This window comes from Lathyrus oleraceus, chromosome 2 (genome assembly GCF_024323335.1).
Source record: "Lathyrus oleraceus cultivar Zhongwan6 chromosome 2, CAAS_Psat_ZW6_1.0, whole genome shotgun sequence".
NCBI classification, from domain to species: domain Eukaryota; kingdom Viridiplantae; phylum Streptophyta; class Magnoliopsida; order Fabales; family Fabaceae; genus Lathyrus; species Lathyrus oleraceus.
In genome coordinates, this window is record NC_066580.1 from 211,386,231 (window position 1) to 211,458,319 (window position 72,089).

Genomic DNA, 72,089 nt, shown 5'->3' on the forward strand with positions numbered 1-72,089 from the left:
GATCTTAGGGTCAAAATTGGGGTCTTACAGACCCCGCCTCTCCAACTCATGCAGAACTGCAGGCCACAACTGACTCTGAAAAGACTCAGTCTATACCAAAACCTTCTGAAACCATTTCGGATTCCTCTGAACCCATACACAAACCTTCTGAACCCACTCCTCAACCCTTTGAACATGACCTCACTCTTCCTACCATTGATGGGGAATTTTCTAAGTTCTTAGAGAACACTGCTTCAAGACTCAAGAAGCTATCTGACGAATCCAGGGTCAGTGACAATCCTTCTTAAGTAAGGAGTCATTGGAATGGGTTCATCAGGTGGATGACTTTTGAACTCTTCAAGCTGAAGGAACTTTCTGAACAAGTCAGAAATGACTACATCAGAAGTTTCGAGGAGAAGTGGGAGGCTCGTCTGGCTCTGGAGGTTGCTGAAAGGGCAAAGAGAGAAGCTGAAGAAAAAGCTACTGTTGAAGCTGCTGCTAGGGAGGCGGCTGAGAAAGCTGCTGTAGAGGCTGCAACTAGGGCATAAGTTGAAGCTGAAGCAGCATTGGTCGTCGAAGCTGCTGACGACATTGAGAAGACAACTTAGGTTGCTCTGACTCGAGGTGACTCATTAACAACTAGCCTAGCTCCTCTAGTCATCCATACTCTTGAAGAGTTGCAGAAAGAACAACAACTAATTAGATCCAGACTCTACAAGTAGGATGAAGTCAACTCCAGCATCCAGAATCTTCTATCTCAACTTCTTTAGAGGATGCATCCTCCTTCAAACCCTTAGGCACTCTAGGAATTTTGGTGTAATTTTTCTAAGAGTTTTTTCCTCTGAGGCCTTTTCTTCTATTTTCTTCTGTTTTGTAACTCTCTCTTATCAATGAAGTTTTTTGTTCCTTGTGTGAATTTTAAACTTGTGCATTTATTGTCTTTTTGAGTCTGACAAAAAGGGGGAGAAATAAATAGAACTCTTTTGATGAAATATTTTATCTAACAAGAATATCTGAAGACTCACAAGAATATCTGAAGACTTTACATCTGAAAACTCTGATATCTAAAGACTATTCAAGAGAATATATGAAGACTCTGCAAGAAGCCTTCTGAAGACTATTCAAGAGAACATCTGAAGACTATTCAAGAGAACATCTGAAGACTCTGCAAGAGAATATATGAAGACTGCAAAAGATATATGAACTCTAGCTCAAAGACTCTGATCACGCTCACTCTGATACACGCTCAACACTCTATCTGATATCACCGGATCAGAAACATACGCTGGAAGTATTCTAATTTTAGCACAATTCCTTTTAAGGAAACTATGGATTATGTTCCAAGACTGCTATGGAAAGGACAAGAAACTTAATACCTTTAACTCCCATAGATGTCAAGAAATCGTCACTAATTTCCCTTCAACGGTATCATCTCAAAGTGCTATATAAATGCCTCCTCACAACTTGCTAAAAACGTGAAACATATACAAAGAAACAACTTTAATACACCAACACTCTCATAATTCAAATATTCCCATTATCATGGTCATAAGAAATACTTTCATATAAGAGTTGTTGCTCATATTGTGTGGTTGTGTTTCATAGTTCCTTAAAGTGTGTTTATCCTGCTTATCTAGAAGCATATAGTCAAACACTTGTATTCCTGTAGCTCTTTGTAATTCCTCAAGTGACTTGTTTAGGTCTGTAGACTTTAGAGGGCTAAGAGGTTGTTAAACTCTTGGACGTTTTTATAATATGTTGAGATTATTGGATTAAGTCCTTATTGAAGACGAAATCACCTTGGCCGAGTGGACTGGAGTATCTCTGAATTTCAAGCGAACCAGGATAAACTCTTTGTGTTGTTAGTATTTATTTTGTGTGTGTAGTGTTGCAAAAGTTTTTAAACTATTCTGAAAACAATTCAAACCCCCCTTTCTTGTTTTTCTCTACTTTTAGCAATGTCTTGAACACTTATACTCATTAAATGGACGGTAAATATTTGTTTAAGAACGGTGAAGAAAATGAATAAACGCACTACATAAAAATAAAATAAAATATGTTTCAACCCAAGCGCCACATACCTCTCGATTTTTGTTAAAAACCGAGGGAATTTTTTTTAATACAGAAAATGTTAATATAAGTTAAGTTTAGGGTAAAATCTAATTAATGAGTGCTTTTATAGTAAAATATGATAATCTAATCTCTTGGTTATTAAATATAATTGAATGATTAGATCATTAATTAAAAAATTAAAAATAAAATAAAAATAAAGGTTCATGGATTGTTGGTAATATGTGGTTTTTCACCTCAGTTATATGAAAAAACCGAGGTAATTTGTGGTTTTCATACACTATTCAATGGAGGTGTTTGAGCTTCTCTGATTGTTTCACTTCCTCTTTTCCAATTTATTTATACACTATTTAGGTATCATTTCATTTCCATCTCTTTGTGTCTTCAAATCTTGTATAAAAGTCTTTTCTTTTTATTCAAATAACGTCTACAAAAATCTTCAATGGAGATGAAAATCTTTTGTTCGTTTTCAATGAAAAGTTTGTTGATTTAGATGAGTTGAAAGACAAGGATTTTGATCTAATGAAAAATATTTCCAAACAAAACTTGAAAGGTTACTTTGACATGCTTCATGAACCCATCTACACTAATCTCGTAACAGAGTTCTAGTTAGAAGCCTCAGTTAGGCAATTTGGTCAGACAATACAGTCTAATATATATGGTTTTTCTATCACAATTACTCCATCACTTATTGCTCAGACAATAAAGTGTGAAGAGAAAAGTAGTTGTGTTGAACATTATAGATTCAACAATGTCTTCTCAACCCACCTTCGCCTAATTTATGTCAACTATAATAAGTTGATCAATCCTACTACTCTCACCCCAATTGCAAATGTTTGGCATCAACTTCTAGTGTCAAATATCCGTCCAAGAGATAAATAACTAGAAACACTTACTTCAGATGACAAACATCTTTTATACTTCCTTATCCATAAAGTCAAAATTAATCTTCCTCTTACTATTTTTAACTTCTTAATGGAAATGGTTGTGACCTCTCGCGAGGAAATGACTTTCCTCATACCATATGGAAGAGTTATTTCTGAATTTTTCTCTCAGTTAGGGATAGTTAAAAGGGTAAAAAGAGCAGGAATAGTTGTTGAAGTTGAGTGAAGTCAGAAGTTTGAATATGTAGAATAATTATTTGTTGTCCTGTTTTTTTGTAATATGTAATTGATTAATAATGAAAATTTTCCTTTCCTTTTAAGTCGTATTAATGCCTAGTCTTTTTTATGATAACAAATATTTTGAATTTTACTAATTAACTTAGAAAAAAATGAAGAAAACAAATTTAACAAAGAAAAATGGAATCTGGAAAGGCGATAAGTGATAAATAATAATTAAACCATTGAAAAAAATATAAAAATGAAGTAACTAGGATTTAGAGCGACCTCCCTAATATTTATATTCCCTTGGTTTTTGAAAAAACGAGGTAATAGCTTATATTAAAAATAAAATAGCATTCCCTTATAGATATATTTCCTTGGTGTTATGGAAAAATAAGTTAACAAATAGTTATCTTGACGCTACCACGAACTATACTCTAGATTTTTAGCATGTTCGAGGTGAAAACTTCATCATAAAAAATGTTATTCGTTGTAGTGATATAATTTATTCCCTCGGTTGGCTTGGTAACCGAGGGGAAAACTAATTCGAGGGACATGTTTCAAATCCCATCAAATGCAGCTTATATTTTTATTTCTATAAAAGTGACAACTTTTTATTTATTTTATTTTTTATTAAAAATTAAATGATATATTCATTCTATTACAGTACTAACTGAGGGGTTTGATACTCAAATTAAACTATAAAATCATTCGTTTATTAAATGTTGTTGCCCTAAATCTAAGTTACCGACAACCGCTCGAAATTCATAAATATCATTCTTTGGGATGGATTGTGAAACTGAAAAATATTCAAGTTTTCTTAATTAGTTAAGAAATATTTCAAGATTGTGTGTTGTTGTTCTTTCATGTACGCATTGGAGAAACTAATTTTACCAACCTTGAACAAAACATTTTTTAGGTACTTGCAATCTATCTCACATAATGACGTATTACATAATGATGTTGTTGTTGTTGCCACTGTTGTGGTTGTTGTTAAAACAATTTGCCCTTTAAAAATCCTTGTGCTTGAACGACTGTGTAGTGTTATATTTGTGAAAGTCCACAAACAAGGGTGACGCAAGGGTTCCCGGCCCATGAAGTGGCGACAGACGCTACCTTTGTAGTATGGGGGCTCGTCCTCCTAAAAAGACACGTGCGTAATATCGTTATCTCTCCTTCATGTATGCATACTGAGTCATACCATGATTCTCTGAAGAATAGGTAGTCAACAACCTTCCTTAGTCAAAGGGGAGCAATTACCACCTCATAGGATCTCCTAAGTCTTAGGCCCAAAGGTCCATTTACCCCCCCCCCCCCCCTCTGTCATATCCTAATTTTTAACCCTAAGATCCTATATCTCATTTGCATTAATTTTTACCTTTGTGTTTATTTGATTAATTTATCATCTAACCACTAATAAAAATACCAAAATATATGTCTTGTTTCCCTTGAGTTTGTTGTGCAAGGTAGGGCTCCTCAAAACCAAGAGCATCTCAAAGTCTTGTGGCTTACTTCTCAAGAAAATTCAAAGGTTCATGTGTTTATTTCCATGCCTTCTTCAATAAATAACTTCAAGCTTTGAGCAATCTAATCAAGATACCATCAAGGACACTTTATTTTGAGTTCATATGATCACCCATGTGCTTTGAAGTGCAAGAAGAGTCCAAGTACACAAGCTTGTTCCAAGTGGTTTGACCTAAAAGTCAACAATTTGAAGTCAAAATTCCAAAGATCACAACTCCTTCAATTCTCAATATTTTTGAACGCACCTTTTTGCATATGACTCTTCTCAACATCCTATACAACTTCTCTTTACATGATAAGAGCCAATTATGCTTGGAAGATGATCAAAAGTTTAGAGACATTATAGGTCATAACTTCTTCAATTTTCAACATATGAAGATGACTCTTTTTGCACAATGCCATTGGTGATACCCTCTTCAAGTTTTCTTCAAGGACCAAGGTTAAAATATGCTTGGAAGGCCATGGAATTCATTGGGACATTATAGGCCATTTTCAGCCATGAAGCACTCAAATGTTTCTAAGTTATGTGACCAGTATTTTATGCCAACTTCAACATACCATAACTTTATTCTCAAACATCTAAATGCAACCTTTCTTAGCTCATTGTAATCTTGTCCATGATGTCAACACGTTGTAAAAAGGATGGGATCTAAAAGCCTCTTGAGCAGGATGTCCCGTTGATTTGAACATGGTGACTTGGAACTGAAGAAATCACCATTGCCCGAAATTTGATTATAGTTGAACTCAATTCAAAGTCAAATTAGAAAGTGTTTTGGGCTTAAACATGTTTTAACAAGTCTCCAGAAGTTAATTGACACTTAAAACACATCATTTGGCTGAGTTTTGATGAGTTTCAAGTCACACTTTTCACACACTTGGATCAAATTTGTTTTGCACTAATTCAACATCATTCCACACGTATTTGGATCCAATCACATTCCCTATAAATAGAGGAAGTTATTAATTTTATTTGCAAGCTTTGGAGAGCCAAGAAACCCCTGCTGCAACTTGAAGTTTTTCCAGAATATTTAACTATCATGTTTTGAGTTTTAGCCTGTTTCAATTCATTTTCTTGATTCCATTAGCTCCACTAGTATCCCCTGAAACTTTTGCAACAATTCCCAAGCTCTGAGACCTTCTGAAATGCTCTAACCAGATCAAACTTCATCAACTTTTGATCCCCATCTGGACAAGATAGTTATGAGCATCATTTGACTCAAATAGGTTACAACAATGTAGTCCTTCACTCTCTGATGTTTCCCCCTAATGAATTTGAGGCATTAGGTAGAATTCGGTCACATTCCCTATAAATAGAGGAAGTTATTAATTTTATTTGCAAGCTTTGGAGAGCCAAGAAACCCCTGCTGCAACTTGAAGTTTTTCCAGAATATTTAACTACTGTGTTTTGAGTTTTAGCCTGTTTCAATTCATTTTCTTGATTCCATTAGCTCCACAAGTATCCCCTGAAACTTTTGCAACAATTCCCAAGCTCTGAGACCTTCTGAAATGCTCTAACCAGATCAAACTTCATCAACTTTTGATCCCCATCTGGACAAGATAGTTATGAGCATCATTTGACTCAAATAGGTTACAACAATGTAGTCCTTCACTCTCTGATGTTTCCCCCTAATGAATTTGAGGCATTAGGTAGAATTCGGGATGAGAATAGGATCACGATGGTGGTGGTCTCATGTCTTGAAGTTACACACATGTTGGCATTTTGAAATTTTTTTATTGGTTAAATTCAAACTGGATCATGTGTTCTGATTGTAGCGCGTTCCATCGCGTTTCCCATTATTTGGAGTATCGGATCTGCCACATCAATTAATGAGGCATGATCCAACGCTTCTGGTTTTTCTGATTTATTTATTTTTCATTTTTATGTTTAAATTGATTTTTCTTTAAAAATTCATAATAATTTTATTTTTATCCAAAAAATCTCAAAATAATTTCTAAAATTCTCTTTTATTTTTGTTCTGATTTTTATTTTTCTACATTTTATTTGATTGATTTTCTATTTTTCATGAATTTTATGTTTTCTCCTTTGTTTTAATTGATTTAAAAATACTTTTATGCATTTTTAAATTTTGAAAATTTTATTTTATGTTTCTCATTTTATTTCCAACCTTCCATAACTTTCTTGGCCATTTTTTTGGAATTTTGAAGGATTTTGTGGATTTTTCTTTTTATTTCCATTTTAAAAATACCTTTTATGTATTTTTTTTATTTCATTTAATTGCATTTTAAGTTTGTATGACCTTGTGGACTTTTGCTAGCCTTGGATCATGATGATTTTGACTTCAAGTCTCATCAAACTCAATGGATCTTGGGTGTTGATGGGGTGAAAACCGTAATCCACCAAAATGGATGATTGATTGTGATGATGACTTGACCAAGTTTATGGTTAAATTTGGGTGTGACTTCTCTTGCCTCCTTCTTCTCCCATCTCCTTCTTTTCCCTTTGATCAATTGGATTGATTGTATCCATCTTGTTCATGATGTGTGCATTGGTACTTGATGAAATTTCATCATTTCAAATCTACCTTCTAAATGATCATGAATCATTTAAGGTACTTTGGATTAATGCATAGATTTGTCATAAGTGTCATGAAGTGTGGATTGAAGTAATGGACCATCCTCCTAGCCTTTGTGCTTAAGCATCCCCTTTCTTTTTCTTTTCTTGTGTGACATAGCTTTAGGAGGATGATTTACATATCATTTCTATAGCATGTCTTAACACAAATATTATTATTGACCGGCCTTAGATAGTTGTGACTTCTACATAAGTCCAATTACGATTGCTTAACATAGTGTTAAATTTTTCCCATAGGAAATGGTATTTTTATAAGTGAGATTGTAATTTTCTTATTTCTCATGGTATTGTGTTGAAATGTTGCTCCTTTTCCATTTGTGGGAGCTAGTGGCATACTTATTGATTTTATTCAAGTTGGATCCCTTCTCATAAATTATGTATAGGTTCATATTTTCATGCTTGTGAGTGGATGGTTGATTGTTCTCCCAAAAATGACCAAAACATCTTTTCATCTTCACTAACATCTTTTACTAACATTTTACTTGTATTAACATTTACTTCAAATTCATTTACCTTTATGCGTTTATTTTTTATGTCATTTAATTTATGATTTAACATATCATATCATATTATTTATGTTTATGTCATTTTATTCTTTTCCCATTTGGACCTTTCTTTCATACCATTGTAAAGAGGACACTAATAAGAAAAAACCTAAAAAGAAACTCGTTTCTCCTAACTCATGGACTTTTGGTTACTATCCCTGACATCATTGTGGATTGATGGACTTAGAATTAGGATCTTGACCCTAGCTTTGGAACTTGTGACTTGAGACCTTGGAATTCATCTGATACCTTTAACTTTGGACTTCTCTGTGAAGACTTGGCTTAGTTACTTTGGGTTCATCTGCTACATGGATTATTATTGGCTTATTTTGGATGGTTTGAGGCTTAATCCAAATGAGGTAATTCTTTCTTGACTTATGTCATAAAGCTTGTTATCTCTTGGTTAGATCTCTCTTCTTCAGCTTTTACTTTACTGCTTTAGGATAGTCTCTTCTTCTCCCCCCCCCCCCCTTTTTTAATTTTCAAAATCTTCTCTCTTTTTCAAAACCTTCTTGTTTTTAACTTGAACCACTTTATCAATAAACCTTGACTTTGGTCAAGTGATTTTTAAAAAACTTTTTTCTTGAATAAATGTTTAATCCATCTTAAGCATGTTCAAACCAATTTCAAAAGACCTTTGAAAATGCATAACCCATCCAAACCATTTTGTGCCCCTTTGTGCACTTTTTATTTTTAACTTTTTTCAAGGCATTAGACATGAGTCATTTCCATAGTTGAGTTATAATTCTCCTATCTCCATGGTATTGATGATAATTCTTTTCCATCTGTGAGAGTTAATGGCATACTTGTTAATTTTATCCTAGTTTGAGCCCTTCTTATGATGATGCAAAGTTCTCATACTTGTGGGTGACTAGTTGGGCATTCTCCTTAAAATGACGAAATGTCTTTTTTCCATAAAAAGGAATCAAAACAAACTCTTTTGTTATTTTTACCATGAATTCCGAGGTTTTGATCCTCCATTGCACTTTGTTGGTATGTAAGCATGAGACTTTAAAAGTCTTGGCAAACATCAAATCATAAGAAAATATGTTTCTTTTCCCATCCCTCCAATATTTCAATAAACAACATCTTTTTCAAACCAAAAGGCACATTTTCAAAGAGGTTCCCATGGAGTACCATGGATGTTTAGGGTGTTAATACCTTCTCTTTGCATAACTAACCCCCAGACTCTTGTTTTTTTTAACTTCTTTGGGTTTTGTTCGTACTTTTTCCCTTTTCCTTTGGAAACAATAAAAGCGCAGTGGCGACTCTTGCTTTTTGCGAGTTAAGTTAATCAATAGCTTAATCTCAAAAAATTTACCCCTATAGAAAAGTGGCGACTCTACTGGGGAGTAGTCCCTAGCGGGTTAAGCCCATCTTTGTTTTTGTGCATATATTATGTTTGCAGTTGTTTGTTATTGTTTGTTCTGTCTGGTGCTTGGTGATCTCTGTGTGGTGAGATAAGTCCTATACCCGTACTTGAGAGCTCTTATGATAGGAGGGTGGTATAGTCATGTTTGGCTTACATGGAGTTAATCTTTAATAAGCTGACTTGAGATCCCCCACTCAGTGGAGGCCCCTTTGGGATTATTGATGTCACACGAGTAGTCGTAGTTGGCATTAATCTTTCCGACCTGGGAGCCCGAGAAGCTTAGGACCTTAGAACCCTTAATCCACCTTGGCCTTTTAGGACGTAGTGTGGTGGCTATTTAGGTGTAGACTTGAATTAGTTGTTACGCGATACTACACTCGGACAAGTTCCTCTTGAGAATATTATTGGTTGAAGAGTAGTTGTGTAAATCGATAATATCCAAAAGATGGAATTACAACTCTGAGATTTTTTTAGAACCTTGTTCTATAAGTGATTATATCCTTACTACATACACTGTGGGTTGGTTCTTAACCATGACTCCATGCTCGTGACTCCGAACCTTTGGACACTGCTTGTGTGCTTTGTGTGACCTTATTTATGATTGTTGAATCGTGTACTCATGACATTCATAAGAATTTTACTCAATTTTCAAGGAACTTAGATACTCTTGTTGCAAACATCGCATATACTTTGACCATGGATATTGGAAGAAGGAATACTCGAAAATACAGTTTCAGATGTCCCAATCTCATGGAATTAAGGAAGCTAGCATATTTTGCGGATGATCCTATGGGTTTTAGAGACCATTTTGGAAGAATTTTATATGTGTTGTCTACTCTGCACTTTGGTCTAGTTTTATGATCTCGTCTATCGGTGTTTCACTTTCCTTGATTATCAATTGTTGCCTACCATGGAGGAGTATGCTTATCTTTTGGGAATACCAGTCTCTGATAGAGTTCCTTTTAGTGGTGTGATAGGAATTCTTGAACTTCGGGTTATTGCTGAAGCCATTCATCTGAGGAGGTATCAGAGGGTTGACTTCAAATTTTCTATTTGAGAAAGCCTTTTCTTTTTCTAATGATAATAGCATGGTGGCATTCGAGACTATTCTTGCCTTACTCGTCTATGGTTTGGTCTTGTTTCCTAACATTGACAATTTTGTTGATGTTAATGCTATGAGGACCTTCTTGATTAGGAACCCGGTTCCAACTCTGCTCGGTGATAATTATTTCTCCATTCATCATAGGACTTATAAAGGGGGCGGAACTATTGTTTGTTGTGCACCTCTATTGTACAAGTGGTTTATTTCACAATTGCCACAATCTCATGTCTTCAAAGAAAATAAGGATTATTTAAGGTGGTCTCAAAGAATTATGCCCCTCACCAATGACGACATAACTTGGTATTCTTCTGTTTACGATGACGTTGGGGTTATTAATAGTTGTGGGGGTTCTTTAATGTGCCTCTTCTTGGTACACAATAAGGAATTAACTACAATCCGGCTTTGGCAAGACGTCAACTTGGGTTCTCTATGAAGGACAAACCTAATAAAACTTTGTTAGAAGGTTTATTTTTTCAAGAAGGGAAGGATACTCAAGGGTTGAAAGCTAGGATGGTGCATGCTTGGCACAATATTCATAGGAAAGGAAAAGGCGAGCTTGGATTAAGGAATTATGTTGCTTTAGATCCTTACACTAGTTGGGTGAAGAAGAGAGCAAAGGAATTCAAGATGCCATACGCTTATGAAAGACCTATGTCTTTATTAATGGTCAAATCTCCCAATATTAAGGGCATAGAGGAGCTGCAAGAGGCTCTGGATAGGATGAAGCAAGAAAGGGATGATTGGGAAAGAAAATTTCACACCTCACACCATGAAAAAGTAGAATTGCAGAAGCAACTAGAGGAAAAGGAAGACTTGATAGAATTACTCGAGCAACGTGTTTTGAAGAGATCTAGAGGCCAAGAGGATTTATTTTACTCTAACAGTTCATCATCTATTCATCTCCCTACTTTCGACATTTGGAAAGGCATTGTTGACCAGCTCGTGATAGAGAAGGATGCTATGAAAAGAAGCTACGAAAGAGAGATCAAAAGGCTTCACAAGAAGTGTCAGCTTGGAGTTGGGTCGTCATCGAACATGATTCTATAGATCTAGTTTCTTTCCTCTTATGATCATTGAAGTTGTATTTCTAATTGTAATCCTTTTTATTCTTAATAAAATGAGATTTTAGTACATTGAAATGTGTTATTATTATGTTTGTAACTTATGTCTTAAAGTTCCTTAGAAAATAAAAATAATAACATTTGCATTTGCATATCATGCATCATGTTGCATCCTGGTCTTGCTTTGAGCAAGTTCGCTAGGGGTCTTATTTCTTTCTTGAAATTCTGGTATCAGATATGAGATGTCGAAGGTAATGTCACGACACTAATATCTAAGTAACACAAACAGAGGAAAGATATAGAATGGTAATGCAAAAGACACAAGCAATTGTTAACCCAGTTCGGTGCAACTCACCTACGTCTGGGGGCTACCAAGCCAGGAAGGAAATGCACTAAATAGAATCAGTTCAAAGACTCTCCGTACACTTCAACAAGTTACAGTCTTTCTCACCTAATCTCTACCCGTGCAATTTCTACCTAAGCACTCTTAGATATGAGAACCCACTCACTCCCCATCAATCACACCTGTGATTTTAAACAACAATTCCTTGTGAAAAGAAGACACTTTTCAATAACACACACTTGATTTTACTTCACAGTTTCAATCAAGTAGACACACACTTGATCTTGCTTAATGTCGCAACCTGAAAAATACAGTGTGCGAAAAAAAACAATCGGCGAAAGAAAATGACAGGAGAGTCGCCACCGTGCATTATTCATCTCAAAGGAGGGAAAGGAAACGCTCGAAGTAAACCTGAAAAAGGAAAGGACAAGACGGGGTCTCGCAACCAAATCTTGGGTTCGGGAGTCGGTTATACGAAGGGAAGGTATTAGCACCCCTACGCATCCGTAGTACTCTACGGGATCCACTTTTGTAGTTCTTGTCAAAAAGGTGTGGGTTTACCTAATGTGTTATTTACTAAAAAAGAAAAAAAAGGGTTAAATGAAAATGACTCGCGCGGATGTCGCATCCACTGCATACGTATCTCATCTGAATATGAGAATCAGAGTCTTCGTAGCTCGACTGACCTATGGGTTGGGGGATGTGTGCTCGCTAAGACATCGCGTCTTATGCCTACGTATCTCATCTGGAATGAGAATCAGAGCAAGCCGTAGTTCGGCTAACTACGGGGTTATGGATTGGGTTTTGGACGAACGACGTCACTACGCAATCTACCGGATGCTCGACCTTTGGAGACTTACTCGCCTGTAGTAGAAGGAGTTAACGTGTTGCTTTGGGTTTTAAGGTTTGGGATGCTCAAGGGCAAAAAGGCGGTCCTTGATGAAGGAACCGCGCTACCTGCAGGGATACGAACACATACAAAACAAACATGTATAAAGTAAATGTGCCAACAAGGGGCTCAGAAGTAAATAAACAAAAGAAAACAAATGCCTCCTATCGAGGTCTTCCAGCTAAGAAAGCGATAAAATGCGGAAAAGAGGTAAAAGTACCACACAGATGAAGATCCGAAGTAACAGCAATTAAAGGAGTAAGAAACCCAGGGACCTCCCAAGCTAATGCCATCAAAGAAAAGTGAGTCAGTACAGGTAATCGGAATGAACCTCCAGGGGGTATCCCACAAATAAAGTGGGAAAACCACGCAAACCATCTCTGCAAGAGTCTGTGAGCCCTCACAAAAACTGATTGGAGAGTTTGATTGAAATTGAGTTGCACCCGCGAGGCCCTTCAGGGTTTGGAGGCTGCTCTGAGTTCTCTGTCAGGTTTCTCTTCAGGTTTTGTCCAGGGTTTTGTTCCAAGGAAACCTCAGAGTATTTTGCTTCTCTTCCTTTTTCTCAAGTGAAGTCTTGGTATTTATAGACTGAATTTCATGGTTTTGTGGGCTCAAATGAGAGAGACCCAAGTCCAAAATTTTTTTTTATTATATTTTTTTTATTTTTTATTATTATTTTTATTTATTTATTTATTTATTTTGTAAAAAATTATTTTATTTTATTTTTTTCGTTTTTTTTTCGTTTTTTCTTTCGTTTTTTTTTTTTTTTTTCGGATCTAATTCTGATTGACATGATGAAATGCAATATGAAATGAATGCATGAGTGAGGAGGGAAAATTTTGGGGTGTTATAGCTGCGCCTATTCAATCATCAACTAAACCGAATAGGATGAAAGCGAACAGCTCATCAGACAAACGGGGTGAGCTGTGATTGAATACCAAAGATAGACCGAAAATTTGCGCTCCGAGAACACCACAAAAACGCGGAAATACACCGTGCTGTTTATTTTTCTTCCGATCCTCTGGCTTAATCTGGAGTTTCGATCCTCTGGCTGAACCTATACTCAATTTAGTCCTCTGGTTGGATATTAATTTTGATCCTCGGGCTGGATACGATTTTGATCGTCTGGCTAGATCTTCTTCGATCTTCTGGCTAGATCTCCTTCGTTTCGATTCTCTGGCTGAATCTATTTCCTTTGATTCTCTGGCTGAATCTACTTCGATCTTCTGGCTAGATCTGAATTATTTCGATTCTCTGGCTGAATCTATTTTCGGTCTTCGGGCTAGACCTGACTTCGATCTTCTGGCTAGATCTTCTTCGATCTTCTGGCTAGATCTCCTTCGTTTCGATTCTCTGGCTGAATCTAGTTCCTTTGATTCTCTGGCTGAATCTACTTCGATCTTCTGGCTAGATCTGAATTGTTTCGATTCTCTGGCTGAATCTATTTCGATCTTCTGGCTAGATCTGGATTGTTTTGATGATAAATTTCCATCATTAGGATCCCGCATTTGAGGCATGCGCTGGTCGACCCTCTTTTGAAATCTACACCTAACCTTCATATTAGATATGCAGCTTCGAGAATATTCCACTTTTGAGCTTCGTACATATTCTTCGGGCTAGTACATGTTGTAACGACTCCTCAATTAGACTTGCTGGGGAAATAAATCTTGTAGGCGACTTCACTGGGGAATCTTCAAAATGACCCTCAGGCTGGATCACTGGAACACGATTCTCAGGCTGAATCTTCGAAATGACCCTTAGGCTGGATCACTCACGCTTGATCCTCTGGCTGGATCTCATGACCTTGGTTGTAAAGTAATTCTTCAGTCTGCTTGGAAGAACCTGTTTATCAGCTTATGTGTATGCTTGATATGATATGCATGCAAATGCAAATGTTATGCATGGTGTAAAAAGAAATCTGCTTGGGGAAGCAAACTCCGGTAGGGAACAGATCGCTGTATCAATCCTTGAATGCTCTGTGGGGAATGATCCGTCTGCCGGGACCAATGAGCCACCAAAAATAAATTGGCTGCTTGAAAAGTTGACCTTACGGGGGGAGTATCAACTATGGAAACTTTGTTCGGCGAGGCTCTGTGAGGAGAGTCTGTGGGGAAAACACTTCTTGGGGAAATGTCGTAGGAAACGGCCTTTGCTGGGGATATGAACTTGCTAATCGCCCTCAAGCTGGGGATTAACAAATCTGTTAAAAATAATCTACTGGGGAATGAGATGAACATTGGGAACGCCACCCTCTCATCTGTTGGTTATGCAACCACTCCGCTGTTGCTAGGAAGATACAGTCTGACACTGTCAACTCCACTGGGGATATATAGTCTGGATACTGTCAACTCTACTGGGGATACACAGTCTGGATACTGTCAACTCTGTTGGGGAACATGCTCTGCTGAGGAGAGACTTTGTCAACCGCTTGGGGATGAGTATTCATGACTTGGCATCCGGTTCCTGTGACCTACAACCAAAAATACACGTATGCCTCGGGGGAATTACTCGGTTTGAATTCACCATTCGGGATTAAGCACATTCAAAGCAATTTTAAATGTTTTCCTGTGCAAATCATCTGCAAAAGCCACCATTATGTTCATATGCAATATGTTTTATCAAAAATTCGGACATTTTTGCAAAACAAACGGATAAATGAAAAATAAAGAGGCTCTTTAACTAAATTATTCGACTCTTAATGGGGAGAAAATTTGTGCCAGGAATAGGCGAGGGTATCAGGAAGCTGATCCCTGAAAAGAGGTGATCGCTATAAAAAGAGAACTATCCTAATGACAACGGGGATACGGGGTCCCACTGAGTTTCGACTCTGCTATGACCCGTATGTCCTCAAGACGCTCTGCTCATCTTGCTTTCTGAAGTGGATGATTAGTCGATCTTTAACCTTCGAAGATTGCTGGATTGAGTGAAACGTTGATATAACACTAATGAACTCAGATCACAGTCATTCGCTTATTCCCTAACTTTTGCCTGGATCGCCCCCTTTTCGGGTTTTCAATCCATCGGGATACCCATTTTTGCCTGAGCCGCCCTTTTGGGTTTTCGACTCACCGGGTGTACTCTTTTTTTATATCCCTAATTTTTGCCCGAACCTCTTTATTCTTTTTTTTTTTGGTTCGTCGGGATGCCCTTTTTTTGCCTGGACTATTCTTTTTATCGTCCAGCGGGTCTATTTTATGCGAAGTATTTTTTTTAATTGCGTCTGAGTTAATAGGGGACGGGAATCCTTCTCCATCCATGGTTGTTAGCATCAAAGCTCCGCCATAGAAAATCCTTTTAACCACGTACGGACCCTCATAGTTCAGTGTCCATTTGCCCATGTGATCTGTGTTGGGAGGAAGAAATATTTTGAGTACCAATTCACCGACTTGATACCCCCGAGGGCGCACTTTCTGACCAAATGCTTTCTTTATTCGTCTCTGACCGAGATACGTCAATTCTGGGTACGTAGTTCCAGCATAGCACCTTAATCATCGAAGACAAGGTAAACAAAGCATCAGCAAATTGGTTTTCTTCAAAAGAAAGTCAACAATCTTCTCGTGTAGTATCTGTAAGGAGCCAGATGAGGCTGAGGTGTATACCGTTTCCCGTTGGTTTGATTGATGACCAAAGCTGAATCCCCGTATACATCCAGGGTTTTAATCTGTATATTGACAGCTTCCTCAAGTCTTAGGATACAAGCTTCGTATTCGGCTTCATTGTTGGTGCAGGGAAAAGTTATTCTGGCACCAAATGGCATATGAACCCCCTTCCGGTGTGATCAACACTATACCAACTCCGCGACCATTGACGTGGACCGCCCCATCAAACATCATAACCCATTTGGATTCAGGGTCAGGCCCCTCCTCCGGGAGTGGTTCCTCTCAATCTTTCGATTTGAGAAACATGATGTCCTCATCAGGAAAGTCAAACCTCATAGGTTGGTAATCATCAATCGGTTGCTCTGCAAGATAGTCTGACAAGACACTTCCCTTGATGGCTTTTTGTGAAGTGTATTGGATGTCATACTCTGTCAGTATCATTTGTCACCTAGTAACCTTTCCGGTAAGTGATGGCTTTTCAAAAATATACTTGACTGGATCCATTTTTGATATCAATAGAGTCGTGTGAGTCACCATATACTGTCTTAGTCGGCGAGCAGCCCATGCCAAAGCGCGACAAGTTTTCTCGAGCAATGAGTATCTTTGTTCACAATCGGTAAACTTTTGCTAAGGTAGTATATTGCATGCTCTTTTCGACCTGACTCGTCATGCTGACCGAGTACACAACCCATTGACCTTTCTAACACAGTCAAGTACATGATCAACGGTCTTTCCTCTCGGCCTGTAGACTGGTCCCGATCTTGATCTCTTTCTTGTCGTCTTCGGTACCAACGTTGATGGTCTCAACCACCTCCTGATAAGGTGTAATAGCTCGGTCCTCCTGTTTCAACAATCTGGCTAACCCTTCAGGCAATTCACAATCTTCCTCAACCCCTTCTTCGGCTTAATAGATAGGATTGTCGAAGTCATACTTGGCCATAGCAGTGTCGTTAGCAGTGAGATCCGAGTGGTCGGCTCTGCATGATGGAGGATCATGCTTTACCTTAGAATGAGAGATTTTTTTTTTGAAAGAAAGGAAAAACTAAAAAAGAAACATTGCCATTTTTTTTTTGTAAAAAGTAAAAAAAACTGAAAGAAAGAGAACACAAAATTGTTTGCAAAAGCCGTCCTTTATTAATGATAAAAATAATTGTGAAACGTAACTAAATGGATGGCCCTACAAATGAGTCGTTACACCTTGGGCAAAGTGTAAGACTTTATTATGCATGTAATAAAGGAAAACAATAAAAATCACTCTTTCAGTAGAGTAACCCGGACGGTTTTTTCAGACGACCAATTGTCGAGCTTTTCTCCCGGGACACACGGGCGAATCCAGCTATCTAAGTCACAGTCGCTGTCAGCCTTGTCTTCATCTGCAGCATTGACGATGTGGGGAGAAACCAAACCCCCGCTGGAGAGAGTACCGGTTTCATTCTTCTGAGATGCCGGAGCATACCCCAATCCAAACTTGTCTTCTTTGATGAGTGGCTCCACAAATTTTGCCCCAGCCTTGGGCATTACCAGCTTTAACCACTTCGACAGCTTGCTTGTATGAAGAGATAGAAGTCCCGACCTTCTCAAACTCAGGTGAAAAGACAGCTTCGGGCGCGACCTCATTGATGTTTGTAGTTTCGAAGCCCTGACACAGCATCTCATGCATCTCGCCATCCATCTCTACATACTTAAATGTAGACAGGTGGCTAACAAAAATATCCTCTTCACCACATACAGTGACGATCTGACCTTCTAGTTCATATTTGAGCTTCTGGTGGAGGGTAGAAGTAACAGCACCGGCAGCATGAATCCAAGGCCGACCTAGCAGACAGCTGTAGGCAGGCTGGATATCCATCACATAAAATATGCTCTTGAACACCTGCGGTCCAATCTTAACTGGCAACTCAACTTCGCCAAAGACAGCTCTCTTAGAGCCATCAAAATCCCTCACAACTAAGTTACTTGGCCTCAGGATGGTGTCATCGCAATCCAACTTCATTAAGGCTTTCTTTGGAAGAACATTCAGAGAAGATCCTGTATCAACCAAAACATGGGAAAGCACCACCCCTTTGCACTCCATTGTGATATGCAAGGCTTTGTTGTGATTCCTGCCCTCAGGTGTCAGGTCATTATCGGTGAAACCTAGCCCCCGGCTAGCGTTTACATTGGAAACTACCGACTCCAGCTGGTTAACAGTTATCTCCGGTGGAACATAGGCCATATTCAGTACTTTCAACAAGGCTGCTCTGTGCGCCTCAGAGCACAGCAATAGTGAGAGAATGGAGATCTTTGAGGGTGTCTGATTTAGCTGGTCGACTACCTTGTAGTCACTTTTCTTGATAATCCTCATAAACTCATCCACTTCCTTCTCGAATGCGGTCTTAGGAGGATCTTCCTCAGTAGTAACCTCTTTGGTGGATACCTGTTTCCCTTTAGCCTTGGCAGCTGCCTCGGCTTCAGTATTCGCGCGTAATGTTGATGGTGCAAATAGGCGTCCACTACGAGTGAAGCCACCAACCCCTCCAACATTGTCTACAGCGGAGCTACCAATGTCAATGTCTTCTTCGTTAACTTTCTGCCCCTGGCAGTAGATATCAGCCCCATAATGCCACGGGATAGCACTGTCTTTCTCATATGGAACAGGTCCTGGTACCGTGATGGTGATTGGACCAACCAAAGTCGGTTGAGGGCTGTCAGAGTAAATTGCGACTGGTGTTGAACTTTCGATGTTCACCGCTGTTGGTTCTGTACTTTCTGGGAAATATATTGTTGTCGGAGCGAGTCTCTCAGAAACACATATTTCTTCAGGAGTGAAATAAAACGTCACCGTCGATACATCATTCTTCACTGGACGGGCCTGATCGAACTGAAGACAACCTTCATCTATCAGCTGTTGAATACCCCTTCTCAAACTGTCACATCCGTTTTCGGCAGCTTGACAATTTCTGCATTCTTCCCCACAGCCCGGGAAAATCTGTCCTTTCAGAAGTCGGTCTTTAACCACCGATAGCGAAGTCTTCACCTTAGTCACATCAGAAACCAAATTCAAAGTTTCCCCACTATCAACAGCATTAATCCTCTGCCCGCCGTAAGCCGGCATCGGGTTCTGGATAACATTAGGCACCGGAGCAAAATTGATAGCCTGGGCATCTCTCAAATCTTATACCTTTAACTGGAGAGCCTTGCAATTATCTGTAGTATGGCCAGGTGAGTTGGAGTGAAAAGCACATTTGGCGTTGACATCATAACCTCTAGGCAAATTATTGGGATCGATTGGTGGGGCCAGAGTTCTCAACGTAACCAGATTCATGTCAATCAGCTTGGGAAGTAATACTGAATAAGGCATTGGGATTGGTTCGATGACCCGGTCCGTCTGCCTTGGACGTTGTTGATAGTGTCTCTGCTGACCCGGATTACCTCCTTGTTGTTGATTGTTGTACCTGGGTTGTTGTTGCGGATGATATTGCGGTTGAGGAACAGGTGTTGGAATAGTGACTGCGGCCACTTGATCTTGATAATAATTAGGGTGTCCTTTACTCCTGCCTCTGCCGGCATACACAACGCTTGCCTCGCCTTCTTTTCTTCGCTGACCGTTACCAGCAAACGGTCTCTTGGGTCCTAATGGGTTGGAAACACTATTGTCTTAAATTCGGCCCATCTTCAACAGACTCTCGATTCTTTCTCCAGCAATTACTATCTCTGCAAAGCTGATTGACAGGCAAGCAGCCAATCTCTCAATATAATTGCCTTGAAGAGTGTTCATGAACATGTCCGCCATCTCCCTTTCAGACATAGGGGGTTGGACGGACGCAGCAATCTGTCTCCAACCCTGAGCATACTCTCTAAAGGTTTCCTTGGCAGTCTGAGACATACCTTGCAACAAGGTCCGATTTGGAGCCATGTCCAAGTTGTATTGATATTGCTTGATAAAAGCCTCTGCCAAGTCTTTCCATCTCTTGATGGTAGTACGAGACAAATGAGAATACCATTCACGAGAAGCTCCAGTTAGACTGTCTTCAAAATAGTACATCCACAACTTTTCATCTTCCGTGTGAGCTCCCAACCTTCCCAAATAAGATTGGAGATGAGTGCGTGGGAAAGAAGCCCCGTTGTATTTCTCAAAAGTAGGGGGTTTGAACTTGTGAGGAATCCTTACTCCCTGAACCAGACCAAGATTTGTGACATCAAAGCCTAAGGAATTTTGAGACTCCAAAGATTTGAGCTTCTCAGCAAGCTCATCCATACGGCGAGTGGTCTCGAGGGCCTCGTTGTGCAAAGAAAATTGATCACACTGATAATCTTCAGTAACGGGGCGCCCGTTAATCCGAATTCCTTGATTCACATTGTACCTTCCGCCAATACCATTTCCAACATTCCCTGTGTTGCCAACATTACCCGGGTTTCCATCAGCATTTGCGTTACCCGCGTTACCAGTGTTCACAGGGTTATCAGCGTTCCCAGGGTTACCAGGGTTTCCCTCATCATTTAGTATCTCCACCTCCGGATCGGGTCTCGGTTGCTCAACCAATTCCCTCAGCTTCGCTTGGCCTTCTGCCATACCAGTCATCAATGTCATGAACTGATCCATCCTTTCACGCATATCAGCCAGCACTTTCTGTACTTGGTCCATCGCTAGCTGTGGACGGTTTTCCTTTGTCGGGTATCTGTGAACTCGCTTGGGACCAATAACTGCCTGATACAGGGAACAAACATTAGACACTGCGGGGACACCTGCAAAACAGACAAGGGTTAATATGCATGGTATGCGATGCACTGCTTGTTCAGTTTTAAGGCACCCCCATTTTGAAAGGGAATACCCTGCAAATGAATAAGCATGAGATGTTGGATGCAAATATGCAGATGATGTTATGCAATGCAAAGGCATGTCAATCAGAATTGATGGATCCGCTTGAACATCTGTCAGGTTACACTGCCTGGAGAGAAATTCACTGAGGAATATAATACAAGACCAAAACTCTGCTCCAGAAAACCGGGTTGGTTGGAGGTTAAGGTTTCCTGAATTTAGCTCACCCCTCACTGGTAGGTTCTAAGAACAGAAGTTCGTCAGCTTCAGCCCTTCAGTCGCGAATAATACGTTTACCACTGAAGGTTTGGCATTATTACGGGATAAAAGACCTCCACTGACTCCCCTCAACAGGACATCCTAATGGCAAGTTCCCAGTCTCGGGGTCCTCGGATTGATCAGCGAGAATGCACCCACCAGAGCTAACATAATCACGTCTCGGAGGAGAGGCCTCGACTGAGTTCTCGGGAAATGGTCACCAGAGTCGACGATTTCTAAAGGAACACCATGTCGTTACGGAACATCCGTAGGACATAATATATCCAAAAGAAACCTCGTCTGGGTGTGGTTCTTCACGAACGACTTAACGTAGCAACATGCCACGCAAGCCTCATGATCATCCACTCTAAAACCTGTGTGTACACTCAAGCCTGGGTAATGGGCTTATCTCTCATAGAACATCCCATCCCAACAAACAAACAAACAGATCCAGCAGATACAACAGATGCATACAAGCAGGTAAGCAAATAAATGTACAGAAGCATGAACACCCAATAAACAAGAAATTCATAAAAGCTAGGAGGGACTCGCTTAAGGAAGATGGACCAGCAAGAGGTCAACTTCTTAGTCCCCAGCAGAGTCGCCAGCTGTCGCAACCTGAAAAATACAGTGTGCGAAAAAAAACAACCGGCGAAAGAAAATGACAGGAGAGTCGCCACCGTGCGTTATTCATCCCAAAGGAGGGAAAGGAAACGCTCGAAGTAAACCTGAAAAAGGAAAGGACAAGACGGGGTCTCGCAACCAAATCTTGGGTTCGGGAGTCGGTTATGCGAAGGGAAGGTATTAGCACCCCTACGCATCCGTAGTACTCTACGGGATCCACTTTTGTAGTTCTTGTCAAAAGGGTGTGGGTTTACCTAATGTGTTATTTACTAAAAAAGAAAAAAAAAGGGTTAAATGAAAATGACTCGCGCGGATGTCGCATCCACTGCATACGTATCTCATCTGAATATGAGAATCAGAGTCTTCGTAGCTCGGCTGACCTATGGGTTGGGGGATGTGTGCTCGCTAAGACATCGCGTCTTATGCCTACGTATCTCATCAGGAATGAGAATCAGAGCAAGTCGTAGTTCGGCTAACTACGGGGTTATGGATTGGGTTTTGGACGAACGACGTCACTACGCAATCTACCGGATGCTCGACCTTTGGAGACTTACTCGCCTGTAGTAGAAGGAGTTAACGTGTTGCTTTGGGTTTTAGGGTTTGGGATGCTCAAGGGAAAAAGGGCGGTCCTTGACGAAGGAACCGCGCTACCTGCAGGGATACGAACACATACAAAACAAACATGTATAAAGTAAATGTGCCAACAAGGGGCTCAGAAGTAAATAAACAAAAGAAAACAAATGCCTCCTATCGAGGTCTTCCAGCTAAGAAAGCGATAAAATGCGGAAAAGAGGTAAAAGTACCACACGGATGAAGATCCGAAGTAACAGCAATTAAAGGAGTAAGAAACCCAGGGACCTCCCAAGCTAATGCCATCAAAGAAAAGTGAGTCAGTACAGGTAATCGGAATGAACCTCCAGGGGGTATCCCACAAATAAAGTGGGAAAACCACGCAAACCATCTCTGCAAGAGTCTGTGAGCCCTCACAAAAACTGATTGGAGAGCTTGATTGAAATTGAGTTGCACCCGCGAGGCCCTTCAGGGTTTGGAGGCTGCTCTGAGTTCTCTGTCAGGTTTCTCTTCAGGTTTTGTCCAGGGTTTTGTTCCAAGGAAACCTCAGAGTGTTTTGCTTCTCTTCCTTTTTCTCAAGTGAAGCTTTGGTATTTATAGACTGGATTTCATGGTTTTGTGGGCTCAAATGAGAGAGACCCAAGTCCAAAATTATTTTTAATTATATTTTATTTATTTATTATTATTATTTTTATTTATTTATTTTTTTTGTAAAATTTTTTTTTTTTTTTCGTTTTTTTTTTCTTTTCTTTTTTCGTTTTTTTTTTTTTTTCGTTTTTTTTTTTTTTTTTCCGGATCTAATTCTGATTGACATGATGAAATGCAATATGAAATGAATGCATGAGTGAGGAGGGCAAATTTTGGGGTGTTACACTTAACAACTTTGATCAAGTAGACACACATTTGATCTTGCTTAACAGTTTTGATCAAGTAGACACACACTCTTGCTTACAAGCTTTGAGTGATAAATTACAACCACAAATCAGACCAATTCAATCATCTATGGATGACTTGAATGGTATACAAGTCTCACGACTAAACAAGACACAAACCCTTTCTCTCTCTCAATATTTCACTCAGTATTGGTTGTGTGTCAAATCAGGTTTTCCAAGTCCTATTTATAAAAGCATTCAGCTGGGCTTGGACATCTTGAAAACCCTAAAACTATTTTCCAATTAAATCTTCTCATAACAGCTGGTTAGATCTCCTTGGAAAATAAGTAAATCAGGTTGTAATCAATGATTGAATGCGCCTGCAAATCAGATCTTCAATCATACATAGATTGGCATTAAATGTGCAATCACATAACACCAGACATTCATACTGAATGTTCTGTGTACATGATGTCATGACATCGGGTCTGACATCCTGGAACAATCCTGCATAATTCCATAATTCCTTTTATAATTTCCAGCAGGTACATAATATCAGATGTCATGACATCGTGTATGACATCCTGAAACAATCCTGCATAATTATGTTTTCCATTTAAACTCCAGCAGGTACACATCATCAGATGCCATGACATTGTGTATGACATTCTGAACCAATCCTGCATAATTATGTTCTTGAACTCCAGCAGGTACATAGGATATATTATGTTAAGACATCACACACAACATCTTGTGAACACTCTTTGTTTTACCAAAATTGCTGCCAACACTTAGAACCAACATTTCTTGGTCTTCATTCAGATAACTGTCTCACCGGTACAATACTCGAGCTAATCAATTGAAAAAGATGGACCACCTAGAGCAAGAGAATCATGAGCTCCGTGAAGAGGTGACAACTTTGAGGGACAAATACGAAAGGCTTACTACTATGATGAATGCTTTGGTGGCTGCTCAGAATCAGCCTACACCTCCTCCTTCGACTCCGCTTCAGAGGGTCGGGATTTCCGAGATTGTCTCTACGCCCGTCTCAATGGCTCCCTTCAGTGCTCTACAACACCACATGCCTTCTAGTTTCCCTTGGGGAGTGCCTCCCAACTTTGTGCTTGAGGGGTACCAACCTGAAGTTCTAGTGGATCAATATGTAATGTCAGTACCACCTCAGGTGGTTCATGTTGTTCCTTATGTTGAAGAACCTGTTTTCCATGTTGACCAAAGCGAGATTGTTGGTGTCTATGAGAGAATGGACGAGTTCTAAGATCAGTTTTAGGCTACGCAAAAAGAGATTCAAGCTTTGAGGGGGAAAGATCTATTTGAGAAGAATGCTCATGATTTGTGTTTGGTCCCTAATATGAAGATTCCACACAAGTTCAAGGTTCCGGATTTTGAAAAGTACAAATGTAGCTCTTGTCCTCTGAGTCATATTGTGATGTACGCTCGAAAGATGTCGACTCAGACTAACAACCATCAATTGTTGATCCATTACTTTCAAGACTGTTTGAATGGGGCTTCTTTGAAGTGGTATACGGGGCTCGGCAATACTCATATCCGAATGTTCAATGACCTAGGTGAGTCTTTTGTTCGCCAGTACAAATATAATATCGACATGGCACCGAACAGAGATCAACTCCGTGCTATATCCCGCAAGGAAAAAGAGACCTTCAAAGAGTATGTGCAAAGGTGGTGCGAGATTGTTGCATAAGTTAGTCCTCCATTGGAGGAGAAGGAAATGAAAAAGTTATTTTTGAAGATGTTGAGTCCTTTCTATTATGATCGGATGGTTGTGAGTGCACCTAGTGACTTACTGAAATGGTGAATATGGGCTTGAGGCTAGAAGAAGGTGTCCGTGAAGGATGGTTGAAAGACAATAGTTCATCTGATGGTTCTAGAAAATATGGGAATGTTTACCCAAGAAGAAGGAACACGATGCAAATGCTATCTCGCAAGAGAGACGTGGAAGGCTTTCGAGGAATTGTCAGCATCATTAGCATGTGGCATCTGTAACTCTAGTAATTAATCCTGCTTCAGTCGCTCAAGAAGCACTGAGTTATCAACCACGTTTTCAGCAAAGCACAAATCAACTGAATCAACATAATCGTGCCTAGAGGCCTGTACAACTTTATCCAATTCCAATGACTTATACAAAATTGTTTCCTGCTTTAATTCAGAAGAATTTGGTGCAAACAAGAACTCTGTCGGCTGTTCCGAAAGAGCTTCTGTGGTGGTATAAAGCTGACCAACGTTGTGCATTCCACCAAGGAACACCTGGCCATGATATTGAAAATTGTTTCTCTTTGAAGGATGATAATGTTGCTATTAAGAAGAGCAGTGAATCCATGTCATCTTTAAAAGACGCCTAGTCTGTGGTGGAGAATGGTCAATCTGCTAGAGGGGAACAGATTGTTAAGCTTGCTGAGAACAAGAACAAAGCTGGTTTGGGTTTTTCACCTGGCGCAACACAAAGAGATTTGAAGAGAATTCAATAGGGGTTTCATAGTGCTAGCTTTATTCATTCTAAGGACCAGTCTGATGTCGCCATCTTAGAAAATGATGAAGAGCAACAAGTGCCAGACTTTGTGACACGTGGGTCGGTGTGCCAGAATTGGGTTACTTTTGATGTTCCTTCTATTATTCACTTGTCGAAGTAATATGTTTGCTTGTTGTTATTTTAAAATTTCTTTCACTATGCCCAAGGTGAAGGTGGGTCTATGTGGGCTTTGTTTCAAATTTCATTATCATCAATAAAATGTTATTTTGTTTACCCATATTATGTTTTTTCTTTTTGCTTATTCTGGAAGATGGTAACATAAAAAAAATCACTTTTATATCTGCATCACAATGTGTATTTATTTGTTCATATTCTAAAATCAAGCATAAAATAATTGTGCAGATTAATTATTAAACTCATTGAAAACAATGACCATATGCCCTCTCCCAACATTGAATTTCCTATGTTCGAAATGGAAGAAGAGGATGATGAAGAGATTTTTGTTGAGATTTCTCAATTTCTTGAGCGTTAAGAAGACCATTCAGCTTCATAAAGAGTCGTTGTAACTGATTAATACGGGATTCGAAGATAACAAGGAAGAAGTCAAGATGGGGGAACTGCTTTGTCCATATGTTAAGAAGAGAATGGTAGATCTTCTTAGAGAATATGTGGATATGTTTTCTTGGTCTTATCAAGATATTCCAGGTCTTGATACTGATATTGTGGAGCATAGATTGCCGTTGAAGCCAGAATATTCCCTGGTTAAGCAGAAGTTGAGAAGAACTCACCCTGATATGGCTGTCAAGATTAAAGAGGGGGTGCAAAAGCAGTTTGATGTTGGATTCCTTGTTACTGATGAGTATCCTCTGTGGGTGGCTAACATTGTACCCGTTCCAAAGAAAGATGGTAAATTTTAGATGTGTGTTGATTATAGAGACTTGAACAAAGCTAGTCAGAAAGAGAACATTTATTACACCTTAGGGAACATTCTTCTATAGAGTGATGCCTTTCGGTTTGAAGAATGTTAGTGCAACGTACCAAAGAGCCATGACTACTCTTTTGCATGACATGATGCACAAAGAGATAGAAGTCTTTGTTGATGATATGATTGTTAAGTGGAAGACTGCAAAAGATCATCTTGAGTACTTTTTGAAGTTGTTTTAGTGGTTGAGAAAGTTTAAACTCTGGTTGAATCCTAATAAATGTACTTTCGGTGTCTGTTCAGGAAAGCTATTAGATTTCATTGTCAGTCAGAAAGGTATTGAAGTAGATCCTGATAAAGTCAGAGCTATTCAAGAGATGCCTACACCAAAGACAGAAAAGAAAGTCAGAGGGTTCCTTGGACGTCTGAACCATATATCCATATTCATATCTCACATGACTGCCACGTGTGGGACAATCTTCAAGCTTCTCCATAAAGATCAAGGTTTTGTTTGGACAGAGGACTACCAAAAGGATTTTGACAACATCAAGGAGTATCTGCTCGACCCTCCTATTTTGTCTCCTCTAGTGGAAGAAATACCTTTGATTATGTATTTGACTGTATTAGAAGAATCCATGGGATGTGTGCTTGGACAACAAGATGAAACTAGTAAAAGGGAGCATGCCATCTACTATCTGAGTAACAAGTTTACAGACTATGAATCTCGGTACTCCATGATTGAGAAGACTTGTCGTGGTTTAGCTTAGGCTACCAAACGCTTACGCTAGTGTATGATCCATCATGCGACTTGGTTGATATACAAAATGGATCCAATCAAGTATATCTTTGAAAAGCATGCTTTGACTGGAAAAATTGCTCGTTGGTGTAGCGGTAAATTCATGACCACTAAGCTATTGGTTAACTCAGTGTCAATAAAACCAGAGTCACCACCGTGCTTTTATTATTTCCAAAGGAAAGGGGAGAAAGTACGAACAAAACCCAAAGATAAGAAGTTTTCAAATCAAAACTAATAAAATGTCAGAGATTACAGGTAAGGGGGTTGGTTACACAGAGTGAAGGTATTAACACCCAAAGTGTCCTAGGTACTCCTAGGGAGCCCTTTTTGTGTGTACTTGTTTTGGTTGAAAAGATGGTTGTTTTACAAATAGAACGAGGGCATGAGAAAAGAATTCATTTTTTACATTTTTTATGTTTGATAAGACTTTTGGCCTTATGCCTATGTACCAACATAAATGAGGGATCAAAACCTCGTAGTTCGTGGTAAAAAATTCAAAGATGGGTGGATTGATTTTAACAAAAGCTTAAAGATATTTTGTTATCAATGGGAGAATACACAACCAAACATCCACCGATAACGAGGGATTTACAACATTTAAGAGGGAGGGCTCCAGCTCATATTAAATCAATAACTATGCCTCTAACCCCTAGTAAATGGAAAGTCTTACAGTCAACATATCCACGAATGGGATAATTACATATCAACCAAGGATAACTCAAATCTAAATGCTTTCTTTTTGAAAAGATTAAAAGGAAAAAGGCACCAAGTGACCAAAATGATTAGATGATGTTATTAGTTCTTTTTGATATTTTTTGAAAATAAAGTCAATATGATTAAGTCTTCTTACAAGTTTGATTAAGAAAAATAGTTCGAAAATCAATGGCATAAGGCCAAGGTTTCTACTCATTAAAACAAGTCTAAGTTGAAAAACAACAAGCAAAGAAGTTTTGAAAATGAGAAGGAGATTTTGAAATTAAAGAAGAAGGAGGTAGAGATGAAGAGGCTATCCTAGACAAGATTAAGAGTTTTGAGTTGAAAATATCTAACCCATGGAAAGCATCCACAAGACAATAGTGTCAGATAGAAACCCATTTCCTTTGGATTTTCAAGTAAATAACAAAGCCACAATCATCCAAGCAATTAATAAGAAACCCAATGGTATCAAATAAAGATAATGATCGCGTGACTAGTATGTCTATAGGATTCGTGACTGCAAGTGCACAGTCGTATCGCGTAGTTTTAAAGTTCCTTTTCTATGGTGGCATAGTTCATCTGCGCAGGGTCTAGGGTTCTACTTGCGTAATATATTGCATGAAGTTTCTTATCCCTTCTTTGTCCTAAGACTGCGCCTACGACATAGTCACTAGTGTCACACATGATTTCAAACGATAATCTCCAATTGGGCGGTTGCATGATAGGTGCGGTGATAAGAGTTTTTTTCAATTGTTCAAATGTTGTTAGGCATTTGTCGTCAAAGATGAATTCGGCGTCTTTCATCAATAAACCAGTTAGTGGTTTGGTGATTTTTGAGAAATCTTTAATGAATCGTATACCGGCGTGTCCTAAGAAACTTCGTATTTCTCTTACAGTTTTTGGAGGTTGAAGGTTTTCTATAACTTCTATTTTAGCCTTATCAACTTCAATCCCCTTATCGGACACTATGTGTCAGAGTACGATTCCTTGTCGGACCATAAAATGGCATTTTTCCCAGTTTAACACAAGGTTCACTTTTACGCATCTTTCAAGTAACATTTCATGATTCGATAAACACCCTTCAAAGCTCTTCCCACAAACAGAGAAATCGTCCATAAAGACTTCCATGATGTCGTCTCTAAAATCAGCGAAAGTTGACATCATGCATCTTTGAAATGTTGCGGGAGCGTTACATAGTCCGAACGACATTCGTTGATAGGCGAACTTACCATAGGGACATGTGAAGGTTGTTTTCTATTGGTCGTCAGGATGAATAGGAATTTGCAAGAATCCTGAATAACCGTCTAAATAGTAGAAGTGAGAATGCTTAGCCAATCGTTCAAGCATTTGATCAATAAACGGTAAAGGAAAATGATCCTTTCGAGTGGCTTTGTTTAATTTTCTATAATCAATGCACATTCTACTTCCAGTTACCACTCTTTGTGCTATAGATTCGCCTTTTTCATTATTAATAACTATGACACCTCCCTTCTTCGATACGACATGTACTGGGCTAACCCATTGACTATCGGATATTGGGTAGATAATCCCTACTTCTAACAGCTTTTTCACTTATTTCTTTACTACATCACTCAGAATGGTATTTATACTTCTTTGATGTTCTCTAGAGGTCTTACTGTCTTCCTCTAGCATAACGTGATGCATGCATATGGAAGGGCTTATTCCTTTTAGATCTGAGATATTGTAGCCTAAAGCAGTTGGATATTTCCTTAAAACGTGTAGGAGTTTTTCAGTTTCTATCTGCCCTAGGTTTGCATTAACTATTACAGGTTGCTCGAGTTTAGTGTCTAGGAATTCGTACCTTAAATTTTTTGGTAGTGTTTTAAGTTCTAAGGCTGGTTTCTTTGGGCAAGGCATATGATTAGGCGTTAGTGCTAGACATTCGCTTAGGATGTCATCTTGGTATTCCGTACTCCAATTTTCATCTTCGAAAGTAGGAGGCCTTGGAATTTTCAATATTTTGGAGTATGAAGTCTGTTCATTCTCCATTTCTCTTACACATTCGTCGATGATATCTAGAAGACAACATGTATCGTCTATAGCTGGTGCCTTTAAGAATTGGGTCAAAATAAATTCGAATTTTTCCTCACCAACTTCAAAGGTTAGCTTGCGTACTGAAACATTCTCTAACATCTATAATAGCTCCGGCAGTGGCTAAGAATGGTCTTCCAAATATGATAGGGATATTGGAATCCTCTTTTATGTCCATGATTATGAAATCAGTAGGAATATAGAATTGACCTATGTGCACTGGAACGTTCTCTAACATACCTAAGGGGAATTTAACAGAATGATCCGCAAGTTGTACGGACATCCTAGTTGATCTTAATTCTCCCATTTTAAGCCTTTCACATAGGGACAAGGGCATTAAGCTAATACTGGCTCCTAAGTCGCATAGTGCTTTGTCTATGGCAAACTTTCCGATTACACAGGGTATGGAGAAACTCCCTAGGACTTTCAACTTAAGAGGCATATTGTTTTGTATTATGGCGCTACACTCAGCAGTAAGTGTAATGGTTTCGTTATCCTCGATCCTCTTCTTGTTATATAAGATCTCCTTAAGAAACTTAGCGTATAAGGGAATTTGAGTGATGGCTTCTGTAAAGGGTATTGTGATGTTCAATTGTTTTAGAAGCTCTACAAATTTCTTAAATTGCCCTACACTTTTAGATTTAACAAGTCTTTGAGGATATGGGATAAGAGGTTTATACGGTGGTGGAGGCACATATGGTTCTTATTTCTCTATGGCCTCTTCTCTTTTATCTTCCTTTAGTTTGTCTTCCTACTCAGTTACCTTACCAGGGTCTTGGTGCATGGCTGGGTTTTGAATTCTAGGGTCGGTCAGTCCGTCTAATTCTATCCCACTTCCTAGTTTAATAGCATTTGCATGACCTTTCGGGTTTGGTTGTGGTTGTCCAGGAAATGTACCTGCAGGGGCAGCAATAGGTGCTTGTTGTTGAGCCACATTACGAAATTTGTGTTTCTAAAATTTTGTTATGGGTAGCTAAAGCGTCTACTTTGTTTGTTAACTGCTTGATTTGCTCACTAGGGTGTATGTTTTGATTTAGGAAATCCTTATTTCTTTAGGCTTGGGTAGCTATGAAGTTTTCCATCATTATTTCAAGGTTTGACTTCCTAGGAGCATTTGGAGCATTTGTGGCAGCTTTATAATATCCTGGTGGTACAGCAGGTGTTTGGTTAGGTGCATACAATGCGTTATTATTTTTGTATGAAAATTTCGAATGGTTCTTCCAACCTGGGTTATAGGTGTTTGAGTAAGGGTTTCCTTAAGCATAATTCACTTGGTCTGTGGAGATTCCTGTCAAAAGTTGACATCCAGGGGCAGCATGCCCAGGAACTCCACATATCTTGCAGTTTGGTGCTACGACAGCCACGGTGGCTACGGGTGTTATGGTCAGGTTTTCTATCTTGTGAGTAAGAGCATCTACCTTAGCATTGACATGGTCTAGACTGCTTATTTCGTACATACCGCCTTTCGTTGGAGGTTTCTCTACGGAGGTTCTTTCGCTTCCCCACTGGTAGTGATTTTGGCCATACTTTCGATAAGTTGATGGGCCTCATTGTAGGGTTTATCCATCAGTGTGCCACCTGTGGCGGCGTCTATTGTCAATCTTGGGTTGTACAAGAGACCGTTGTAAAAGGTATGGATGATCAACCACTCTTCTAGACCATGATATGGACAAAGCCTCATCATGTCCTTGAATCTCTCCCAAGCTTCAAAAAGTGATTCGTTGTCTTTTTGTTTAAAACTGTTTATTTGGGCTCTTAACATAGTCGTCTTACTAGGTGAAAAATATCGTGCTAAGAAAACTTTCTTCAACTCGTTCCACGTAGTGACAGAGTTGGATGGTAGAGACTGGAGCCAAGCTCTAGCTCTATCTCTTAATGAGAAAGGGAAAAGACGTAGTCTTATATCTTCGAGGATGACACCATTCATTTTCACTGTGTCTGCGTATTGCAAAAATACTGAGAAATGTAGGTTTGGGTCCTCCGTGGGACTACCGGAAAATTGGTTTTACTATACGGATGACAACAATGAAGGTTTTAGTTCGAAATTATTTGCCTCGATGGCAGTGGAAACGATGTTGTTATATGGTTCATCCTGTGAAGGGATGGCGTAGTACTTGAGAGGACGGTTTTGCGGTCCTTCGGCCATCTCTGGTTTTATAACTGGTTCAGGAATAGTGATATTAGGATCGGGAAGATTGCACTTGATACGATGTTCTCGTATTAGGTCTCGTATCCGGCATTCTAATCTTAGATAACACTCTGGTTCATCGAATGATAGCTCTAATTTCTCGCTTTGAGAACGAGTACTTACTTGGCAAACACTCTACAAATTATAAAGGGAAATAGATTTGTTTGCCTTAGTTTATATTGGGCAACACTGGAGTTACGATATCGATTAAATTAGTCCCCAACAAGGGCGCCAAAAACTTGATCGCGTGACTAGTATGTTTATAGGATTTGTGACTGCAAGAACACAGTCGTATCGCGTAGTTTTAAAGATTATCGAACCCAAAGGACTAATAATCGAACTTACCGTTATCTAATGTTACTATATAAATCTAAGGCCGAGGATCTCTCTAGGAGTTGAGGGACAAAAAGGAATCACTACTGACGAAAACATAATTTTAATAAAAATATTTAATAGCGGGATATCGGTATGTAACGCATCAAACCTCGGGGATTCGATAGATAGTTGGTGTAAACTTAAACATTAAAATATTCTTTAGTAGAAATTATTTATTTAAAAGACTTTGTCTCGCACTCTCGTTTTTATTGACTCTGACCATACTCTTAAACCAGAATGCTTCGCTCTCGCTGTCTCATTTGAATTAAAAGTAATTTTTGGAAATAAATAAAGTCTAATTAATCCCAAAGCACTCTCGTTGTATTTAGGATTAATGCCTAGTTTCAGCTATCCGGTTAAAATCTCAAACTCTCATTTTTATTGACCGTGACGTTTGTTTGCTTTGTACTCTCGTACGAAAAACAGTTTTGAATTTAGAACAAGAAACTATAACCGGAAAATAATATTTTATAAAAGTCAACACCAATTATTTATGAATCCCTTCGTTTTGACAGTCTTTACATACTAATATCGATTGGTTTAGCCACACATGGATTCGGGAGCAAACATGATATTCTGATAATTAAACATGAGATAAGGCATAAACAATTAAAATAGAAATTAAAATAAAACCTGGAACATAAACTGAAAACTTGGAATAAATGTTGATTCTTGAATTCAAACAATGTCGGCACGCTTTGGCAATCACGTACATTATTACAATCAAATTCAGTTGCTTAAAACAAAAATCGTAATAGTCCTCGATATGGAGAATCTATCACTTTACAGGTAAATATCTGCTTAAGAAATGCTAACAACAAAATCTAACTAAAAATGCACACCCTGGTCTCTGAAGACCGAAGTCTATATATATACTCCTTACTTCTCCTTAAAAGTAGCCTTGAATATCTACTAGTGGGGAGCGGTTTGTTGAACGAGCAAAAACCGAACGTGGAGAAAATTATGGAGAGGAACAAGGAGGAATGGGTTGGTGGCGGCTGCCACAACCCTAGTTTGATCCACGTGGCAGACGCCACTTTCTTATATGGTGGGCGTCACATTCTTCTAATGTGGTGGGCGCCACCCTTCTTTAATCCATGTGGCGGGCGCCACTTTCCCATGTGGTGGGCACCACATTCTTCTAATATGGTGGGCGCTACCATTTTTTTTGCTCCATTTTCTTCCCTTTTTCTTTCCTTTTTTCTATTTTCCCCTTTGCTTGCCTAAACATCTTTTATTCGATAAATACCTGAAATAAACATAAAGTACGGCGTGATACTATAGAAACTCAAGTAAAAAGCAATGCATGTTAAGTCAAATATACGATACATTTTCGTGTTATCAGATAACCAATCATCTAAGCTAGCACTCCAAAGCAAGCCATCTTCAATTTCCTTTATGGGTATCAGATGAAAAATTCCTTGAAACATACTCAAAGAGAAAACATCAAATATTAACAATAAGATCAAAATAACAATTCAGACAAAGAGAAAGAGGGTATTAGATAAACCCAAGGGAGTCTCTCAAGCTTGTGTCAGATGAATGGCATTGGCCATGTTTTTGCTCTCAAATTAATGGCATTGGCCAAGTTTTTCTTCCATAGCTCAGGAATGTTGCCTACTCTAAGTCCATAGGTCCAAATCAAGTCACAGACAAAGATCCAACATACCACCAATGTGTTTTTTAGTGTTTTTTATATTAAATGTTTTAAGGTCCTAAGACCATAAACAAAATATGATCGCAAGCACAAAATATATCACAAACACACAATATAATGGCTCAAGTGAGCAAAAAACGAAAATACTGAAGCATAAACATAGGCCCAAGTGGGCAAAGAGCAAATGACTGAAGCATAAACAATTTGCATGAATTTAAATGACAAGGAATGATAAAGTGCAAGAATTTAAATTGCATTAAAGTAAATGACAAGAAAATTAAATGTTAGTTGTCAAGTTAGTATGTTAATTTGTGCCTTGAGGAAAATTTAGCGCTATGTTAAGTAATCGTAAGTAGGCTTATGTAGAAGCCATACCTATCTGAGGACGGTAAATAATAATGGTGCTGTTAGTGCATGCTGGAGACAAGGTATCCAAGACCAAGCTCCTAAATCATACCACACACAAAAACAAGAGAGGATGGGCATATCTCAATCAAGCTTATGTTGATTCATCTGACACAAGGTTCTTGATGAATCAACTAGATAATGATTCATGAGAAGTCATTGGCCAAGAAATGATTGGGGAAGAAATGAGATGAAAATGGAGAGATGAAATGAAATGGAACCCAAATTGGTCAAGGGATGAACCTCACTTGATCAATACCATTCATTCATCTTGAGGGATGAAGTTTTAAAATTCATCAACCTCCTAAATCTAATGGTATTGACCATGTCAAGATCCAATTCAACCAAGACCATGGCCAAACAGAAGTAAGGTCCACATAAGTTAATACAAAAGCTCACCAAAGCATTAAACCAATTAAACAATTTTTAAAACATTTTTAAAAATGAATAAAATAAGTTTTTAAAGATCAAAAATCTAAAACCCCCTCAAAACACCAAAGAAATGGCCAAGGGATTTATCATAGGTCAAGTAAGTTCAAATGACCATTGACTAATTTTTTTGGCATTTTTCAAAAGTCAGAAGTAATTAAAAACCATTTAAAACAAGTTAAAAAACACAAATTTCACCAAAAATATCAAACTTAATCCAAAAATTAATTTTAAATCATAAATGGGAAGAAGAAAATATTTGTGAATTTTTGGTGTTGGTCCCATACTTTTTGGATCAAAAATGAATTTTTGGTGAATTTTAAAAGAAAAAGTTATTTAAAAATCAATTTAGAAAAATAAAAGAAAAAAGAAAAACCGGAGTCATCATATCTCCCTCATTAATTGAGGTGGCAGATCTGATGGTCAAAAACACGCGTTCCACATGTACACTCAGTCAACGCGTCACACACATGGTAATCACAAACAAAGGCTCAGATTAGAAGATGGAAGAGAGATCCAATGGTGAGAGCAATGCCATGCCACCACCGGAGCCCTAGCTCTGGTCGTCTTTTCCGGTGAGGGTCATAACTTACACAAAAATTTATGGATTTAACATCATTTTAAAGGAAAAATTGCAAAGATCACAAATATGACCTCCATTTGTTTCATCTCTCCCTTTATAATTAGAAAAGTGAAGATGAAAACCGAGGTGTCCAACCTGAGTTGCTTTGAGTCAAGCTCAAAATAACTCAGTCGTGTTGTGTACATTAGTAGGACTTCAGCCAACATAAAATTCAGTTCAGATCTAGAGTATGGAGGGAAAATCAAAGAGATGAAGTTTTGAGAAATTCACCTTCTGTGAGAAGCTTATGAGCATGGTTCTTGAAGCAATGCTTCGTGCTTTCTCTTCTTCTTGCTTGCAGAAGCTTAATGGAGTGAAAAAGGGAATGAACCTTTGTAGTTTTTGTTCACAAACTTGAGTTGAAACTAAACTCAATTTCTTGAGAAATCTTCAAAGAATTCTATGGAGTGAGGTTATGGCAGTGGCTAGCAAAGCTTGGGTAGGGTTCTCTCTCAATTCTGAGCAAATGATCTATGATTTATAGGCCAAGCAAGACGATATGTGCACCTTTCCAAATTTGAATCAAAATGAGCAATACTTGGTGAATGGGTGCATAGGTGCATGTACAAGACCAATTAATTATTGGAATCCACTCTAAATCGTGCAACGAAGTTGCTGAAGTCACCACACAAGGCCATGTAAAGTTGTGAATTGTTTGGAGTTTGAAACTTGCCAAAACAAGCCATGGAAAGACTTCATGTGCAAGTCCCTCATTTATCATCAAATGATGAGATCTTGGACTTTTTGGAAAGCTCTCGTCATAAGTAACAACTTTTATGTTATGAATTTTTCAATATGAAGCTTATAAAATGGACAAAACTGGGCTTGAAGATGGAGGTATCAAACATACTTAGAAATTTTTCTAAGTTATAAGCCAAATGACCTCTCTTTGTACCTTGAATAACTTTTGATGTGAGCTTCAAATGAACTTATCTCCATCTAAAAGGTTGTAGCTCTTCTAATTTACTTCAATTTGACCACAAAGTTGGCACCATTTGAATTTTGAATGATGGAGTTATGGGTTTTAGAAGTTGAGGAAATTTGCTTGTTCAATGATGAGGACCAAAATGGACCTATAATGTTTCCTCATGGTACATGACTTTGAAAATAGAATTTGTTCTTTCTCAAAGAATAGAAGTTGAAGAAGTCATATGTATATTAATCATGAAACTTGTATCATCTTCATATCATACAAAATGAGGAAGTTATGGCTCTTGGAAGTTGACCTTCTATCTAGGGCACACACAAAATGACCTATAATATTTCACCATAAAAAATGAATTTACAAGAAAAATTATCTCTTGAGGTCAACATGAAAAAATAGTAAAGTTTCTCTTGGAATAATTTTTATATGACAAAAATTATAGGAGATAGGGTCTACGAAACCCTAGATTTGACCAGTTCACTTTTCTGGTCAACTTCCTTGAATCAACTTGCATACTTGAAGTTCATTTTCTCTTAGGAGCTCAAGGAGGATCATATATGATTATTATTATGTAAAATAAAGTATACCTTGATATATTTTACCAATTTTTAAAGAAACTTGTTAAGGAAGGCACGCAAGATACCCAGATGAATTAGGGTTTCCTTGACAAACACGCTTCAAACTCTTGATGAACTCGTGATCAAAATGACAATAAAGAACATGGGGATCCATGTATGATGTTTAGAACCAATTTGTATCTTTTCTTGCTCGATATCTTACATTGAGGGTCTCAAACCCCTAGTTGAGATCTTGGTGGGGCACAAATGGACACACACACTACCTACAACAGAAACAAAGCTATACTAGACATATTTTTGTATTTTGGTTAGTAAACAAATAAAATAAAGTATGATATGATCAAATATGTTTGGTGATCTCTCCCAATGCAAACCCAATGAATGATAGGTGAGGAGAACACCAAGGTGTGATCCCAATGCCAATGCAAAGCTATGAGATGGCATAAGGGATCTTAGGGGTCAAAATTTGGGTCTTATAGTTGGCAGATGCTATTATCTGAATATGATATTGAGTACCATACTCAAAAAGAAATTAAAGGAAGTATTCTCGCAAATCATTTGTCTCACCAACCGATCGATGATTATCAATCCATCAGGTTTGACTTCCCTAATGAAGATGTTATGTACTTAAAAACTAAACATTGCGATGATCTGTTTCCTGAAGAAGGGCCAGAGCCTAGATCCCAGTGGGATTTAGTGTTTTATGGAGCTGTCAATGCTTATGGATATGTAATTGGGGCAATCGTTATTACTCATAAGGATTCTCATATCCCTTTTACTGCAGGATTGATGTTTGATTGTACGAATAATATGGCAGAATATGAAGCTTGTATCATGGGTCTTGAAGAAGCCATTGATTTGAGAATTAAAATTCTGGATGTGTATGAAGATTCAACCCTGGTAGTTAATCAGATTAAAGATGAATGGGAAACTCGTCATCCCGACCTGATTCCTTACAAACATTATGCAAGGAGGTTGTCGACTCTCTTCAACAAAATTGAGTTTCATCATATACATTGCAAAGAGAATCAGATGGAGGATGCTCTGGCTACTCTGTCTTTTATGTATAAAGTAAATCGTTGGAATGACGCGCCCAATATCACAATTATGCACCTTGATAGACCTGCTCATGTGTTTGTAGCAGAAGAAGTTACAAATGATAAGCCATGGTATTATGATATTAAGTGTTTCCTCCAAAGTCGGGAGTACCCTATTAGGCATCCATAAAAGATAAGAAGACTTTAAGAAGACTGGCTGGAAATTTCTTTCTAAATGAAGATGTGTTGTACAAGAGAAATTTTGACATGGTTCTGCTCAGATGCGTGGATAGACACGAAGCAAACATGTTAATTCAAGAGGATCATGAAGGATCCTTTGGTGCTCATGCCAATGGACATGCAATGGATAAAAAGATGTTAAGGGAGGGTTACTATTGGCTGACGATGAAATCTGATTGCTGTAAGTATCTGAAGAAGTGCCATTGTAGCGGTAAATTCATCACCATTAAACTATGGATAAGCTTAACATCAATAAAACCAGAGTCACCACCGCGCTTTTTATTGTTTCCAAAGGAAAGGGAAAAGTACGAACAAAACCTAAAGATAAGAAGTTTTCAAATCAAAACTAATAAAATTCCAGAGATTACACGTAAGGGGGTTGGTTACACAGAGGGAATGTGTTAGCATCCAAAGTGTCCTAGGTACTCCTAGGGAGCCCTTTTATGTGTGCATATGTCTTTGGTATAAAAGATGTTTGATAAAATAAAGAGTGTGGGGATGAAAAAAGAATTCATTGATTATATTTTTTGTGTTTGACAAGACCTTCGGTCTTGTTCCTACATACCAACATAAAAATGAGGGATCAAAACCCCGTAGTTCATGGTAAAAATTTCAAAGAAGTTGGTGAATTGATTTTAATCAAAAGTTTTAATCAGAAAAGGGCCCAAAAGGCCAAAAAAATAAATTAAATGGGGTTGTTAGTTCTTTTTGTCTTTTGAAATTTAAGTCAATATTGTTAAGTTTATTTAAAAGTTCGATTAAAGAAAAGAAGTTCAAAATTCAATGGCATAAGGTCAAAGTTTCTAATCATTAAAACATGTCTAAGTTTGAAATCACAGGCAAAGAAAGTTTTTGAAAAGAGGGAGAAGTTTTGAAATTTAAGAAGTGGGAGGAGATGAAGAGGCTATCCTAAGCACAAATTTAAAAGTTAAGAGTTGAAAAAAATCTGACCAATGGGATGCAATCCAACAGACAAGAATGTCATATAGAAACTCATTTTCCTTTGGACTTTAATCAAGCAATAAGCAATGAGCAATATCCAGACATCATGAAGATCAAGGCATCAAATAAAGATAGCCACATCCAAGCAAGCACTCCAATAGCTAGCAGTCTTTATTGTCTTCCAATGCATCAGATGAAATATCCCTTGATCAACTCAAAACAAAGCATCAGACATAGACCAAAACAAAACAACAAGTAACCACATAGGCAAAGTAGCAGATGAATCAAAGAAATCCTCAAGTATTGCATCAGATGAAAGTCACTATCAAAGATAGCTCAGTCTCAAAATGTTGGCATTGGCCAAGTCCTTTAGCACAGGGAATGTTGCCTAATTCTAAGTCCAAAGCTTAGATCAAATCCAACAGTCCACCAATTTTATTTTAGGGTTTTTGTTGTTATTATGTGTTTTAAGGTCCTAAGGCCACAAACAAAATCAAAACAGACAAACCAATATATACAATCACAAGATATGGCTCAAATGAGCAAAGTGAAAAAGGACTGAATCATAAACGAGTTGCATGAAATGTAAATGGAAATGAATGATAAATGACTGAAACTTAAACTGCATAAAGTAAATGACTTGAAAGTAAAAACATAATGAATAAGAGTTAGTCAATAGTTAGCCAAATGCTAGTCAAAGATTAGTGTTGAGTTTTAATTGATTAAATCATTCTTTGGAGAATACTCAACCATTCATTCACAAGTATGAATCCTTAAACCAAGACATCTTCCATGAGAATGGCTCCAACTTGAATAATTTAACAAGTATGCCAATAGCTCCCATGAAAGGAAAAAAGGTTCAGTCTCCACACAATACCATGAAGAATGGGAGACTTACAATGTCACTTACTAGAATGATATGCCTTTAGGGTCAAATTTAGCTCTATATTAAGCAATCATAATTGGACTTATGTAGAAGTCGCAACTATCTGAGGTCGGGCAATAGGTGTTAATGTATGTTAGAGATTTGATACAAAGAACCAAACTCCTAAAACATACCACACACTAAAAGAAAATGGGAGGGACCTATCTCAATCATACTTGTATTGATTCATCTGACACAAGGTCATTGATGAATCAATTAGCATTTAGACATTAGAGATTTCATTGGTCAATTGAGAGAAATGGGGGAAGAATAGGGATGAAGATGAAGAGGGAGGGGGGAAATAGAAACACAAATCGATCATGAGAGGAATTTCATCTGATTAAAACCACCCATTCATTTTGGGAGATGAAATGTACATTTCATCAATCCCCTAAATCCAATGGTTTTGATCCAACAAAAGTCAAATCAACCATGACCAAGGCCTAAACAGAAAATCAAATATCACAAGACCATAAAAATGGCTCAACATAATTTTTAAACATTTAATCAATTAAAAATCAATTTAAAAATGAATTAAAATACATTTTAATTTGGACAAAACCTCCAATCCTTCAAAACACCAAATAAATGGCCAAGGACCTTTGACAAAAAAATTCACAAAAAAGTAGGAAGTATTTTTAAACAATTAAAATTATGCAAAAAAACATTTAATTCATGAAAAATACCAAAATTAGTCCAAAAAATAATTTTAATTCAGAATATGGAAGAGAATAATATTTAAAGATTTTTGATGAAAGTCCCATATTTTTTGGATTAAAAATGGATTTATTATGAATTAAACAAAATAGGGAAATTAAATGAAAAATCAGAAAATAGCAAAAATTAAGGGCCATCAGATCTCCCTCATTAATTGAGGTGGCAGATCTGATGTCCAAGCGCGCGCTATCCACGATACACCTCAGTCAAAGCACCACACGTGTGGTAATCAAAAGGAAAGGCCAAGATTAAAACATTTCAAAGGGATCTGATGGTTTGAAAGATGTCAACGCACCACCGGAGCCCTGACTGGTCCACCACAAAAATGAAAACTAAGGACATGGATTTTAAGGAAAAATGCTCAGGAGCACAAATTTGACCTCCATTTCTTCCAATTCCAAGTATATTGAAAGATACATGGATTTGAAATTTAAGGTTCATGATTTGAGTTGCTTCGATTTGACCTCAAAGGAACTCAATCTTGTTACCTACATTGGTAGGGCTTCATTAGACCAAAAATCAATCAAAATAGTTGAGAAATGAGGGAGAATCGAAAAAGAGAAGTTTCTGAAATTTCACCTTCGGGTAGCTTCAATTCAGCTTGATCTTGCTTCCAATTTGGATTCGTTTGGCTCTAGAAGCTTGCGGGAAGTGAAATGGATCAAAGAGAGCCTTGGATTCTTGGATTTTCAATCTCAAAATAGAAGGAGAATTGAAACTCGATTTCAAGTGAAATCTTCAAGTTTATCCTTTAATGGAGGTTAGGGAGGAAATGGTTCAAAGCTTGGGCAAGTCGGGATCCTCATTCTGATCACCAAAGTCATGTATATATAGGGTATCAAGTTGCTTTTCACACACTTAGAACTTTTGCCAATTTTAGCAACTTTGCTTGCATGGATGCATGGGCGTGTACAAGGCCCAATTCATGATGCCAAATGATCCAACATTCTGTGCTAATCAACCTAAAATGATATCACATGGTCATGCATTATGGAAATGAATTTTGAACATAGATCCTACCAAATGAAGCCTTGTAAAGAACTCATGCACAAGTCCTTCAAATCTGTTCCAAATGAGGTCATCTTGGACTCTTTGGAAATGTGACATCAAGGGGAACAACATTTATGTTGAACACCTTTCGTTTTGAAGATTGGATCATGATTAATTTTGAGGTGTAAGTTTTAGAAATCAAACATATTTGAAAATTTTCTAAGTACCAAGTCAAATGACCACTTCTTCCACCTTGAATAACATTTGCTATGAGCTTCAAATGGAAAAAGTTCCTTAATCAAAGTTATATATATTTCATCCCTCTCTAATTTGGTCACAAATTTGACCTCATTTCAATTTGGCATGAGGGAGTTATGCATTTTAGAAGTTGAGGAAAATTGTTTGTTCAATGGTAATGGCCCAAAATGACCTATAATGTTTCCTCTTGGCATATGCTCTTGCAAGTTGAATTTGATCTTTATCAAACAATAAAAGTTGTATAAGACATATTGAAATTTATCATGGAACTTGGATGGACTTCATCTCATAAAAATTAAGCAAGTTATGGTCCTTGGAAGTTGACCTCCTACCTAGGGCACAGACAAAATGACATATAATGTTTCACCATAAAAAAATGACTTTCCAAGAAAAGCCAACTCTTGATGTCAACATGAAAGTTGTTTGTAATGTCATAAAAAGTAACGTTTCTCTTGGAATCATTTTCATATGACAAATATTGTAAGAGATAAAGTCTAGGGAACCCTAGTTTTGACTAGTTGACTTTCTCTGGTCAACTACCTTGAACAAACTTGAAAAATTGAAGTTCTCTTGATATTTGGGACTCATGGAGGATCATATATGTATAAGATGATGTAATATGAATTATCCCTTGAAATATTTGATCAATTGTTGAAGAAACTTGTTGAGGAAGTCACACAAGATACCCAGATGAATTAGGGCTTACAAGGCAAACAAGCTTCAAACTCTTGATGATTTCTTGATCAAAATGATAAAAGCAGAACATGTGGATCCATATATGATATTTAGAACCAATTTGAACCATCTCTTGATTGATCTCCTTGCATTGAGGGTCTCAAACCCTAGATGTGAACTTGATGGGGCATAGGTGGATGCACACACTGCGTACAAAAGAAACAAAGTTATACATAGACATATTTTTGGCATTTTGGTTAGTAAACAATGAAAAGAAAAGTATGATACAATCAAATATGTTTGGTGATCTCTAACAATGCAAACCCAATGAATGAGAGGTAAGGAGGATGCCAAGGTGTGATCCCAAAGCCAATGCAAATGATGAGATAACATGAGGGATCTTAGGGTCAAAATTGGCGTCTTATAGTCATAAATGTTAGATTTATGCTGATAAGATTCATGTGCCTCCGACGTGTCTCAATGTTAATTCATCCCCATGTCCTTTCTCTATGTGGGGAATTGATATGATTGGTATGATTAAGCCTAAAGCTTCGAACGGACATCATTTCATTCTGGTAGCTATTGATTACATCACCAAGTGGTACCTATTTGAACACAATATAATTCAACAAGCGTGATCAACACTATAAGGTATATATTCTTATTGTCGGATTAAGCATACGATTATAGATATCGCAAATTTAACGGTTAAGCAAAGTTGAATTGCGATCAAAAGTCAAGAACATATATCATTCAATTTTAACCAACAATGTTACATGGAAATTGGATTAAGCAAACAACAATCATATAATATTATTGAAAGGAATAGAATTCTAATTGCAATTATAACAATCTCAAAGTAGTGAACCTGAATACAGCAAATCTGTCCGGAAAGATTAGTTCTCCATTACGGTTCTTTCAAGCGTAAAAAAAATCGTGAATAGTAAAAAACGTGAATAATATTTTCGGCTGCTAGGTATCAGGGGAAAACAAAGGCAATCCGTTTACAACCCAACTGGGTCAAATACATAATTCAGGCCCAAAACTAAAATAAAACTAATGCTGCAACTTCAAACGAAATTCTGGAAAATAAGCGCTCCGAATCTGACTTCGACTCCAACAAAAAAGTTGTAGCATATTCTCTTATCTTTCCGGCGATGATTAGAACGCGTCAATCGGATTCTCGGAGCTCCAGTTATGATCGTTTTAGTGTAGACTGTTAAAGCTGTAAATTAAATACGAAAATCAAATAACAACAAAAATAAACTAAAATATAAAAACATTATAAAGCATAAAACTAAGAAAAGGAAATCAAAGAAATGCTTAAGAACAAACATAGGAGAGTGTGCATTAAAATGCACTGATCAAATTCTCCCACACTTGAACTTTTGCACTCCGAGCAAAATCAAAACTCAAGAAACACACAACATCAGTTACTCATTCCAGGCTACAAACTCTTCCTTGGTTAAGATAGCATCGATAGGTACTAATCATGCACACTAAGGATATCATAGGAACACTAATCCACAATTATGCAATCATAAGCCTCCTGAACACACAATCCATTCTGAATCATATTATTATACCAAAGCCTAACTTACTCAGTCTCCTTTTTACTTTTTTTCATTCTTGCGCAATCACATTAAGCCCGTTATCTCCACACACTCATAGTAAGACAACTGGTTAGTGACTCTGATCCTTTTTACACGGGGTTCTGGTCCAAAAATTGGTAACCCCTTATTTACCCAATTGCAGTTGTGGAGGATCGAACCGTAATTCGCTCTACCAAGTCCAGCCCCAGAAACCTCTGAACCAACCAACAATAGGTAATTATTATGTTTTATTTTTGTAGGTTCCACAACCATTGGGTTAAGTGACCGGGTGAGGGTCACCCAACTTAGAAGGTGCATTCCCTAATTTAATTTATTTATTTATTTTCGAAAGAAACTTGGATCACTCACTTATTTTCATCGCCTTCCTTATGTAGAGCATGTGTGAGATGGTGCCGACTGCAAAGATAAACTACTCAAGAGCTATAAGAGAACGAAAATTCAAGGCTATGTCATAGCAAGTATTCAAAACAATTTCCATACTCAGGAGACTTATGGTGTTAAGACGATACCGATCTTGTGAACTTTTCCCAAGTCTCCACAACTAACCTCAGATTAATCTATAGCCTAGAACTTTCAAAAAGATGTAATTTTTTTTTAATTTTATTTTTCTATAATTGAAAACAAAATAATGAAACAAAAGGGCCAATGAAAGGACATAGTTATTAAAGTTGAGAGAAAGGAATAAGAACTCCCTGATCAAGTTGCAGTGTAGTTGGGTGCTTCCAAAGAAAGCTCCTCTATGCTTGCATTGTCAGGCGCTGAACTCTCATGAAATAGCTTTAGGCGCTGCCCATAGACCTTGAAAACTTTGTCAGTACCTGCACTTTTAATTTCTACTACACCATGAGGGAAAATGTTAGTAACGGCAAAAGGGCCAATCCATTTTGATCGAAGTTTCCCAGCCGTAAGCTTAAGGCGGGAATTAAACAGTAAGACATGTTGGCCCACAGAGAATTCCTTCCTAGAAATCATCTTATCATGGAAGTGCTTAGTTTTCTCTTTACAAATCCTAGAGCTTTCATAAGCCTCTAGCCTAAGCTCTTCAAGCTGTTGTAATTGGAGTTTTCTTTCAATACCTGCTTGTTGCATCTCCAAATTATAACTTTTCACCGCCCAATAGGCACGGTGTTCTATCTCTAAAGGAAGGTGACATGCCTTACCAAAAACAAGTCGATAAGAAGACATCCCAATGAGTGTCTTGAAAGTTGTTCTTTGAGTCCAAAGTGCGTCTTCTAGACGGCGACTCCGGTCCTTCCTGTTTGGTTGCACCATTTTCTCTAAAACCTGTTTGATCTCTTTGTTGGAGATCTCAGCTTACCCATTTACTGTCAGAGATAGGATAAATGATCCCTGCTTGTAAGAGTTTGGTTACCTCTTTCTTTACCACATCAAGAATCAAAGGATTAAGCCTCCTTTGCGGCTGCCTTACCGTTTTAGCACCGTCCTCAAGTAAAATCCTATGCATACACATGGAAGGACTAATACCTGGGATGTCAGCTAATGTCCATCCAATTGTCTTCTTGTTCTTCTTCAAAACCTGTAAAAGTTTATTTTCCTGATCGGAATCAAGGTTAGGAGAAATAATAACAGGGAGTTTTTCATCACTCTCCAAATAAGCGTATTTCAAATTATCCGGGAGTTGTTTCAGCTCTAAGGACGGGGGTTGCTCGATGGATGGGGCGTTTGGGGCAGCCAGGATGTCGAGAGCATCAGCTGCATAAACAACTTCACCTGTAGGAAACATGTCACCCTGTAAGGTAACATCAATCTCAGCACATACAACACAAATATTAGTGTCAGTGCAATCAGCACATGAGTAAACATCATCAAATCCAAGTAAGGATGGAAAATCAAGTGAAAACAATTCATAATAAGTTTCATCAACCAAATCAGATATCAACTCAATATGAAAAACATAGTGCTCCTCCAAGGGATGTTTCATGGCATCGAAGATGTTAAATTTTGCGACAATGTCACAGAATTCCATGGACATGGTTCCATCGTCAACATCAATTTTTGTCTTCGCCGTTTTCATGAACGATCTGCCTAAAATGATGGGAGCCCTGCTTGACTTAATTTCTCCTTCCATGTCCAGGATGTAAAAATCTATAGGAAAAATCAAATCGTTAACTTGAACAAGGAAATCTTCCACTATACCAGCAGGGTGGGCATTGCTCTTGTTCGCCAACTGAACGATTAAACTTGTATGCTGCAAAGGACCAAGACAAAGGTTATTATAAATAGAAGTAGGCATAATATTAATGTCCGCTCCCAAATCAAGCATGAAATTATCGAATAGCTTATCTCCGATGGTACAAGGAATAGTAAAAGTTCCCGGGTCCTTGCACTTTTGTGGCAAGACCTGAGAGATGGCTGCAACATTTTGCTCGCCTGTAACTTTTTCAGAATGGGGCTTGGGATGAATAAAAGCAGAAATATTTCTTCCCAAGTTGACTCTCTCACCACCTTTCATCCGCCTCTTGTTTGTACACAAATCTTTCAGAAACTTTGCATACTTAGGGACTGGTGGTACATATTCTTTTTCTTTATTCTTTTCAGTTTCTACCACAACAGAAGAAGGTGAAGAAAGTTCAAATGTTACCTCAAGAATTTTTTATTTTTTTTGGGGGCTGGTTCTGTGACCTTTCCGGACCTCAAATAAATTGCACTGACATTGGCATTAGGACCTTTTGGATTCACAACTGCTTGGGCAGGAAGTTGGTTTGATCCTTGGGATTGCATGGCATTCATTGAGGTGGCAAGCTGTCCAATCTGTGTCTGCAAGGTTTGAATACTAGATTATGTTCTTTGTTGAAACTGAAGATTATTAACAGCTAGTTGTTTGACCATGTCCTCTAAGGAAGGTCCAGAGGGTGTAGAAATGGTGGCTTGGGGGGTAGCTGCTGGTTGGGTTGGCTGCTGGTTTCCATATCGAAGGTTGGGATGGTTCCTCCAATTGGGGTGGTATTTATTGGTGGACAGGTCAGGAATATTGTTGTACCTGTTCTGATTGTTGCCTTGATTGTAAAGGTTTGCTGCATAAGCTTGAGGTAACTCAGTGATTGATTCATCATGCAAAATAGGACAAGTATCGGTTGGATGCTCAGGAGAAGTACAAATACCACACAGGTTTGCCGCTTGAGTCTTACCTACTGCCAACTATTTCACTAAAGAGGTGAGCTCTTCAATTCTGGTTTCTAAAGCTTTGTTGGAGGAAACCTGAATTTCGTTCACACCCTTTGCTTGGACAAAATTGTTTCTGGTTGTAAATTGTTGGGAGTTAAGGGACATATTTTCGATCAAAGCGTTGGCGGCTGGAGTTTTATCGACGAGTGCTCCACTGCTAGTGACATTAAGAATATTCCTATCCATTGGTAACAAACCTTCATAAAAGTACTGAATGAGCAATTGTTCGGTGATCTGGTGTTGAGGACAACTAGATACTAATTTCTTGAATCTTTCCCAATACTCAGCAAGTGACTCATTATCTTGTCTAATACCACAAATCTCTTTTCTGATCGAGGTTGCTCTGGAGGCAGGGAAGTATCTCTCTAAGAACACTCTTTTTAGAGCATTCCAGCTTGTGATCGAAATTGGCTCAAGATAATATATACAATCCTTTGCTGCACCCTGCAATGAAAAAGGAAAAGCTCGAAGTTTGATATGGTCTTCAGTTATTCCTTCAGGCCTCAATGGTGTAGAGCACACAACCTGGTATTCTTTGAGATGTTTATCTGGATCCTCACCTGCAAGACCATTATAATTCACATCAGGGGCAACTAACTGCCTTAAAGTTCTTTGGTCAGCCATATCAAAAACAATCTCAAAATCCGAATCAAACAAGTTATGAAAGTAATCAGAATCAGAATCAGACTCAATTGTGGGTGGTGAACTATTGCTAGCCTGGCCTTCTCTATGACGTGTGTGCAAAGTTCTCTCTACCTCAGGATCGAAATCAAAAAGCTCAGAATAAGAAGACCTAGTAGCCAGGACTAATGCACAGCAATGCAGCAACAATTGTGAAAATGCCAACAACGTCCCTAATAGTCAAAAACAAACACAATGAAGGAAAACGATTAAAATAAATTCAAAAAAATAAACTAACATCGAAATTAATCTAATGACTTAAAATTAGAATTTTGAGAATTTTTTTGGATTTTTTCGACTCTATGAAAACAGTAAAAAATTCATTAAAAATAGAAAAAAGGGTTTTTTGGCGATTTGAGACCGGAATCCCATAACTACTTTAAAGTATGGGATAAAAGATCGGGTGAGTTTTCTACTCTTAATAGATGGAACAGATTTTCAATCGGACTCAATTTTTCCAAAAACCGAATTTTTCGACTCTAGATGCGAATTGGCCAAAACCGCGAGGAACCTATGGCCTAAACGCAAGAACACTAAACCTATGACTCTAATGTTGATTAATAATCACAAGAATCCCTGGCAACGACGGTAATTTGATCCACTGTCATGCGCGGATCAAAGCTGAGTTATTTTGAAAACGTAGTATAGGGACAATGACTCGAATCGTCTCAAGGATTCTTGATTATTACTAACCAAAGGTAAATCGATTTAGGGGGGGTTGGATTCAGGATTGATTAAGAAAAAAAACGATTATTAAATAAGTGATTATTGAAATAAGCTGTTATGAAATAGGTGATTATAAAACAAACGAATTCATTGTGTCAGGTTCAACTTATCATCAATTGCTACAACTACGGCTTCTATCCTATTTGAACACAATATCATTCAACAAGTGTGATCGACATTGTAAGGTATATATTCTTATTGCCGGATTAAGCATACGGGTATAGATATCGCAAATTCAACGGTTAAGTAGAGTTGAATTGTGATCAAAAGTCAAGAACATATATCATTCAAATTTAACCACAATATTACATGGAAATCGGATTAAGCAAACAACAATCATATAATATTATTAAAAGGAATAGAATTCTAATTGCAATTATAAAAATCTCAAAGTAGTGAACCTGAATACAGCAAATTCGTCCGGATAGATTAGTTCTCCATTACGGTTCTTTCAAGCATAAGAAAAATAATTCGTGAATAGTAAAAAAATGTGAATAGTGTTTTCGGCTGCTATGTATTAGGGAAAAACCAAGGCAATATGTTTACAACCCAACTGGGTCAAATACATAACCCAGACCCAAAACTAACGACCCAAAACTAAAATAAAACTAATGTTGCAGCTTCAAACGAAATTCTGGAAAGTAAGCGCTCTGAATCTGACTTCGACTCCAATGCGAAAGTTGTAGCTCTTTCTCTTAGATTTCTGGCGATTATTAGAACGCGTCAATCGGATCCCCGGAGCTCCAGTTATAATCATTTTAGTGTAGACTGCTAAAGCTGAAAATTAAATACGAAAATCAAATAACAATAAAAATAAACTAAAATATAAAAGCATTATAAAACATAAAAGTAAGCAAAGGAAGATCATTTGCTGATACGGTGTTCCAAGTAAGATCATTACAGATAATGGGTCTAACTTGAATAACAAGATGTGAGAGAGCTTTGTGACGACTTCAATATTGAACATGATAACTCTTATCCTTACAGACCCAAGATGAATGGGGTTGTTGAAGTTGTGAATAAGAACATTAAGAAGATCATTCAGAAGATGGTTGTTACGTATAAATATTGGCATGAGATTCTCCCGTTTGCTTTGCATGGATATCGTACATATGTCCCCACTTCAACAGGGGAACCCCCTTTCTCTCTTGTGTATGGCATGGAAGCAATGCTCCCTATAGAGTTTGAGATCCCATCAATGTGAGTCCTGATAGAAGTCAGTTTGTCTGAGGCTGAATGATGTCAAAGCAGATATGATCAGTTGAATTTGATTTAAGAGAAAAGAATGACGGCCTTGTGTCAGGTCAGTTATATCGAAAGAGAATGAAGAAAGCATTTGACAAGAAGGTTAGACCTCGTGTATTCAGAGAAGGTGACCTTGTGCTCAAGAAAATATTGTATTTCAACACTGATTCTAGGGGCAAATGGACTCCTAATTATGAAGGCTCATATGTTGTCAAGGTAGCTTTCTCGGGTGGTGCATTAATTCTTACAACTATTGATGGTGAGGAGCTCCCACATCTTGTGAATGTTGATGCAGTTAAGAAATACTTCGCCTAGAAAAATAAAATAATATGTCGCTAAGTTGAAAACCCGAAAGGGAGGCTTAGGCAAAAATGAGTGTCTCGGTGGATTGAAAACCTGAAAGGGAGATCCAAGCAAATATTAGAGACATAAACAGAAAATATCATCCCGATCTATTGAACCTGAAAAGGCAATCCTGGAAAAAGTTAGGGATTACGGCATGTAACTGCATCCGGCCAAACTTTATTGTTTGAAGCAACGATGCCTATCACAGTTTCCTTTTCCGCCATCGTCGGCCGAAGGCCAGAGCATGGTGGAATTCAAACTTGTTAGGAAGAATAGTGGTCATTGTATTTCAATGTAGCCCTTTCCATGTGTAGCACCTCAAATTTGCACCTACCATTTTGTACATTCATTTTCATGTTAGGTCATCAACATTTACATTGTCCACTGCATAGCATTGCATTGTCCTTTGCCCAAGTGCAGGTCATCAGTCAAGACTGGTCAGGAGATTCAGTTGTGCAAGGAAGCAAGTGAATTTCCTATGGAAGCAAAGCCCTAGGGTTGGTTCATTGAGTTCACATGACCTAGAGATCATTTTGAAGTGGTTTGGCCAAAGATTGGATGCTCAAAGCTCAACAGTCAAGATGCAATTCATCTGAAACCCTAGAAAGTCAACCAAAGTCAACTGTGCATGAAATCATGGATTTGAAGGTGGGAGATGGTTAGAGAGGCCTCATTCATGTCCATACAAGTCTCATTTGACATTTCAAACATCAACAATGAAGACTTTGAGGTCAGATGAAAAGTTTCCAAAAATAGAAAGTGACCTGTATTTTGAAATTTCCAAAAATGGAAAGGTCTTCTCCTCAAGATTACATGTCCTAGAAAGCTTCAAATGAAATTTTGTCCAACATGAAAGTTTAAGATCTTGCTCTCACCTTTCCAAAAAGTCCATGAACATGAATTTCGCACGTATGGTTGAGAAATTATGGATCAATCATTGTCAAGCCAATTTGAAGTTCAAAAGGAGATAACTTTCACTCCAAAAGGCCAATTGATGTGGTTCTTTTTGTAACATTTCTATTTTAACATGAGCTATCCAAAACATATATCAAAAACCATGCATCTCCATCACAAAATTTTTGCATTTTTCATTTGAATTTCATTTGAATTTGGAGGGAAAATTGCAATTTGAAAAATAAGCATTATCCATGCATTCCAACATTGGTATTTGGCTCCAAATGGATTTTTGAGGTGAATTGAGCACAAATTCGTGCACTGTAGCAACATTTTTCATGCATGCAAGGTGAATTGCAAATTGGCCATAACACTTGCATTTCACTAATTACTATTGCACTTGGCTAATCATGATTAACAAACTTCATTAGTGCATCATATATAAGGATAATCAAAACAGAATTTGTGCTTAACATTCCATTTGGTTCAGATCTAGATCAAATTGCAAAATCTCACGAACTTTTTCTCTCAACTTTTCATCCAAATTCTGCATAAACCTTGCATTGTTCTTCATTGATTCATCATCCACAAGCATTTTGGAGTTGAATTGAAGCAAGCATTCATCATTTTCGAGCTGAATCAAGGACTGTAGCAAGTAGCATCATCCATGGCAGTTGCTGATTTGAGCTACATCAAGCATAATTGAGCCTCGATTTTTCACTCATTCACTCACATAAGCATTGGAGAGCAACTGTTTCAGCATTACGAAGCTTGAAAACCTCGAATCCAGTTCTGCATCACTTTGAAGGTCAGATTTCGAATCTTACAATTCTTGAAATCATGATATGCATTTTGTAGATCTTGAATCCATGAGTATTCTGAGCTTTGTGGCATTAATTTTCATCAAGAATTGAGTGAGAAATGTTGAATATAAGACTGATGTTTGAAACTTATCTTGCTCGATCAGGACATGTTATTGAGATTTAGGTTGAATTGATGTTATATTATTGATGTGCTTGGAAATACGAGTGTGATGATGTATTCCTTTTGCGTTTCTGTAATATTTGTTCTTGACCTAGAGATTTCATGAAGAACACGATGAAGGTTTAGGGTTTGTGTTTCCAGAAAGAGGTTTGATTTGTTTGAGCGCGTTATGCATGAGTTTTCTTGTTCATTGCCATGTATTGGTCCATTTGTACACAACGTGGCAAAACGATTGGTCGTGATTGTTTCCCTGTGCCACATCACCTTAAATGAAACGCAGGGCTTCAATGTAGCGTGCCTCAGTTTGAATCACAACATGGTTCGAGTTCGGGCGCAAGCAATTTCACATTTGGCCTTTGGCATTTTTTTCACTTCATGCTTCCATGTTCATGTATGCTTTCTATGTGTTTTTTTATTTTTCTCTCCATTTCAAAACATCATAACTCATTGATGGATTGTCCAAATGAGATGAGATTTTTTTCATTGTTTTCCTCATGATCTCTAGTATTTTTTTATGATTTTTCCAAAAATTGTGCACGCCTGGATTTTTATTTTGCCTAGGGAATGTTCATACATGTGTTTTCTTGACATGCCTTGCCATTTTGATTGTGAAATGATGAGATTTTATCCAACACTCTTGAAATTTTGTGTGCTTAAACTAGACACATTCATGGACATTTTGGTATAGAGTTTGTAATTTTAGCATGTCTGGATGTTGAGATATGATGTGATTAATGAAGGTGTGACAATTTGTGTCACACCTTTGCTTGCTTGACTTGTTGATTTCCATTACCATGCCATATGAATGCCAATTAATCTGAGTTTTTTGCATGCTGATTCTTCTGGATGTTAGGATTGCTTGTGAAATTTTATGGAATTTTTGAGTGCATTTCCAATTTTTTTGAGAATTTCTTTGCTAATTGGTCATGTTGGGACTTTTTGGGAGTCACGAACTTAGATGACTTGTGAAATGCTTGATGTTTATCCTATGAGCTTGAAATTTTGCACATTGATTCTATACACTTTGAAGTTAATTGTGGCTTTGGTTTGATACATTTATCATGTGTGGATTCTGTTTTATGCTTGTGTGAAGTTGATGCATCTAATTGTGCCTTGTTTGAGCTTGTTTTGCCTTGCCTTGCCTTAGTGAATTTAATTTCCATACTTCCACTTATCCAAATGACTTGATTTTTGGGATGATGATCATGTGATGAATGCTGATTAGCCATTATTTTTCTGGAGATTTATTGAATCATGTTTGAGTTGATGTGGATTGGTTCATTCTGTTTGGTTCTATGAGCTTTGAACTTGCATGCTTTGCACTAAATGCCTTGTGAAATGAAATTGGTTGATAATATGGATATGAGACCACTTGGATATTGTTCTTATTTGATTAAGATTGATTCATGCCAATTTTTCATGTTCTGTTTTGAATTATTTCTCCCTCTTTGACCCTAGGCCATGTCCTAGTGGTTAGTGCTTATGTTTGAGTTGTGTTTTCAGGACAAGAAGCATATGGCCTTGAGGAGTGTGATTCATTTGCTCATTTGGATTGATATTTGATTGATGTTGATTAACATTAAGCTATTTTGTAGGTGGATTAGCTCCTTTGAGTTGAGCTTGTGCTTTGCTTGATGCATTGCTTGTTGTCTGTTTGTACAATTAACTATTGACTTTTAGTCTGTCTGTTTGACTTTTTGAGTTGTGTATTGACTGAGTTAGATTGTTTTCAGGTGCATTAGTTGCTATAGTTCATTGTGAACTTGCTTTTGCTGTTGCTTGGTTGCTTAACCAATTTGAGGTATAATGTCTCTGACTCCATGTAGTCTGGAAGACCTGGCCTGTTATTTGGTCAGGCACCTGTCTGAAGTCCTCCTTAAGAGGCAATGCTTGTGATTGTTTATTTTTGTCCCCAAGCAGGAAAAGACCTTTGATAAGGCGATTGGCAGATACAAGAGATGTGTAGTCCATCTCCTGCTAATCAGTGAGTCATCCACTTTGCTCACACACCTTGTGTTCATGCATTGTGGATAATAACCCAAGATCCATGTTGAGTCAGTCATAAGTGTAGAAGGGTTCCAACTTTCTGAACCCACACTTTCATCTGTCTAAAGCTCTCCCAGGCCAGGGATGAGAGTTGTGAAGTCTTATCTTCACTTCCCATTTCATCTGCTTCACCCTAACTCTCAATGTTAGGGTTAAGAGCTAACATCACCCGATTCCAGATGGCTTGTGTTTCACAGCCTAAGCCTTGTGTGAGCCCACTTTGTTTGTATATAGTGTGTGCTATTTGTGTGATTGATTGCTTTGCTTGTGCTGCTTAGGTTTGGCTTGCTCCCTGTGAAAGTTAGATAGAAACCTTAACTTAGGGATGATATGCATGATAACATCTAGGCTCGAGTCGTAGTCTCCCTAGTTGTGTCTCCCTTTGTATCTGGTTAGGCTAGTCCTTTGTCCCTGCGCAGGGGAACTACGTCGCCCTGATCCTCATACCAGATGAGGTACGTAGGCAGGAGATGAGCTGATCTCTCCGGGCGCCCTTTTGTTTTGTTTGTGTGAGTTGTTTCTCCTCTTCTGGTTGGAGTTTGATGTAAGTCCATCGATTGGCATTCGGTTTCCAGTTTCTTTGTTGGAGTCTGACATAAGTCCAGCGATTGCCAGTTGGTTTCCTGTGTGTGTGTTTAGGTTCGGAGTCTGATGTAAGTCCAGCGATTGGCAGTCGATTCCCTGTGTTGTTTTGTCTTGCGTGCGTTAGCCGAGCTACGAGTGCTCTGATTCTTCTTTAGTCCGAGAAGATACGTATGCATAGGATGCGACATCCTAGCGAGCACGTTTCCCCCTGTCCGAACTACGTCGGCTCTGATGTCTGTGCCTAACAGACTACGTAGGCCCAGGATGCGATATCCTACCGAGTTAGTTTCTTTTGTTTTCTGTGTCTCTTTCAGCCAGTGTCTGTATGTTTGAGCAGTGTTTTAGCAACCATATTCCTTCCTTTTGTGCGTGGATCCCGTCGAGTACGACGGATGCGTAGGGGTGCTAATACCTTCCCTTCGCATAACCGACTCCCGATCCCATTCTCTTTGGTCGCGAGACCATGTCTTTTCCAGGTTTACTTCGAGCGTTTCCTTTCCCTCTTTTGGGATAAATAACGCACGGTGGCGGCTCTGTTGTTTTGTTTTCCCGCCGGTTTTTCGCGTAATACGACAGCTGGCGACTCTGCTGGGGATTTAGAGAAGTTGACCTCTTGCTGGTCCATCTTCCCTAAGCGAGTCTCTCCTAGCGCTCTCTAGGTTAGGGTTTTGGTTGCTGTTTGCTGTTATTTATTGCATTTATGATTATTATGTTGTATATATGTACATATCTGTTTGCATGCATCATACTATCATTGTGCTGATCCTGTACAGGTTGGTTCCTCTGTTTGGGGTGGGTGTTCTGAGTGGGGCTAAAACCCAGGCCCGAGTATACACCTAGGATTAGCGTGGTCTCGCGTTTCCTCACTTGCTGTATCAGCATATTGTTGCGACGTGTCACCACAGTCGGACGAGGTTCATTTGAGAGAGTCCTTCCGTTTGGAGTTATTCCACTCAGGTTGGCTGATCTCATCTGAGCTATTGACTTCGGTGACCGTTCTTTCCCGGATCTTTGATTTAGACGATTTTAAGAGAGCTGCAACGGCACACTTGAAAGGGCAAACCCGTTGAGTATCTTTGCCCGATCGTCGAGATCATTATCCGCCTTAGGATGACCTGATTAGAATTCACCTGTGAGGGGAGGGTTTGATCCTTGCAAGTACAGGTTTCTGCCAGTGATATTGTGTTGATGATCTTAAGTCGGATTTATGGATCGTTATTTCTGGACGTCGGAGGTTTGACCCTAGTATTGATCAGAGGGTTCCGTTTATTTCGGATCCCTGGGCTGAATTTGAGGGTATTTGCTCAGATGTGGATGTGGTTCAGATGACTTGGGTCCAGATGACTTTGGGTTTCAGATGAATTTGTGGTTCTAAGTTCGGGCCGAAGCTTTGATCATGTGTCGCGATATGCTCAGCCGACCAGTCATGGCTCCATCATTTGCATCATAGCATGTTTACTTTAAAAAACAAAAAAAAAAGTATAATAATGCATGAAAAAAGTTAACCTGCATACACATCACGCACATCATACACATATCATTTTGCATAACAGGTGCTCTTGCTCGCGACTTCTCACTCTGGTTCCTGTGTCAGGCAGGATAGCTGATCGAAGACCGCACCGGTATTCAACCAGACTCAATCAACAGAGAAGTATGGATCAGGTTCAGACCGAGTTGGCTGAGACGAGGGCGAACATGGCCCAGTTCATGACGATGATGCAAGGGGTTGCGCAAGGTCAGAAAGAACTTCGAGCCCTGGTTCAGAGACAAGAGACTGTGATTCAGACGTCCAACCGCGCTTCACCTGTTGGTGCACCTGTTCATGAGAACGTTAATGTTGCTGCTCCCGCCAATGACTATGCCGTCGGGGATGAGTTAAGGGGGATAAGAATCAACGGACAGCCTCTTGCCGCAGAGACTGTCAATGTCAGAGCTACCCGGGCTCCGGTTCGCCATCCAGCTCCTATTGTTGATAGACGAGAGGACATGTTCACACTGCTAAGTGAAGATGATGAAGTGGCTGGAAGAGTTGAGGATAGAGATCGTAAAGTGGACGCCCTTGCTGAGAAGATAAGAGCCATGGAATGTCAGAATTCCCTGGGTTTCGACGTTACAAATTTAGGGCTGGTAGAGGGGTTGAGGATTCCTTACAAATTCAAAGCACCCTCGTTCGACAAGTATAACGGTACTTCTTTCCCTCGCACCCACGTGCAGGCCTATTATCGGAAAATCTCTGCGTATACCGATGATGAAAAGATGTGGATGTATTTTTTCTAGGATAGTCTATCTGGGGCTTCCTTGGACTGGTACATGGAATTAAAGAGAGATTCTATCCGATGCTGGAGAGATCTGGGTGAGGCCTTCTTGATGCATTATAAGCACAATATGGACATGGCGCCTAGCCGGACTCAGTTGCAGAGTCTTTGTCAGAAATCCGGAGAAAGCTTCAAGGAGTACGCCCAGAGGTGGCGTGAGCTGGCTGCAAGAGTACAACCCCCTATGCTGGAGAGGGAGTTAACGGATATGTTCATTGGTACTCTACAGGATGTCTTTATGGACCGGATGGGAAGCTGCCCATTCGGTAGTTTTTCTGATGTGGTTATCTGTGGGGAGAGGACAGAGACCTTGATCAAGGCTGGTAAGATTCAAGATGCTGGTTACTCGTCTTCCAAGAAACCTTTTGCTGGGGCACCTCGTCGGAGAGAGGGTGAAGCCAGTGTTGTACAACATGGCCGAAGGGTTGCGAGCAGAAATCAGTACCGTCAGGTTGCTGCAGTGACCATTCCTGCACCTCAACAACGTCAACAACCGCAACAACAGAGAGTTCAACAACAAATGCCACAACAACAACAACAACAGCAACAACGTCCGTATCAGCCAAGGCAGAGGATGCCTGATAGACGTTTCGACCCACTGCCAATGACCTATGTTGAGTTACTGCCTGAGTTGCTCAGACTAGGATTTGTCGAATTGAGGACCATGGCGCCGTTGACAAAAATACCACCTGGGTATGATGCCAATGTGCGTTGTGACTTTCACTCTGGTGCACCGGGACACCATATTGAGAACTGCAGGGCTTTTCATCATAAAGTCCAGGACCTGATTGATGCAAAAACTATCAATTTTGCTCCTGTACCGAATGTTGTTAATAACCCTATGCCGCCGCATGGTGCTCACCGAGTGAACAATGTTGAAGGGGAAGAAGCTGAGGATCTGATGGTCAGTGTTGATGAGATTCAGACTTCTTTGCTAGTTGTCAAGGGCCATTTGCTGAGTGGGGGTGTCTACCCGGGCTGTGTTGAAGACTATGCAGTTTGTGCTGAATCTGAGAATGGTTGTGAACGGTTAAGGGCCGGTATCCAGGGTTTGATGGATGAGGGTTGTTTGCATTTCAGTAGGGTTGTCAGAGATTGTGGGTCAGTGTCAACTGTCACTATCTTTTTCAAACCGTCTGAAGGACGTGGTTAGAGGGTTAGTGCGCCTACAACTAGTGGCACTCCTGTTACCATCTTTGCACCTGTAACTGCCAGTAATCCAACTACCATTGTCGCTCCGGTCAGAAGGGCTGTTGACAGTCGGGCTGTTCCGTGGAGATATGACAACGCCTACCGCAATAACAGAAGGGTTAAGAATCAGACAAGACCAGTTAGTCAAGCGCCTGTAACAATTGTTGTACCCAGTAGAACTCCTGCGGTTGCAAGTCCCGTTGTGGACAATGTCGGAGGGTCAGGAGGCTTTACTCGAAGTGGACGTTTGTTTGCTCCTCAACCGTTGAGGGATGCCAATGCTGAGGCTTCTGCTAAGTCGAAGGGCAAACAGGCTGTGGTTAACGAAGAACCTGCTCAGAAGGAGGTGCCTGAAGGTTAATTCGAAAAGGATGTGGAGGAGTTTATGAAAATCATCAAGAAGAGTGACTACAAGATCGTAGATCAACTTAATCAGACTCCGTCCAAGATTTCGATTCTCTCTTTGCTGCTGTGCTCTGAGGCACATCGGAACGCCTTGCTGAAGATGCTGAATATGGCGTATGTACCTCAAGAGATTTCCGTCAACCAACTGGAGGGGGTGATTGCCAACGTGAGCACCAGGCATGGTTTGGGGTTCACAGACTTAGACTTGACGCCTAAGGGTCGTAATCATAACAAAGCCTTGCATATCACCATGTAATGCAAGGGTGTTGTACTGTCTCACGTGTAGGTAGACACCGGCTCGTCGTTGAATGTGCTGCCTAAGCAAATTCTGAAGAAGATATCTGTTGAAGGGGTTGTGCTTACTCCTAGTGACCTGATAGTTCGTGCATTTGACGGATCCAAACGTTCTGTGTTTGGGGAAGTTACCTTACCGGTGAAGATAGGCCCATAGGTGTTTGATATCATCTTCTATGTTATGGACATCTAGCCCGCCTACAGTTGTTTGTTGGGGCGTCCGTGGATTCATGCAGTAGGGGCAGTTTCGTCAACTCTCCACCAAAAGCTCAAGTATGTCTGGAACGGTCAGATTGTGACCGTGTGTGGCGAAGAAGATATTTTGGTGAGTCATCTGTCCTCGTTCAAATATGTAGAGGTGGATGGCGAGATCCACGAAACCTTATGCCAGGCATTTGAGACTGTTTCTCTCGAGAGGGTGGCGTTTGCTGATCAGAGAAAGCCGGGTGCTTCGATTGCTTCGTACAAGCAGGCCAAAGAGGTTGTTGACTCTGGCAAGGCTGAAGGCTGAGGCAAGATGGTGGATTTGCCTGTCAAGGAGGATAAATTTGGTATTGGCTATCAACCTTTGCAAGCGGAGCAGGGTGTGCAAGCAGGTCCCAGTACCTTTACCAGCGCTGGGCTGATGAATCCCGGTGACGTCTTTGCGGCCAGTAGTGAAGATGGTGACAGTGATTTTCATCATTTTCGAGCTGAATCAAGGACTGTAGCAAGTAGCATCATTCATGGCAGTTGCTGATTTGAGCTACATCAAGCACAATTGAGCCTCGATTTTTCACTCATTCACTCACATAAGCATTGGAGAGCAACTGTTTCAGCATTACAAAGCTTGAAAACCTCGAATCCAGTTCTGCATCACTTTGAAGGTCAGATTTCGAATCTTACAATTCATGAAATCATGATATGCATTTTGTAGATCTTGAATCCATTAGTATTCTGAGCTTTGTGGCATTAATTTTCATCAAGAATTGAGTGAGAAATGTTGAATATAAGATTGATGTTTGAAACTTATCTTGCTCGATCTGGACATGTTATTGAGATTTAGGTTGAATTGATGTTAGATTATTGATGTGCTTGGAAATACGAGTGTGATGATGTATTCCTTTTGCGTTTCTGTAATATTTGTTCTTGACCTGGAGATTTCATGAAGAACACGATGAAGGTTTAGGGTTTGTGTTTCCAGAAAGAGGTTTGATCTGTTTGAGCGTGCTATGCATGAGTTTTCTTGTTCATTGCCATGTATTGGTCCATTTGTACACAACGTGGCAAAACGATTGGTCGTGATTGTTTCCCTGTGCCACATCACCTTAAATGAAACGCAGCGCTTCAATGTAGCCTGCCTTAGTTTGAATCACAACATGGTTCGAGTCCGGGCGCAAGCAATTTCACATTTGGCCTTTGGCATTTTTTTTCACTTCATGCTTCCATGTTCATGTATGCTTTCTATGTGCTTTTTTATTTTTCTCTCCATTTCAAAAAATCATAACTCATTGATGGATTGTCCAAATGAGATGAGATTTTTTTCATTGTTTTCCTCATGATCTCTAGTATTGTTTTATGATTTTTCCAAAAATTGTGCACGCCTGGATTTTTATTTTGCCTAGGGAATGTTCATACATGTGTTTTCTTGACATGCCTTGCCATTTTGATTGTGAAATGATGAGATTTTATCCAACACTCTTGAAATTTTGTGTGCTTAAACTAGACACATTCATGGACATTTTGGTATAGAGTTTGTAATTTTAGCATGTCTGGATGTTGAGATATGATGTGATTAATGAAGGTGTGACAATTTGTGTCACACCTTTGCTTGCTTGACTAGTTGATTTTCATTACCATGCCATATGAATGCTAATTAATCTGATTTTTTGCATGCTGATTCATCTTGATGTTAGGATTGCTTGTGAATTTTTATGGAATTTTTGAGTGCATTTCCAATTTGTTTGAGAATTTCTTTGTTGATTGGTCATGTTGGGACTTTTTGGGAGTCACGAACTTAGATGATTTGTGAAATGCTTGATGTTTATCCTATGAGCTTGAAATTTTGCACATTGATTCTAGACACTTTGAAGTTAATTTTGGCTTTGGTTTGATACATTTATCATGTGTGGATTCTGCTTTATGCTTGTGTGAGGTTGATGCATCTAATTGTGCCTTGTTTGAGCTTGTTTTGCCTTGCCTTGCCTTAGTGAATTTAATTTCCATACTTCCAATTATCCAAATAACTTGATTTTTGGGATGATGATCATGTGATGAATGCTGATTAGCCATGATTTTTCTGGAGATTTATTGAATCATGTTTGAGTTGATGTGGATTGGTTCATTCTGTTTGGTTCTATGAGCTTTGAACTTGCATGCTTTGCACTAAATGCCTTGTGAAATGAAATTGGTTGATAATATGGATATGAGACCACTTGGATATTGTTCTTATTTGATTAAGATTGATTCATGCCAATTTTTCATGTTCTGTTTTGAATTATTTCTCCCTCTTTGACCCTAGGCCATGTCCTAGTGGTTAGTGCTTATGTTTGAGTTGTGTTTTCAGGACAAGAAGCATATGGCCTTGAGGAGTGTGATTCATTTGCTCATTTGGATTGATATTTGATTGATGTTGATTAACATTAAGCTGTTTCGTAGGTGGATTAGCTCCTTTGAGTTGAGCTTGTGCTTTGCTTGATGCATTGCTTGTTGTCTGTTTGTACAATTAACTGTTGACTTTTAGTCTGTCTGTTTGACTTTTTGAGTTGTGTATTAACTGAGTTAGATTGTTTTCAGGTACATTAGTTGCTATAGTTCATTGTGAACTTGCTTTTGCTGTTGCTTGGTTGCTTAACCAATTTGAGGTATAATGTCTCTGACTCCATGTAGTCTGGAAGACCTGGCCTGTTATTTGGTCAGGCACCTGTCTGAAGTCCTCCTTAAGAGGCAATGCTTGTGATTGTTTATTTTTGTCCCAAAGCAGGAAAAGACCTTTGATAAGGAAATTGGCAGATACAAGAGATGTGTAGTCCATCTCCTGCTAATCAGTGAGTCATCCACTTTTCTCACACACCTTGTGTTGATGCATTGTGGATAATAACCCAAGATCCATGTTGAGTCAGTCATAAGTGTAGAAGGGTTCCAACTTTCTAAACCCACACTTTCATCTGTCTAAAGCTCTCCCAGACCAGGGATGAGAGCTGTGAAGTCTTATCTTCACTTCCCATTTCATCTGCTTCACCCTAACTCTCAATGTTAGGGTTAAGAGCTAACATCACCCGATTCCAGATGGCTTGTGTTTCACAGCCTAACCCTTGTGTGAGCCCACTTTGTTTGTATATAGTGTGTGCTATTTGTGTGATTGATTGCTTTGCTTGTGCTGCTTAGGTTTGGCTTACTCCCTGTGCAAGTTAGATAGCAACCTTAACTTAGGGATGATATGCATGATAACATCTAGGCTCGAGTCGTAGTCTCCCTAGTTGTGTCTCCCTTTCTATCTGGTTAGGCTAGTCCTTTGTCCCTGCGTAGGGGAACTACGTCGCCCTGATCCTCATACCAGATGAGGTACGTAGGCAGGAGATGAGCTGATCTCTCCGGGCGCCCTTTTGTCTTGTTTGTGTGAGTTGTTTCTCCTCTTCTGGTTGGAGTCTGATGTAAGTCCATCGATTGGCATTCGGTTTCCAGTTTCTTTGTTGGAGTCTGACATAAGTCCAGCGATTGGCAGTTGGTTTCCTGTGTGTGTTTAGGTTCGGAGTCTGATTTAAGTCCAGCGATTGGCAGTCGATTTCCTGTGTTGTTTTGTCTTGCGTGCGTTAGCCGAGCTACGAGTGCTCTGATTCTTCTTTAGTCCGAGAAGATACGTATGCAAAGGATGCGACATCCTAGCGAGCACGTTTCCCCCTGTCCGAACTACGTCGACTCTGATGTCTGTGCCTAACTGACTACGTAGGCCCAGGATGCGATATCCTGCCGAGTTAGTTTCTTTTGTTTTCTGTGTCTCTTTCAGCCAGTGTCTGTATGTTTGAGCAGTGTTTTAGCAACCATATTCCTTCCTTTTGTCTGTGGATCCCGTCGAGTACGACGGATGCGTAGGGGTGCTAATACCTTCCCTTCGCATAACCGACTCCCGATCCCATTCTCTTTGGTCGCGAGACCATGTCTTTTCCAGGTTTACTTTGAGCGTTTCCTTTCCCTCTTTTGGGATAAATAACGCACGGTGGCGGCTCTGTTGTTTTGTTTTCCCGCCGGTTTTTCGCGTAATGCGACACCATGTTTTTACCATTTTCCAACTTTGTAATTATCCATGGAGTCACACCATTTGCGGAATACCATTCTATAAATAAAATTTGAGCCTTTTGCCGATTTGCTTGCTACTCTTATTTTGTTTCAGTTTATGAAATTTCATTTATCTTTTATGATCATTTTTGAAACAAAAATATAATTAAACAATCATATTTTTTAAAACTTACAAAAAAAGATATGTATTTTCCTCGACTTGTGAATACAAAAGAGGAATGTTAATGGAAATCCCAAGGATGGTAAGATCCTGAAGAATGGAGTTCAATGACTTCCCCAAGCCAAATTTTCTTTTATGACAGTCTCCCCAACATCAGATTGCAAGAGTGGTAGAATCCCTAACGCATATGTGCAAACATCTCCATCTTGTTGAGATTAGCCAAGTATCTGGTTGTATTGTGTTTTCAGTCTCGCACCTTTGTGCTTGTTTTGTCAGCATAATCATACGCACATGCATATCATCATGATGTTTATTTTCTCATTTTTACATTTTTTGCAATAGTTCCTCACCACTCTCTGGAACTTTTCTCCCTGCAGAGTGTGTGCATCCTCTCTCCAATAGATTGTTGACCTTTAAGCATAAAGAGTTAATCCTTTCTAATTCCCCACTGAGTCTGATCCTCGTGGAAGATTTTTATTTCAGTTTTCCCCTCTAGTTCATTATCTGGATGGGATCAATCTCCAATTGAGTTCATACCCTCTTTGGATTGAATCCCCTTTGACCGTTTCTCTCCAATTCATTCCTGGTTTGAACTTTGCCCCCCGTCTGATTGGTTACCTTTGTTAAGTTATCACTTGGTTGATAGTTGATAATCATTATGGTTGAGCTTATTACATTTGTGAAGCTATCACTTAGCTGATAGTAGGTAATAATTCATTTTACCTTTGATTGGTTACCTTTGTTAAGCTATCACTTGGTTGGTAGATGGTAATCATACCCTTTGATTGGTTACCTTTGTTAAGCTATCACTTGGCTGGTAGTTGGTACTCATTTTGTTTGCGCTTATTACCTTTGTTAAGATATCACTCGGCTAATAGTAGGTAATAATTCCTTTTACTCTCTTATTGGTTACCTTTGTTAAGCTATCACTTGGCTGGTAGTTGGTAATCATTATGTTTGAGCTTATTACCTTTGTTAACCTATCACTTGGCTGATAGTAGGTAATAGTTCCTTTTACCCTTTGATTGGTTACCTTTGTTAAGTTATCACTTGGCTGGTAGATGGTAATCATTCTGTTTGAGCTTATTACCTTTGTTAAGCTATCACTCGACTGATAGTAGGTAATAATCTTCTCCTGTTGAAGTCGGGGTTTTCCCCTTTTTGATGATTTCTTTTCCCCAGCAAAGTCTTGCCTTAATAAGTCTTCCCCGTTGGATCTTCAGTTCATTTTCTAACCATGCATCGGGTATTTTCGAGTTCTTCCTTCTCCCCCTTTTGGAACTTTGATTGTCCCTAGCGGGGTACCACCTTTGGAGTTCGTCTTTCCCCAACGAAATTTCAGTCTCCTCTTGTCTCTAGCAGTTCTTTCTCTCTCGTGGTGCTATATTCCCCATAGAGATCCTTGTTTGTATTCATATCATATCATAAACATCTTGCGGTATCTTAGGGCCAAAAATTGGGTCTTTAATATTTAATTCTCTCCAATCTTGTCGAGACGAAGATTTCAACCTTCATATATCCAAATTGAAGAAGCTTAAATAGGGGCATCTGTGATACCCTAATTTTTAATCCTAATATCCCACATCTCATTTGAATTTATTGTATACATGCAAGGTCACATTTTGGTCCTTCCCTTATCAATCTTTGGTTTTTCTTCTTGCAGGGATCACCAAACACCTTTTTGTTTTACCTTTGTGTTTATTTTGATTAATTGCTTATCTAACCACTACTCAAAATACAAAAAATATGTCTTATTTCCTTGAGTTTTTTGTGTAAGTTAGGGATCCTCAAAACCAAGAGTATCTCAAAGTCTTGTAGCTTACTTCTCAAGAAAAGTCAAAGGTTCATGTGTTTATTTCCATGCCTTCTTCAATAAATAACTTCAAGCTTTGAGAAATATAATCAAGATACCATCAAGGACACTTTATTTTGAGTTCAAATGATCACCCATGTGCTTTGAAGTGCAATAAGAGTCCAAGTACACAAGCTTGTTCCAAGTAGTTCGACCTAAAACTCAATAATTTGAAGTCAAATTTCCAAAGATTACAACTCCTTCAATTATCAACATTTTTGAATTCCCCTTTTTACATATGACTTTTATCAATATCCTCTACAACATCTATTTACATTATAAGAGTCAATTATGCTTGGAATATCATCAAAAGTTTGGAGACGTTATAGGTCAATTGTGGACTTAGTGAAATTTGACCTATTTTCAAATAACTTTTTGTCAACTCCCAAGATCATAACTTCTCCAATTTTCAACATATGAAGTTGATTCTTTTTGCACAATTCCATTGGTGATACCCTCTACAAGTTTTATTGAAGGACCAAGGTCAAAACATGCTTGGAAGGCCATGGAATTCATTGGGACATTATAGGTCATTTTCAGCCATGAAGCATTTTTTCTAAGTTATGTGCCCAGTATTTTATGCCAACTTCAACATACCATAAATTTGTCCTCAAACATCCAAATGCAACCTTTCTTGGCACATTTTAATCTTATACATGATGTCAAGACATTGCAAAAAGAATGGGATCAAAAAGCCTCTTGAGCAGGATGCCCCATTGAGTTAAACATGGTGACTTGGAACTGAAGAAATCATCATTGCCTGAAATTTGACCATGGATGAACTCATTAGCAAGTGTTTTGGGCTTAAACGTGTTATAACAAGTCTCCAAAAGTTATTTGACACTTAAAACATGTCATTTGGCTGAGTTTTGATGAGTTTCAAGTCAGACTTTTCACACACTTTGATCAAATTTGTTTTTCACGAATTCAACATCATTTCACACGTATTTGGATCCAATCACATTCCCTATAAATAGAGGAAGTTATTGCCTTTATTTGCAAGTTTTGGAGAGCCAAGAAACCCCTACTGCAACTTGAAGTTTTTCCAGAAAATTCAACTATCATATTTTGAGTTCCAGCCTGTTTGATTTCATTTTCTTGATTCCATTAGCTCCATCGGCATCCTCTGAAACTTTTGCAACAATTCCCAAGCTCTGAGACCTTATGAAGTTCTCTAACTAGATCAAGCTTCATCAACTTTTGATCACCATCTGGACAAGGTAGTTCTGAGCATCATTTGAACTCAAACAAGTTACCACAACGTAGTCCTTCACTTTATAATGCTTTCCCCTAACTTATTTGGTGTTGATTGATCGTGTTCATCATTTAATTTTATTTTTCGTGGCTTGCTTGTTTCTGAAACTTCTTTGAAATTCCCTTTACTCTGTTCACATAAATGAATTTGAGGCATAAGGTTGAATTCAAGATGAGAAGAGGATCACAATAATGGTGGTCTCGTGTATTGAAGTTGCCAAACGATGAAACTCTGGTGAGAGCTCACCAGGGAAGACGATCAGAGTATTTCTCAAGTGGTCTGAGTTTGGACCAGACACATTGGCATTTTGAAATGTTTTGATTGGTTAAATTCAAACTGGATCTTGTGTTCTGATTGTAGCGTGTTCCATCGTGTTTCCCATCATTTGGAGTGTTGGATTTGTCACATTAATTAATGAGGCGTGATCCAATGCTCCTAGTTTTTTCTAATTTATTTCTTTTTCTATTTTTATATTTAAATTTATTTTTCTTTAAAAATTCATAGTAATTTTATTTTTTATCCAAAATAATTTCTAAAATTCTCTTTTAGTTTTCTTCATCTGATTTCTATTTTTTCACATTTTATTTGACTGATTTTCTATTTTTCATTAATTTTCTATTTTCTCCATTGTTTTAATTGGTTTAAAAATATTTTTTTTCATTTTTAAATTCTGAAAATTTTATATTATATTTCTCATTTTATTCCCAATCTTCCATAATTTTCTTGGCCATTTGTTTGGTGTTTTGAAGGACTTTGTGGTTTTTTCTTTCTATTTCCATTTTAAAAATCATTTAAAATACCTCTTATGCATGTTTAATTCATTTAATTGCATTTTAACTTTGTATGACCTTATGGACTTCTGCTAGCCTTGGATCATGATGATTTTGACTTCAAATCTCATTAAACTCAATGGATCTTGGGTGTTGATGGGGTGAAAACTCTAATCCACCAAAATGGATGATTGATTTTGATGATGACTTGATCAAATTTGTGGTTCAATTTGGGTGTGACTTCTCTTGTCTCCTTCTTCTCTCATCTCCTTATTTTCCCTTTGATCAATTGGATGAATTGTGTCAATCTTGCTCATCATGTGTGGGTTGGTACTTTATGAACTTTCATCATTTCAAATCTACCTTTTAAATAATCATGAATCATTTAAGGTACTTTGGATTGATGCATAAGTTTGTCCTAAGTGTCATGAAATATGGATTGAAGTAATGGACCATCCTCCTATCATTTGTGCTTGATCATCCCTTTTCTTTTTCTTTTCTTGTGTGGCATAGATTTAGGAGGATGATTTACATATCATTTCTCTAGCATGTATTAACATAAATATTATTATTGACCGACCTCAGATAGTTGTGACTTCTATATAAGCCTAATTACGATTGCTTAACATAACGCTAAATTTATCCCAAAGGCAATGGTATTTTTATAAGTGAGCTTGTAAGTCTCATATTCCTCATGGTATTGTATGGAAATGTTGCTCCTTTTCCATTTGTGGGAGCTAGTGGCATACTTGTTGATTTTATCCAAGTTGGAGCCCTTCTCATAAATGATGTATAGGTTCATATTTTCATTCTTGTGAGTGGATGGTTGAGTGTTCTTCAAACAATGACCAAAACATCTTTTCATCTTCACTAACATCTTTTACTAACATTTTACTTGTATTAACACTTACTTCAAAGTCATTTACATTTATGCCTTTATTTTTTATGTCATTTACTTTATGCTTTATGTTTAGTATTTCATATCATATTATTTATGTTTATTTCATTTTTTTCTTTGCCCATTCGGACCTTTCTTTCATACCATTGTAAAGAGGGCACTAATAAGGAAAAACCTAAAAATAAACTCGTTTCTCCTAACTCATGGACTTGTGCTTACTATCCTTGGCATCATTGTGGATTTATGGACTTAGAATTAGGATCTTGACCCTAGCTTTGGAACTTGTGACTTTAGACCTTGGAATTCATCTAATTCCTTTAACTTTGGACTTCTTTGTGAAGACTTGGCTTAGTTACTTTGGGTTCATCTGCTACATGGATTATTATTTACTTATTTTGGCTTGTTTGAGGCTTAATCCAAAGGAGGGAATTCTTGCTTGACTTATGTCATAAAGTTTGTTATCTCTTAGTTAGATCTTTCTTCTTCAGCTTTTACTTTACAGCTTTAGGATAGTCTCTTCTTCTCCTTCCCCTTTTTTAATTTTAAAATCTTCTCTCTTTTTCAAATCCTTCTTGTTTTTAACTTGAACCACTTTCTCAATAAACCTTGACTTTGGTTAAGTGATTTTAAAAAAACCTTTTTCTTGAATAAATGTTTAATTCATCTTAAGTGTGTTCAGACCAATTTCAAAAGACCTTAAAAAATGCATAACCCATCCAAATCATTTTGTGCCCCTTTGTGATCTTTTTATTTTTAACCTTTCTCAAGGAATTAGACATGAGTAATTTCCATAGTTGAGTTCTAATTCTCCTATCTCCATGATATTGATGATAATTCTTTTACATCTGTGAGAGCTAGTGGCATACTTGTTGATTTTATCCGAGTTGGAGTCCTTCTCATGATGATGCAAAGTTCTCATACTTGTGGGTGACTAGTTGAGTATTCTCTTTAAAATTACAAAATGTATTTTTCAATAAAAATGAATCAAAACAAACTCCTTTTGTTATTTTTACCACAAACTACGAGGTTTTGATCCTCCATTGCACTTTGTTGGTACGTAGGCATGAGACTTTAAAAGTCTTGGCAAACATCAAATCATCAGAAAATATGCTTCTTTTCCCATCCCTCAAATCTTTTAACAAATAACATCTTTTTCAAACCAAAAGGCACATTTTGAAAGAGGTTCCCATGGGATACCATGGATGTTTAGGGTGTTAATACCTTCCCTTTGCATAACTAACCCTCAGACCCTTGTTCTTTTTTTTAGTTTTGTTTTAAAACTTCTTTGGGTTTTGTTCGTACTTTTTCCTTTTCCTTTGGAAACAATAAAAGCGCGGTGGCGACTCTTGCTTTGCGAGTTAATTTAATCAATAACTTAATTTTAAATATTTTACCGCTACACCCTCAAACCCTAACATGAGAATAAAAATCTCATAAATTACACATAATACTCTAGGTGTTACATTTTCATATAGAGCCTCTCACCTCAAGTAGGAAGGTCCTCTTAACCACTGTGACACTGTAAAACCACCATAAATGACATCTCTCCTCCATGGGTAAGCCCTTACCAACCTAAACTATTATAAATCCACTAATTTCTTTGAGTATCCCCTACCTTTGTAGGGATACTATGGCGGTAAATTTATGACCATCAAGCTATGGATAAACTTGGCTTCAATAAAACCAGAGTCGCCACCGCGCTTTTACTGTTTCCAAAGGAAAAGGGAAAAGTATGAATAAAACTCAAATATAAGAATTTTTCAAATCAAAACTAATAAAATGTAAGAGATTATAGATAAGGGGGTTGGTTACACAAAGGGAAGGTATTAGCACCCAAAGTGTCCTAGGTACTCTTAGGGAGCCCTTTTTTGTGTATAAGTGTTTTGGTCAAAATGATGTTTGGTAAAAATATAGAGTGGGGGGATAAAAAAAGAATTCATTAATTATATTTTTTTGTTTGAGAAGACCTTCGGTCTTATGCCTACCTACCAACATAAAAATGAGGGATTAAAACCATGTAGTTCGTGGTAAAAATTTCAAAGAAGTTGGTGAACAGATTTTAATCAAGAGTTTAAAAGAAAAGGCACAAAAGGCCAAAGATTTGAATGGGGTTGATAGTTATTTTTTTCTTTTTGAAATTAAAGTCAATATGGTTAAGTTCATTCACAAGTTTGATTTAAGAAAAAGTTTAAAAGTCAATGGCCTAAGGCCAAAGTTTCTAATTATTAAAACATGTCTAAGTTGAAAAACACAAACAAAGGAAGTTTTGCAAAGAGGGAGAGATTTTGAAATTAAAGAAGTGGGAGGAGATGAAGGGACTATCCTAGACAAAAAAATATAAGTTAAGAGTTGAAAATATCTGACCAATGGGATGCAATCCAACAGACGAGAATGTCATATAGAAACCCATTTTCCTTTGGACTTTAGAAATCAACAAGCATAAGCAATATCCAAGCAAACCATATGAATACCAAGGCATCAAATAAAGACATCCATAACATCCAAGCAAGCACTCCAATAGCAAGCATTCTTCAAATGTCTTCAAATGTATCATATGGAATATTCCTTGATCAACTCATAACAATCATCAGACACAAACAATAATAACAACATCCAGTCAAACATAGAGACAAGGTAACAGATGTATCGGGAGAACTTCAAGGATGAAAGGTACAATCATGGGTAACTCAATCTCAAATAATGGCATTGGCCAAGTCCTTAAAGCATAGGGAAGTTGCATATTCTAAGTCCAAAAGTTCAAATCAAGCCCAACAGTCCACCATGATATTTTTAGGGTTTTTGTTCTTTATTAAGTATTTTAAGGTCCTAAGAGCACAAATAGAACAAATCAAAAGCACAAAATATATTGAATCACAAGATATGGCTCAAGTGAGCAAAGTAAAAAGGAATAAAACATACACAAGTTGCATGAAGTGTAAATGGAAATGAATGATAAAGGTGTTAAAATTTAAGTTGTATTAAGTAAGTGACTTTAAAGTAAAGCAATGTTAATAAGAAGTTAATCAATTGTTAGTGAAGAGTTTTAATTGTTTAAGTCATTCTTTGGAGAACACTCAACCATTCATTCACAAGTCTGAATCCATGAACCAAGACATCATCCATGAGAAGGGC

General features: G+C 38.3%; 1 protein-coding gene and 1 non-coding gene across 2 annotated transcripts; both read left to right on the forward strand.

Moving 5' to 3' along the window:
• Nucleotides 1-26,602: 26,602 nt before the first annotated feature.
• Nucleotides 26,603-27,497, forward strand: LOC127122636 (uncharacterized). Its single transcript, XM_051052939.1, has 3 exons — nt 26,603-26,714; nt 27,034-27,066; nt 27,250-27,497. The coding sequence occupies exons 1-3, from the start codon at nt 26,603-26,605 to the stop codon at nt 27,495-27,497; spliced, it is 393 nt and encodes a 130-aa protein (XP_050908896.1).
• Nucleotides 27,498-31,929: 4,432 nt separating this feature from the next.
• LOC127124257 (small nucleolar RNA R71) lies at nt 31,930-32,036 on the forward strand. The gene has a single exon (XR_007803875.1). It is a non-coding gene; the product is annotated as a small nucleolar RNA R71 (small nucleolar RNA).
• The last annotated feature ends 40,053 nt before the right edge of the window (nt 32,037-72,089 follow it).

Bases quoted from the DNA above. Each gene is read 5' to 3' on its own strand.
- LOC127122636 (XM_051052939.1), top strand. From the start codon at position 26,603: ATGGCTGTCAAGATTAAAGAGGGGGTGCAAAAGCAGTTTGATGTTGGA. The intron at 26,715-27,033 runs GTAAATTTTAGA...GTGTCTGTTCAG, and splicing joins ACCCGTTCCAAAGAAAGATG to GAAAGCTATTAGATTTCATT. The intron at 27,067-27,249 runs GTATTGAAGTAG...TTGTTTGGACAG, and splicing joins TTTCATTGTCAGTCAGAAAG to AGGACTACCAAAAGGATTTT.